Genomic DNA, 60,948 nt, shown 5'->3' on the forward strand with positions numbered 1-60,948 from the left:
TTAGAAAGTACTTATGATTTGTTTTCATGCAGTCAGACTAATGTAGGATCTTTCTTTGTAGTGCGCGTACGTTCAAGCAAGTCTCTACCTGATAAACATTAATATATCAAGTCATTTAGTAAGCCAACATAAAGCATTTCAATAATGTAGTACAAATACTTACCATATATCTGTAGTGGGAATCCCATTTTGTAGGTGCAGTGTTTTGGCTTAGTTTCACAGTAGATGGTTTTTCTTGTTTCTTGCACGAAGTGACTATGATATGAAGCTCAAATTTAGTACAGTGTGTCCAGAAGTACAGATTGACAAGTTGAAGAGCAAAGAGTGTGTATTACATACATTGGAGTGATAGGGGTGGCGTAGCTACACTTAGCGCCTATGTATTCAGCCTTGGGTGTGTGCGTGTGTTGGGACGAATTAAATGCAGATAGAACTGGAAAGAATTAATTTTTCTGTGTACGTTTTCATCTCCGCGCGCGTATGGATAGGGATCCAACGTCAGCATTGTGAATCAATCGCACCGTTTAGCAATTTCAATCAGGAAAACTGGCCCAGCTTGGATACCTGCTGACGTTGGCCCATCAATTGACAGTAAGCGTATTTGAATGAAACAATATTTTTGCACGGATCCAAAACACTATGAATTGATCCCTGCTTACTGTCATACCGCATTGCTGCTAATTTCTGGATTATACATTTTCTCTTGTTCATTCATTCTTAAACAGCGTACATTGTGTTGTGCATAATCCTTTACAAACACAAGATGATTTGGCCTTGACACTTATAGACTATACTTACATGGCGTGCTAGCTCGTCCGTATATCACAGCGTTTGAAACAACGAAACACTGCAATACATTGCAAGCATGTACAATTGTACTCTAATACTCTTGAATCGTAGTAACACACTTGTTAGTTCACAAAGAACATATATAATATTTCCATCAAACATACGTACTACCTCCATGAGCGTCTATACGTTGCCTACTACTACGACTTCTAAATCGTGCCCACCTATAGTCGCATCTCACATGGCTCAGATATTGCCTACCTCCATGAGCATCTATACCTCGCCTATTACTTGTTTTTTCAAATTTTTTTGTTTTCTCTATTTCTCTTTCATTTTAAGGAAATTACAAAGATGCATTTCGGAGATAGGTTAGTATCTATGTTTTTAAATGTTCAAATATTTTCAAAAGGGATGCACACTTTTTTATGTATGTTCATCTACTTCAAAATGGTACTCGGGTGTTTAAGAAAAAATCATGTATCTAGAAAATAATTTCTGCATTTCAAAAGAAGGTCCATGTAAATACAAAGGACAATCTTGAAAACAATTCACATGTAAAAACAATTCCATTATTTTTCCAAAATGTTAATGTACACAATTTTACTGGTGTATTTCCGAAAATATATTCATGTAATTTATAAAATTCATGTATTTTGAAGAAATGTTCATAATTGTAAATATGTTCATGTATTTAGAATCTGTTGACGCAATTTGAAAATAAAAATTTTCATGCGTTCATAAAAATGTCGTCATAATGTGTTTGTTCGATGCCATTTTGTACCAAATAAATTTGAAGAGAAAAAACGTGTGCATTATTGAAAAATAAGATGGAAGAGCCAAGTATGTTTACACATACATGACGCACAAGTCCATGGTGAATAAGTAGTTGTTCCTGTACAATACCACTAGCTAGTGCAGATTAAATCATCTTTGCAGATTTTGCACTTGTGGTCTTACCTACTATAACACATGCACGAATCAGTTATCACATGCACGTAATCATCTATCACATGCGCGTAAGCTTATATGATCACCAATGGATTCATACGTATGTACATGAATATCTGCATGCTGACCGGGGCGTATCGCATACATCACCGAATAATACCCATGTGTACGTTTAGCATGGAAAACAAGCACTAGGGTGCTCAGGTATGTACGAATTATTTTCCTTGCATGCAGGCTTGTTGGCTTGTAGCAGGTGATGTTCTACATCGAAGGGGGCGTTGTACTCAGAAACGATCTTGGCGGGCCCTATGGAGGTATGCACATGCAGTTGATCAGGCGGAAAGTGCAACACACATAGACAAGGTCCAGCTCCAGCGCATCAGTAATTGCAGGCCACGTGGGCGCATGCCAATACCAGGTGTGCACAGGGACCGCGGGATGGACACGGATTTATAGCGAAGGAATGGGCTTGGGTTTCTAGGGCTGCCAGCCTCCGCTGTCGGGATTGGGTTGGAAGCGATTAATGTCTTCCAATCTGTCCATAGCCTGGTCGCGTGCTAGCTGTGCTGAGGATTTTGCGAAATTGATTGCAGTTTTCAGTTTCGGTTCGCATTCAGCATCCTAGGATTGGGCGTGCGGTGCAGTCTGCTGCTTCGTTGTATCCCGTGGAGAGCGTGCGAGGGTTTTACAAGTGGTTGGTTATATCCGCACCATAGGCCTTGTGAAGATCGGAATCCACAAGAAGATACTAGCATTTTTCTAAATATGCAACAAACATTTTTTATACTAGTAAATACGCACGTGTAACGCACGTTAATATTTAGGCAATATATTAATTGCATGCGGATGTTAGGTATGCTATTATTTGTGTGTTAATCCTATGATTAGTGCAATATTTGATATGATATTAATTGCACCTTAAACACGTTTAACGCTCGCCATTGGTGCAGTATAGGTCGTTGGATTGACTTAGTTCGATGGCCGAAATCAGTTGGATCTGCCCCTTTGGATCTTTTTATATTGGTATAGATAAGTGACTAGCATTTCTATAAACATGATATCAATATTTTAAGAATACATGATGGCCATTTTTGAATAACTCGCGGATACTTTTTAACAAATGTGACAAACATTTTTTAAATAACTAGCGTATTTTTTTGCATATGTGCGAAGTACATTTTTGTAAATATCAGATGAATATTCTATGAATACACGTGAAAAATTTCTAAAATATATTATTCTTAAGACGAAATCTAGCTCTCGGAAATTATGCACAATTGAACAAACGAAACTATTAAGTACCATACCAGTTTAGCACATACCTGATCGCTCATCGATGCATGAAGGGGGCTGATCCATGCGGTACACCGCTCTGCGCGGACGTCTCATGCGCCACCGTGCTGCCCTGGCCCTCTTCCGGGGCATCTCCCACCGGCAAGTTGAGGTTGATTTCGTCAATAAGATCCTGGACAGAACAACGCTTGTCGCCCCGGTCGATCGCGCGGACACCAGGCTCCTGCCTTGCACGATCCAGCAGACCGATGATGGTAGCGTTGAGCGCGGCATGGCGACAGGTTTGCACCGCCGCTGCCGACGTTTTCCTTGGTGGGAGGAAGTTCGCGGGTGGAGACGATCTCCCCGAACTCAATGGCTTGACGCTCTTCTGGGGTACCCATCATACAGCAGGGAGAGCGAGAAGATGAGTGGGTGACACAGGAGGAGTTCAGGAAGCAACACAGCATGGCAATGAGTGAACTGGATATATAGAGTGGTACTTTCTTCTCCATGGCTGGGCCATGCGTGTCGGTTGGGGATCGTGGCAGTGGACTGGATTGGAAAGCTGGTAACGGCTGCCGTCATCAGCCCTTGTCTTGCACTTTTGCTTCACCTCACACCAATCCAAAGCTCGGGTTTCGAGTGCGGTGTGTGTTCAGTTCCACTCCCTCCAACCTACACTCAGCCGTGAGGAAATCAGTTTGGCCTGGGGTGGCCTCATCTTCCCCACCTGGCCTTAGATGAATCCAAGAGCGGCAACCGTTATCTTCTCCACTTGACAACGCGTGTTGCATTGGCTGCGAACCATTTATTAGCTATTTACTTTATCTTCACAAGCACAACGTTTGGAGTGAAAATCCAATTGTTAACATGCCACTTTGGTAATACGAAGACATTACAAAAATTAAGTAATGTACTTGATTACAAACTTGTCTCTCCCGGCAGATTACGCAACATGAATCATATGTAATTCTAATAATAGAGCAATTGTTGGTAAACAAGAAGAGTTAATCCTATAGAAATGCGTTGTAGAGCTCAGGCTCCAAGGGGCTAGCTTGTTTTTTCCTGAGATGTTCGAAAATCACATCCAATTTTATATAGATACCTAAAAAGAATTATGTTTCTTCAAATATAAATGTATAATATATATGTGAACTTGTCTTTTTGTGTAGCTGACATGTCGGCGTATTTCATCTTTACACTTTAGAAACACTGGCGAAGTGGCCCGCTCGATGCGCGGGGTAGAAATTTGAATGTGTTATGATGATGACATATTATTTGATTTGTATAATAAAAGTGGGATCAAATGTGATGACATTTATACAAATAGAAGACCTTTGAGGACATGGTTTTGTCTTTGGTTTGTTTGGTTATCTTGTTAACCTAACTGATTCTACATCCTGGCAATTTGACCAAGACATACTTTTACTCACGTGAAGAATGTAACTTTTTACTATATATTTTGTAAAATTACCACACTCCTTGTTGCGAAATTACGTCAATTTTTGTGTGTGTTATTGACGTGCCACATTTTCACTTACCAAATGTAACTTTGTTGCAGGCATGTTAAATATTTTACCTCACTTCCTTTTGTACGGTGGGAGACCTACCTCCTTCCTCCCAAGTGTAATATTACCTCAAGTGTCCTTTTTCTTATGTTTTCAAGTTGTGGTCATGGAATTTCACTCGAGTGAGGAATAAGAATTCTTCATCCATGGTGCTGAATAGTCTAACCCTATCCACGAAGTAATATATTTATCTATTTATTATTTACCTCCTTATTATGCATGAGGTATTAAATGTATTTTTTCACTTTGAATCACAAAATGTATTTTTTTGTATCATTTTTGTGACATTGTTTTTTTATATTTTCTTCTCTAAACACAAATTTAGTAGTTCTTGTTGTTTCTGTGTTGGCATATGTATATTTGCTAACAACATGTAAGATTGACATACTAACATTTTAGTTGTAGATTTAGTTAATATACATACACCTTGTCGTAAAATTGTAAGCATAATGAGGAGATTTCTCACATAATTAACATAGAAGCATACAGGTGTGCTTTGAGCATGATGCATGCGCTTCCATTTTAATTCAAATTGAACATGATTTTGATATCCTAATTGTAGGAATGGAGATATATTATATGGAAATACATGTAATTTATTTATTAACATTAGTTTATAGTTATGTAGGTTAATTTTTAGAAGTTTTTTGCATATTTATAGGTGAATACCATGGCAATCAAACTGTTACAACTATTTCAAATATTCACACCTCATTAATTAAAGACATGTTTAGTGCAACTGAATCAGGAGTCATTAAATATGGTCACATAGATATTTGCAAAGTTTCTTTATCATGATAAATCATTATATGATCATAACCTCCTCATGCTAATTTGAATTTCGTGCTGTACTGGTGATTGTGGGCACTTCTGTTTTTTATAATCTCTAAAACCTACAACAGAGAAAATCAATGATTGATATTATGCAGCATGTACAAAACAAAAACATCACATATCATAAAATTCAGTTGAAATCATATGAAGTATGTATTATGTGGAGCATCACTACCAAAAAAATTATTAGTTAACTAAATTTCCTATGGTTTGGGCCTTAGATTAAATAAAATAAATCACATCCAAACAACATTTTCAACTGATTTTCGTTTGCCCGGTATGAGCATATCAACAATGAATTTACTTTTTTGGTTTTGGAGATTTGAAATACCAAAAGCTGTGAATTGTGCCTATAAAATTGAAAGATTGAGAACATAACAATATTCACACATGGAGAGAAAGTAACCTTAGGCTAGACATAGGATGTCATATTAATTTTGGAGTGAAGAATGCATCTAATAGGTTGTTGGTTCCAATCACTCCCCTTAATCGTTGGCGAGGATCGACGTCCATGCTCTCATTATGGGGGTTAGAAAGCTTCTCACTAAGTGGAGAAAAACATCTCAATTACATACTCATAAATACAATGTGATGCACATATACTTCTTACTATGCTACCATTGATCCTCAATCTACATTCAAGAAGAAGCATGAATTTACCTCCTAAGATGCAAAGAGATTCATTGTCTTTGATGGTAATATCCTCTTCACTCGAAGGAAGTGTTGCTTTCAATGGAGAAAAATCTAGCATATGAGGCATTTAGTAGCAAAGAATAGCACTAAAATCTTTCATATCATTGGTAGGATCATAATTCTAGACCACAAGTACATGCTCATAGCAATAAATTTAAATGGCTAGAGAACTTTTGGAAAAGGATAAAGGGCAATTTAGGAAGCCGATCATTAGAATGCTTTTACGTAAGTGCCTCTAGTAAACCTGTAGTAAAATTTAAGCCCATTAGTTTTGTAAAGTAGTGTTGTGACTATACATGTATAATATGTAAAGTTATCAATTCATGGCATCACAAATCAAGGTCACTGGAAGTCTGCGGTTGGGGATTAGATAATAATCTTAGTCGAAAACCAGTAATAATTGAAGTGTGTATGTTCCATTTTTGATTTGCATCATCGAGAAGATAACATATCTATGACACCAGAGTATGTTCTAGGGTGTCGAGAAAGTCAACATTAGAATCAACTACCTGCATGAACCTAAATATACCGTATAAAACAGATCTCTTAGGTAGTTCAGCTAGAATGTAAATTTTCATCTTGCTACATAAATTACTTTTGATCATGACGTACTTAATCAGCAGATTCATGTTTTAAGAAGCACATGAGAAAAAATCAGAAGCACAACTGTTCATCTATATATTTTAATCCCGTGTATATTCAAAATGAAAGCCGTAAGGTTCCTTGCGTACATCAATGACAAAAGTGGCACCAGGACTAAGCAGAAGCACAACGTTGAAGATGTGGCAGATGTATGTTGATGCCATGGACACGCAGTGCAAGTAGGCCACTGGGAGGCACATGTTCGAGCATTAGAAAGGAGCATGACTAACTAAGATTATGTAAGTTCAGATAAAACCTTCTGACGAAACGTGATAGCATAAAAGACGAAACTATTGTTCAAAGAAGCTTTTGATGGTTCTGTATATCCCTTATGTCCAAATGATTAGATTTGCTTTCATCCGAGGGGATAAAAATAACAACAAAATTCATTTTGATACAAGGTGAGAGAAAGATTAAAAGATCTATTTTTCTCCAAAACAGTTGAATGTTTAGCGTATTTTACAACATGATTGCAGATTGTACTATTCTTATTTTCAGTTTCGAGTAATGGAATTTGGAGACCCACAAAGGCTATGGTTGATCATGGTTATGGAGAAAAAACTAACCTGAATAAAGAGAGCACCTGATCATGTAGGGGAACGCAGCAGAAAAAAAATTCCGACCTACGCACCAGCCCAGGACCACTATGGAGACTGCATACAAGGTTTGATCTTTTTCGTTACCGACTCGTAGCACAGCGGGAAGTAGAGTCGATGAAGATCGGCGGTGCAGATCCCCGCAGCTAGGATTTACAACCTCCCAACCGCGAGGATGTATACCCTCATCTGCTTCTCAGACAGCCCTCCGGGAGGCGGCCGAACAGCCCCCCGGACGGTGTCGCGGACAGCCCTTCGGGAGGACCTTCGAAACTCGAACGGTCACTCGGACAGCCCTTCGGGAGGACCTTCGAAACTCGGACGGTCACACGGACAGCCCTTCGGGAGGCACTCACGAACTAAGACCGAAACTACGATCTCTCTACAGAGTTGCACACATACGGTGTCATCTATCCGGCAGGGCTTCGCCGTCCAGAACTAGTTCCCGCCGGAACCCAGACAGCCTTTCGGCTCTACGAAACTATTTCGCTGGGAGGGAGAGAGAAGCCAGATCATGCATGGCACTTGTATGTGAGAAGGGATGATCCTTTAGGCAGCCCCCTCCACCCCTATTTATAGGCCAAGCCCAAGGGTGGCTTCTCCAAGAAGCCAAGGGGCGAAATACCAAAAAGGCCCTCAAGGTGGTTTCTCCAAGAAGCCAAGCAAAAAGCACTTTCACTATTCATGACGACATTTTTCAGCGTCCGTTCGAACTGAAAATATTTATGTGGGCTCAGAACATTTCCAGTACCCACTAAAATAATTTTCAACGCGTTCCGAAACAATTTCGGTTTAGTGATTTTCATCTGCGAAAAGCAAACAAGAATGCGTTTTCACTATTCATTAAGACAATTTTTCGCGTCCACTAAATCCGAAAATATTTCTGTGGGTCTTAGAATAATTCCAGTACCCACTAAAATGATTTTGGATTCGTTCTGAAACAATTTCAGATTAGTGAATTTCATCTGCGAAAAACAGCCAAAGCAGTACCGGCAGCTCCGAAACATTTTTGGTTTTTATTTCTGAAAATTCCAAAAAGTTTCCAGAATGATTCTGGCACCCTCCAAGAATTATCAGGCATATGCCGAAACCATTTTTACTTAATGGCATACCCCGAAACAACTTTTTCGGTTTCACCGAAACTCATCCGGTGACCTCTCTCTGCGGTACGATTCCGCTGTCCGAAACTTTTCCGTGTCCGAAACTTTTTCGGTGATTTTCTCTCAGACTCCCTGTCTAGTATTCAGCAGATAGATGACCCTTAAGCGTGTGACCCTATAGGTTCGGTGAAGTATAGACATGACCTGGAACCCCTTCCGATCAATGATCAACATCGGAGCCATGGACACCCATATTGACCCCTATACCCACACGAATGAATATTCGAGTGAACCTCCAGTTGAGGTGAGCTATTCCTGTTGCTTCACGATATATCACAAACACCTGAGGTGAGATTTATTGCATCCCCGTGGGCCAACACTTTGTCCACTATGCAAGTTACCTCGTTACCGGTTTTGTTCTCTTTTCTCGTTTCGTGTTCTGGCATCCCCGTGGTCAAATCACAAAGTGTCTGGCCAGACGATGATGGACACCGTAACACCGAGTGGGCCCGAGTATATCTGTCCATCGTCGGAGGAGCAAATCCCAATCTCGAGCTATCAAGTTACTTAACATACTTTCCCATGAACCCGTAAGCCGCCGTAATAGCCGTCCAGTTACGGATGACGTTTAACAAACCCCAAAGTTCATGAAGCAAGCATGAAGAAACTCGATACTCTCATGGTCTAAGGAATTATGCAAACATTAACTATCTCTGTGTTATAAACCATTAACTTGTGATGAATGTATCTCATAGCATAGCATCAATTCGGGTCGATTCAACACAAATGTCCTTCCTGACATTGTGCCCTCAAAGTTGCTTGGCATAGACATGCCCATGATTGGGAAAACATAATAATCATGCAACACTTGAGCTAGTCTTAGAGGCACGACTAGGAATACATTTTACCCTTTATTATTCCACACGTGCATATGGGTTCTCCCCAGAGCCTTTATGGATATACGGGCTCGGGAACCACAACAGTTATAGCATGGAACATAAACATAATTATGAACAGGGAGATAATCAATAACATTTATTATTGCCTCTAGGGCATATCTCCTACAGAGCAAACATAGCAAACTCCTAAGAAGGTGAAGATAGCAAGAGCTTAAAATTAGTAACTTCTTCAAACGTCCAAAAACCTCTATATTTAAGAATACCAGATATGCTAAAGAAAGGAAGGCCTAAACACTCGACACACCAGTGTGTGCAATTTTGTTGATGCTACTTATTAGAAGAGGAGTAGATGGAGAAAAGTTTATGAATAGAAAATCTAATTGTATAGCACATGTAGAGGTACTAGTGATCCTAGTAGTAGCGCTGTGCCAGGATAATCAGACAAAAGGTTTGTTCACTTACTTAATATTTAATACCCTGATTAGTTTAAACACTTTGGTATGTGAGCATTGTTAAGCACATAGGATTCAGCTTTTGAGGGAAAAATCTTAGTCTTTGAGGGAAAAATCTTAGTCTTAGCATCCTTCAGGTTCTTCATAGTGATAAATTGATAATAATCCCAAGTGACCCAACAAATATAGCTATGCTCCGCGGCAACGGCGCCAGAAAAAGGTCTTGATAACCCACAAGTATAGGGGATCACAACAGTTTTCGAGGGTAGAGTATTCAACCCAATTTTATAGATTCAACACAAGGGGAGCAAAATAATATTTGAAGGTATTAGCAGCTGAGTTGTCAATTCAACCACACCTGGAGATTAATTATCTGCAGCAAGTAATCAGTAGAAAAGTAATTTGATAGTTTTGATAGTAGTGACAACAGTCACAGTAATGATAACAGTGATAGCAGTTTTGCAGCAAGTGTAACAGTGATGATAGCAGTAGTAACTTAGCAGGAACAATATAAGATAAATCATAGGCATTGGATCGGTGACTTGTTGGATGATATTCATCACGGGATAGTTATAACCTAGGGCGATATGGCACTAGCTCCAGTTCGTCAATATAATGTAGGCATGTATTTCGTAAGTAGTCATACGTGCTTATGGAAACAACTTGCATGACATCTTTTGTCCTACCCTCCCGTGGTAGCGGGGTCCATATTGGAAACTAAGGGATATTAAGGCCTCCTTTTAATAGAGAACCGGAACAAAGCATTAACACATAGTGAATACATGAACTCCTCAAACTACGGTCATCATCGGGAGAAGTCCCGGTTTCTGTCACTCCGGGGTTGCCGGATCATAACATGTAGTAGGTGACTATAACATGCAAGATCGGATCTAGAACATGGATATAACAGTGATAACATAAACGGTTCAGGTCTGAAATCATGGCACCCGGGCCCAAAGTAACAGGAATTAAGCGTGGCAAAGTCATATCAACATCAATCTTAGAACATATAGTGGATACTAGGGTCAAGCCCTAACAAAACTAACTCGATTATATGATGAATGTCATCCAACTCCTCACCAACCAGCGAGGAATTGGCGATGGAGAAGGGTTGGCGATGGAGAAGGGTTGGCGATGGAGAAGGGTTAGTGATGACGAAGAACGAAGATCCCCCTCTTCGGAGCCCCAAACGGACTCCAGATCTGGCCTCCCGATGAAGAACAGGAGTTGACGGTCGCTCCGTCTCATGGATCACGATAATTCTTTCTCCCTGATTTGTTTCTGGAAAAATAGGATTTTATACCGTCGGTTTCAGGGTCTGCGGGGCCACCAGGTGGGGACAACCCATCTGGGCGCGCCAGGAGAGGGGGCGCGCCTTGGTGGGTTGTGCCCACCCGGGTGCCCCTCTCCGGTAGGTCTTGGCTCCAAAATTTCTTATTTATTGTATAAAAATTCCTCGCAAAGTTTCGTTCCATTTCGAGAACTTTTATTTTTGCACAAAAACAACACCATGGTAGTTCTGCTGAAAACAGTGTTAGTCCGGGGTTAGTTTCATTCAAATCATGCAAATTAGAGTCCAAAACAAGAGGAAAAAATTAGGAAAAGTAGATACATTGGAGACGTATCAATTCTCATTGGAACTTGTGGGCGAAAAATTATGACTCACTGCAACGCCATAACTGGACCTGATCTCTGCTACTTCTCGAGCTTGCAGAGATTTTTCCCTTGACGAGGAAAGGGTGATGCAGCAAAGTAGAGATAAGTATTTCCCTTAGTTAAGAACCAAGGTATCAATCCAGTAGGAGGCAGAAGCAAGTCTCCAATATATGCACCTGCACAAACTAACAAACACTTGCACACAACACAAATAAGGGGTTGTCAATCCCTTCGCATTCACTTGCAAGAGTGAGATCTAATAGAGATAAATGTAAAAGATAAATAAAAGGAAAAATAAAGTAAATATAAATAAATTGCAGCATGGTATTTTGGGGTTTTTGGTTTCATAGATCTAAAAATATATGATGGAAAATAGACCCGGGGGCCATAGGTTTTACTAGAGGCTTTTTCTCTTGAACAAGGCATACGGTGTGTAAGCAAATTACTGCTGAGCAATTGATAGAGAAGTGCATAGTCATGACGATATCTAAGGAAATGATCACAAATATAGGTATCACGTCCCTGACAAGTAGACCGACTCCTGCCTGCATCTACTACTATTACTCCACACATCGACCGCTATCCAGCATGGATCTAGAGTATTAAGTTCATAGGAATGGAGTAACGCGTTAAGCAAGATGACATGATGTAGAGAGATAAACTCAAGCAATATGATATAAACCCCATCATTTTATCCTTAATGGCAACAATACAATACATGCCTTGCTACCCCTTCAGTCAATGGGTGAGGACACCGCAAGACTGAACCCATCACAAAGCACCTCTCCCATTGCAAGAAAAACCAATCTAGTAGGCCAAACCAAATCGGTAGATCGGAGAGAAATACTAAGCTATCTTAGTCATGCATAAAAGAGTTCAGAAAAGACTCAAATAATATTCATAGATAATCTCATCATAAATCCGCGATTCAACGGATCTCAACAAACGCACCACAAAAGAAGATTGCATCGAATAAATCTGCAAGAACATCGAGGAGAACATTGTATTGAAGATCAAACAAAGAGAAGCAGCCATCTTGCTACTAGCTAAGGACCCTTAGGTCCGTGGTAAACTACTCACACATCATCGGAAGGGTAGCAAAGTTGGTATAGAGGCCCTCTGTGATGGAATCCCCCTCCGGTGGAGTGCCGGAAATGACGCCAAGATGGGATCTCATTGGAAGAGAAGCTTGCGGCGGCGAGAGAGTATTTTTGGTGTGCCCTCTGGTGTAGGGGGAACATTTGAGGATTTATAGTGCTGGAGTTAGGGTTAGACGGTCTCCGAGGTGCCCACAAGCCCTGGGACGTGATACGTCCGTTTTGCATCATGGTTTTATGTTGATATTTATTGCATTATGGGCTATTATTTGACAATATGGTACAATACTTATGCATTTTATCTCTTATTTTACAAAGTTTACACAAAGAGGGAGAATGCTGGCAGCTGGAATTCTGGACCAGAAAGGAGCAAATCTGAGATACCTATTCTGCACAACTCTAAAAGTCCAGAAATTTTACGGAGAATTATTTTCTTATATATAAAAAATAATGGGCGAAGAAAATACAAAAGGGGACCCAGCAGGTGGCCACAAGCCTGGGTGCGCGCCCTACCCCCCAGGGCGTGCCCTAGTGCTTGTGGGCCCACTGGCCATCGCCTGGTGCCTATCTTCTGCTATATGAAGCGTTTTCACCCAGAAAAAATCATAAGGAAGCTTTTGGGACGTAGCATCGCCATCTTGAGGCGGAAACTGGGCAGAAGCAATCTAGGGCTCCGGCAGAGCGATGCTGCCGGGGAAACTTCACCAACGATCCTCTCATCGAGGGAGGGTCAATCACCATCAACATCTTCACCAGCACCATCTCCTCTCAAACCCTAGTTCATCTCTTGTATTCAATCTTTGTCTCAAAACCTCAGATTGCTACCTCCGGCTTGCTAGTAGTGTTGATTACTCCTTGTAGTTGATGCTAGTTGGTTTATTTGGTGGAAGATAATATGTTCAAATCCTTAATGATATTTACTACACCTCTGATCTTGAACATGGACAAGCTTTGTGAGTAGTTACGTTTGTTCCCGAGGACATGGGAGAATTCTAATTATAAGTAATCATGTGAATTTGGTATTCGTTTGATATTTTGGTGTGATGTATGTTGTCTTTCCTCTAGGGGTGTTATGTGAACGTCAACTACATGACACTTCACCATGATTTGGGCATAGGGGAAGGCATTGGGTAGTAATAAGTAGATGATGGGTTGCTAGAGTGACAGAAACTTAAACCCTAGATTATGTGTTGCTTCGTAAGGGGCTGATTTGGATCCACATGTTTCATGCTATAGTTAGATTCATCTTAATTCTTCTTTCGTAGTTGCGCATTCTTGCGAGAGGGGTTAATCATAAGTGGGAGGCTTGTCCAAGTAAGGACATCACCCAAGCACTGGTCCATCCACATATCAAATTATCAAAGTAATGACCGCGAATTATATGAGCATGATGAAAACTAACTTGACAATAATTCCCATGTGTCCTCGGGAGCACTTTGCTTTATATAACAGTTTGTCCAAGCTTATCCTTTGCTACAAAAAGGATTGGGCCACCTTGCTGCACCTTTGCTGCACTTGTTACTTGTTACCCGTTACGAATTATCTTATCACAAAACTATCTGTTATCGATAATTTCAGTGCTTGCAGAAATTACCTTGTTGAAAACTGCTTGTCATTTCCTTCTGCTCCTCGTTGAATTCGACACTCTTACTTATCGAAGGGACTATGATCGGTCCCCTATACTTGTGGGTCATCAGGGCGCCCCCCTGGTGAGCCCGCCTACGGCTTGTGGCCGCCTCGTAGGTCTTTTGGCCTCTTCTCCAAGTCTCGTGGGTTTCTTATGGTCTAAGAAAAATCACCGTAAAGTTTAATTCTGTTTGGACTCCGTTTGATTTTTCTTTACTGTAGAAGTCAAAACAAGGAAAGAACAGAAACTCGCACTAGGCACTACATTAATAGGTTAGTCCCAAAAATAATATAAAATAGCATATTAATGCATATAAAACATCCAAAACGGATAATACAATAGCATGGAACAATAAAGAATTATAGATACGTTGGAGACATATAGAGCATCCCCAAGCTTAATTCCTGCTCGTCCTCAAGTAACTAAATGATAAAAAAAAAGATTTTTTTACGTGGAATGCTACCTAACATATTTATCAATGCAATTTTATTTACTGTGGCATGAATGTTCAGATCCATAAGATTCAAAACAAAAGTTTAATATTGACATGAAAACAATAATACTTCAAGCATACTAATAAAGAAATCACGTCTTCTCAAAATATCATGGCTAAAGAAAGTGATCCCTACAAAATCATATAGTCTGGCCATGATGTATCTTCGTCACACAAAGTATTTTATCATGAACAACCCCGATGACAAGCCAATCAATTGTTTGATACTTTTCATGTTCTCAAGCTTTTTCAACTTTCATGGAATACCTGAGCATGAGCCATGGATATAGCACTATAGATGGAATAAAAGTATGGTGGAGGTTGTGAGGAGAAGACAAAAAGGGAGAAAGTCTCACATCAACTAGGCAAATTAATGGGCTATGGAGATGCAAGTGAGTAGGGATTGCCATGCAAAGGATGCGCTAGAGCTATAAGTTTATGAAAGCTCAAAAGAAAACTAATTTGGTGTGCATCCAACTTGCATGCTCATGAAGACCTAGGGAAATTTGAGGAAGCCCATCATTGGAATATACAAGCCATTTTCTATAAAGAAAGATTCCTAGTAGTATATGAAAGTGATAAAACAAGAGACTATATCTTGAAGAACATGGTGCTACTTTAAAGCACAAGTGTGGAAAAGGGATAGTAAAATTGTCCCTTCTCTCTTTTCTCTCATTTTTTGTTTGGTCTCTTTGGAATCTTTTTTTATTTTGGGATGTTAGGCCTCTTTTTTATTTTAAGTCCAGAGTCTCATCTCGACTTGTGGGAGAATCATAGCCTCTGTCATCCTTTCCTCACATGGGATAATGCTCTAATTATGATGATCATCACACTTTTATTTACTTACAACTCAAGAATTACAACTCGATACTAGAACAAAATATGACTCTATATGAATGCCTCCGGTGGTGTACTGGGATGTGCAATGATGTAGCATAGCAAAGAAATCACAAAACGGACAAGCCATGAAAACATCATGCTAGCTATCTTACTATCATGCAAAGCAATATGACAACGATGATGCATGTCATAATAAACACAACGGTGGAAGTTGCATGGCAATATATCTCGGAATGGCTACGGAAATGCCATAATAGGTCGGTATGGTGGGTTTAATGCACTGGCGAAAGTTGCGCCGATACTAGAAAGGCTAGCAATGGTGGAAGGGTGCGAGTGCGTATAATCCATGGACTCAAAATTAGTCATAAAGAACTCACATATTTATTGCAAAAATTTGTTAGCCATCGAAGCAAAGTACTAATACGCATGCGCCTAGGGGGATAGATTGGTAGGAAAAGACCATCGCTCGTCCTCGACCGCCACTCATAGGAAGACATAACGGTTCACCATACGTGCATGCTTCGGGAATCACAAACTTTAAAACAAGTTCTTCTACCAATCCAGAATTACTCACTAGCGTGACTTTAATATCATCATCTATATATCTCAAAACAAATACATGGAATCAAACTTCTCATATATTCAATGCTCTTTATGAAAGTTTTCATTATATCCCTCTTGTATGCCCATCATATTAGGACCAAATGCATAACCTAAGCAAATTGCCATACTGTTTTACACTACTGGGGAAAACCCTAGTAGTAGCACTTGAAATATGCATAGCAGTAGCGCTGGGTCCAGCGCTACCACTAAGGCGCTACAGCTAACTTGTTCTAAAAAGCACTACTGCTACTTGTAAGTAGCAGTAGCGCTTGTTCTAAAAAGCATTGTTGCTAAATTTTCCTGTATTTTTAAAAATACAGCTTATTTTCATTGTGTGGTTTTATATACAATACTTTCATCATATGATTTTATGACCATGATTACTTACTATATATAACAGTGGGTGAAATGAACGTGAAGTAGATTCAAGTGGAGGCAACGTGTGGTGCATGTCGAAAGTACTACTAATCCAAACTTGATCTAGTTTGGATTAGTACTTTTTATGTGCACCACATGTTGGCTTCACTTGAATCTAATCCAGGTTCATTTCATCCACTGTTATATATAATAAGTAATCATGCTCATATAACAACTTAGCATCATGCATCATCGGACATAATAATAAATAAGTCATCATTGGTATCATAATAACAAGTCATACTCAGCATCATCGATCATACAACTTCTACTCGATACCACATCATCATCATAGTTATCTAACCAATCCTACTTAGTTGTTCTTAGCACATGATCATGAGTATTATTAACTAGGACCTACTACCTTCTCTTAGGTAAAATAGCATAAAATAAGATAGGCCTTGACTCTCCATTATGGAGAATGGAGATTATCATGTATTCAATTCTTGTCTTTCGCACAATGTTGCTTCCAAGTACCTCCTTACGACTGTCCATACATTTTTTCTATTCTTTGATTTTCATGTCTCCACTTCTTTTAGAAATCCAATATGGACAGGTGAGATTCGTATGATGACCTGCCCGTATGTTCAAAACAACAAGGCGACCATTCTGATACATCAGATGAGGCACACAATCATTCGGGATTTTCTGTTGAAAAACATAGTAATAACTTCGTAGTTAGCAATGTAGTTAAGTTTTAAAAGAATTTATGCAAAAGATGCACGGATGTCGTAATACTAAAAAATCTTACCATGACATCTCCATAGATGTTACGGTAGTTCAACACGTGCACTAGTGGCACGTATTGACCATAATGTGGTGGAGTTTTATAATAGATATTGTTATTCTCAAGATCAGTACTAAATGCGACCAGATGATTTTTCTCCTGATAAGTTAACTCAGAGCCATCGGTGTAGTAGGTTCTGTCTACCATGTTCCGCACATTGTTTGAACAATGAAAATAAGCTGTCAATGGAAATAAGTTGTCAACTATTTTAAAATGAACAATATAAATTAGTTAATAACTATGTTTGAGAAACTCACATAGTGGTAGAATTGGAAGTGTATCAATAAGGACCCAAATGTCCATATTGTCTTGGTCGATGTTAGGATCACCAAGATCCATGGTGACAAGCATACCCTCATAAAAAGTATACATCTTGCAAAGTGCTTCCCAATTTTTGCAACCAAAATGGGTTACACTCTCAGAATTATATAGATTTACTTCAAATTCCACATCATGATGGGTCCTTATGTGAATTTTCTTTGTTTTGAAATTTTCATTTTCTTCAAAACCCATCCTCTCCAAGTCATAGCGTCTTGCATGGCATGTGATAAGCTACTCAAATTGTAAAAGATGAAAATTACACGTTGAAATAGTTGAAGTCATGCTTAATTATGAAAAAAACACTTTTCGTCGTTGCGTACCGTTTCAACATCGAAGGTCTCCAGGAGCTTAATGCTGAAGCGGCGATCTTCATCCAGGTGAAGCCTGTCGCACAGAACTCGGTCGTCGTTGCACCAGCTGCACTCCCCCAGGAGACTTTCTTTGTCCGATGACGACATTTCCTACGTTCATAATTCAAAGATTAAACTTGTACAATTCAATATATGTACTATAAAAATGCAATTATATCATTATTATTCATCACGGGTTGACTATCGGTCGGCCGAGTCTATATGGTGGAGACTCTCTCTCACTGATTCCTCTCTGACATTTGCGACGGTCGATGATGGTCATTACTCCTCCTTTCCCTAGTGCATAACAAAGGTCGAGCACAAGGAAAAGAAGGAGAAACGACCCCCACGACAACAGTCGGGCTTCTTCGTCCTCTCTCATATATGGTGGATACACTCCCTCACTGATTTTTTGACCTTCGGTGGTGGAGCCTCGACAGACTTAAAGTTAACCCGAAATGTCGTTTAATTATTTTTTGAGAAAATCCAGGCTACTCGATATTTCCTACATATTCTAGCACAAGTCATGCCAGAATTCACGTAAAAATACGGCATGACCTTTTCTAAAAAAGGACATATCGAGCGCCTAAAATTTGCCAGAACGGAAATTAATCAACATCCGGCAAAACATAGGCCACTATAGGAGGTGTAACCTGCAAACATGGCCGGCCACTTGGCAAGCACATATCCTATTTGAGCAACACAAGATATACATGTTTAGATCTACATCATATGAGCATTCAATAAGCATTCAAGATATACACCTAAATTCTATTAACTACACCTAATTAAAAAACCTACATTTTAAACATGCTTCGATCATAACTAGGGTTCATACTATGTTATTCTAAGATTAAACACCCAAAATACCTAAATTAAATTAACAACATGGGGTGGCTGGTCGCACCTCGATCGAGGTCAGAGGGGGTCGGTGACGGGGACGGCGGCGGGGATGATGCAGGGTCTCCTTGATCTCTGCAAAAACAAAATATAAACAAAAAAATAATTATCGTCATCTTAGGACTTAGTGAAACTCCATAAGCTACATTGAATTATTCTATTCAAATTTACTTATAATTTCCTATTCTTTTCAAATTTTCTAAAAATTTCCTCTTCTATTCAAAAGACCTACATTTACTTATTTTTTCAATTTTCATAATTTATTCTATTCAAATTAATTATTCAAAATTTCTAAAAATTTCCCATTCTATTCAAAAAACCTACATTTACTTATTCTATTCAAATTACTTATTCAAATTTTCTAAAAAGAAAATATACTAAAAACCTACATTTACTAAAAACAAAAACCTACATTTACTAAAAACAAACACAAAAACAAAAACTAAAACAGAAAGGGGGAGGAGGACGTGGGAGGAGGCCAGGAGGAGGAGGGGAGGAGGAGGGGAAGGAGGATAAAGGAGGAGGGAGGAGGAGGAGAGAGTAGGAGAGGGAGGAGGGGGCCGCCGGAGAGGGAGGAGGAGGATTGGAGGGGGCCACCGGCGGAGAGGGAGGAGAGAGGATGGCCGCGGGAGGAGGGAGAGATGAGGGTGGCGAGAGGAGGAGGCGGGAGGGAGGGAGGGGAGGGCGGTGAGAGGAGGAGGGAGGGAGGGAGGCAGCACCTTGGGGGCAACGGCGGCGACGACGTGCGGCGAGTGGAGATGAGAGTGTGTGAGGGAGAGTGAGGGACGCGCGCGGCATGGATAAGATACCCGTAGTAGTAGCGCTTGTCGGTAAACAGCGCTACTGCTATGATAATTAGCAGTAGCATTGTTTCTTAACCAGCGCTACTACTAAGGCTATGATCGTTAGCATGCAAAAAAGGCATCAAATTAAAAAATGCATTGGTCATCATCGATCTTTTTGTGTAGAATCTAAATTGTCAGTATGAATCTTCGCCTGTATAGGTACAGGCGAAGATTCATATTGCCACGAATCCTACACATAGAGTTCAATGAAGACCAAGTGGTTGTGATAGTTTGGGAAGCACCATATTTAAGGTGGTAAAAATTCTGTTCACGGAGCGAGGTGGGACTAAACATTGGTCATAGGAGGGGGCTAAATTTAGCAGTAGCATTGGTCAGAGGAAAGCGCTATTGCTACGTACAATAGCAGTAGCGCTTTTTGCACACCAGCGCTACTAGTATGCCTGGCCTGCTGGCAACGGTTTGGCAATTATAGTAGTAGCGTGTTTTGTAGCTACATCGCTACCGGTAAGTGCATAGTAGCAGCGCTTTCTGCGGCCAGGCGCTACTAATAATTAGTAGCAGCGTTGCCTTTTAAAAAGCGCTACTAGTAAGCTCCTGTCTATAAGGTTTTCCCTAGTAGTGTTAAGACTCTCATAATAATATAAGTAAAGCATGAGAGTTCATGAATTTCTACAAAATAAAACCATCGCCATGCTCTAAAAAGCTATAAGTGAAGACTAGAGCAACTGCCTAGCTCAAAAGATATATGTGAAGCACATAGCACTACTAGGAAAAGGGATATAGATAATATGGACACTAATGGCGCACCAGACATGCGGTGCGCCACTACTATATAGCAGTGGCGCACCATGTGTTGGTGCGCCATTAGTGTTATAGACACTAATGGCGCACCACAGCCATGGTGCGCCACTACTAACAAAATTTCCTTTTTTTTCCAAAACTACTAATGGCGCACCAGGGCACAGTGCGCCATTACTAGTTTTAACAAGTAATGGCGCACCAGTCACCCCGTGCGCCACTACTAACCAATTTTTTTCCTTTTTCAAAAAATACTAATGGCGCACCAGGGCGCAGTGCGCCATTACTAGTTTTAACTAGTAATGGCGCACCAGTCACCCCGTGCGCCACTACTATCATTTTTTGTTTTTTTTTGCAAAACTACTAATGGTGCACCGCCAGCTGGTGCACCATTAGTAACCAGGGTTACTAATGGCGCATTTGTGGGTGGTGCACCATTCGTAACCTGGGACCAGCTAGATATTTTGGACAGCCACCTACACACTCACTTTCCCCACTTCATTCTCTCCACCTCCTCCTCCAAGCTTGTCTCGGCTGCCTCCTCCTCCTCACCTCATTTGCACCATAGATTCACCCAAATTAGGTGGTTAAATTACCTTTTTTGATAGGTAAGTAAGGGGAAAGCTTTCTTTATGTTGTAGATCTACTTTTTTCTCCCTCCAACAACGTGCACATGCACTTTTTATGGCCTAGCTAGATCTATGTATGTTTGTGGTGTTGCATATGTTTGTGGTGTTGCATATATGTTTGTGTTTGCAGGTACCGGTATTTGAAATGCGATAGTTGCCAATATTTTGCCGGAATGTTGATTCATTTTCGTTTCTGCGAGAATTTTGGCACTATGCATTCTTTTTGGTCCTATTTTTAGGCAAAGTCATGCCAATTTTTTCTTGGTTCTAAAATATCGTTTTGCTCTAACCACCTGCTCTTGCGTGGTTTCATGGATGGCTATTGGTGGCAAGGTGATGAAGATGATTATGAAGTCGTCCATGGGGGCCGGGCAAGAAATGAGGAAGGGCAGCAAGACAACCGCGGCGAGGGCAGGCGAGAAGATGAAGAATCTCCAGGACATTATCACGAAGTAGATGCAGTACACAGTCATCATGTAGAAGATGCCGGACATGATGATGCGGAAGATCGCAGACGAAGGGCATGATCAGAAGATGAAGATGCCGGAGCAGACGACGATGGACCATCGATGGGCTGGGTGCAGGACCCTCATATTCAAGAGCCGCTTCTCAAGCAGACGGATAACGCAAGAGCTGCCGCCCGAGAGAAAGCCAAGCTGGATCAACTGGACATATACGCGGTTACTCCATTGTATGAAGGATGCAGGCCCGAGGATACCCACCTGAAAGTAACGTTCATGGCTCTGGAGATGAAGGTAAAACACAAAATGATCGACGCATGCTTCAACGAGAACATGTCATTCTGGCAGGAACATCTTCCCAAGGGGAAGTAGTGCCCGACCAGTTTCGAGGAGGCGAAGAAAATCGTGTGTCCTCTGAATTTACCGCACGTGAAATACCATGTGTGCATGAACAATTGCGTCATTTATCGGGACGAGCACGCGGAGTCTACCATATGTCCGGTGTGCGGCGTCACTCGATACAAGAAGAGGAAGAAAGCTCCTCGAAAAGTGGTGTGGTACTTTCCGATCACTCCTCGTCTGCAGCGGTATTTCACGGACCCTAAGGTAGCAAAGCTCTTGCGTTGGCACGCGGATAGGGAGGAGAAGAAGCGAGAAGATGACGCAAATGATCCGGAGATAAATAAAAAAGACAAGATGCTGAGTCACCCTAAGGATGGGAGCCAGTGGCAAGCGTTGAACTTCGAACACCCAGAATTTGGGAACGATCCAAGGAACATCGTGCTGGGCGCGAGCACCGATGGAGTCAATCTGTTTGGCAGCCAGAGAAGCACACAGAGCACCTGGCCTGTGTTTGTGTGGATGTACAACCTTCCCCCCTGGTTGAAGCATGCGTCGATCCTTGGGTGACAGGTGCATGAAGAGGAAGTACATTCACATGAGTATGCTAATTGAAGGGCCGAAACAACCAGGGAACAACATCAATCTGTATCTGGGGATGCTGAAAGAGGAGCTAGACACGCTGTGGAAAACGCCACCCAATACGTGGGACACCGCAGAGAAAGAATATTTCCCTATGAGAGCCGCACTGCTCACGACGGTGCACGACTATCTCAGTTACGGATATGTCGCGGGGCAGGTGGTCCACGGATTTTCTGGACGTGACAGGTGCATGGATGACACAACGTATCGCCAGCTAGATAGAGATCCCGGGTCTTCGAAAACCGTGTTCATGGGACATCGAAGGTGGCTTCGCGATGATGACTCTTGGAGGAAACGCAAGGATCTGTTCAATGGTGAAACCGAAACCCGAAGATGCCCGCGTACGAGGAGTGGCAAGGAAATAGACGAGCTGTTGAAAAATTGGAAAGATTGACCACTGCCGGGAAAGAAGCAAAAGGCGCCAGAGCCGGGAAAGAAGCGAAAGGCGCAAGAGCCACTGCTGAAGGTATGGAAAACGAGGTCTGTTTTCTGGGACTTGCCGTACTGGAAGATCCACCGTGTGCCTCACAGCCTTGATGTCATGCATATCATGAAGAACGTGTGTGAGAGTCTGCTTGGTACCTGCTCAACATGCCAGAGAGGACCAAAGATGGGCCGAAAGCAAGGGCAGACTTGAAATCAATGGGCATCAGGGAGGAGCTTCACGCTAATGATGATGATGATGAGGCAAAGCAGGACACGGAAAGTCATCGCAAAGGCAAAAAGGCCAAGAAGACCGGAAATGACTTCCCTCCCACGTGCTTCACTCTAAGTCAGGAGGAGATCGATCAGTTTTTCACCTGCCTCGTAGGAGTAAAACTTGCTTACGGTTACAGGGGGGAGATAAGCAGATACCTAGACTCAGCGAAGCAGAAGTTCAGCGGGATGAAGTGTCACGACTGTCACGTGCTGATGACGCAGATACTTCCAGTTGCAATCCGTGGGATCATGGAGACGCACGTCCATGAAATGCTATTTGGCCTATGCAACTTTTTCGACGTCATCTCTCGGAAGTCGGTTGGCGTGAGGCAACTCAAAAGGCTACAGGAAGAGATCATGGTGATACTATGCGAGCTTGAGATGTACTTCCCGCCCGCATTCTTCGACGTTATGGTGCATCTGGTGGTCCATATCGTGGAGGATATCATCCAACTCGGGCCGACGTTCCTGCACAGCATGATGCCATTCGAAAGGATGAATGGTGTCATCAAAGGATGCGTTCGCAACATGTGACGTCCAGAGGGAAGCATAGCCAGGGGCTTTCTGACCGAAGAGTGCATCTCCTACTGCACGAATTATCTAGGCATCGAGAACCCCGTTGGTCTGCCCGTCAACAGGCACCTCGGCAGGCTCGCTGGATGGGGTCACCGTGATGGTCGCCGCGAAATGCATGTCGACTTCGAGGGTCGACTCGCCGACTTTGAAAGAGCAAACCTAGTCGCGCTACAACACATAGACGTGGTCGATCCTTGGGTGGTAGAGCACAAAACCTTTACTGAGAAGACGTACAATGACGGAGATATAATCAAAGAGCACAACTCATGTTTCACGCGTTGGTTCATGAAGAAGCTTTTGTCGTACCCTTTACATGAGGATTCTTCCGCGGAAGAACAACTCATATTCGCCTTGTCACAGGGCGCCGAGCACAACCTAATGACGTATGAGGCGTACGATATCAACGGCTACACATTCTACACCGAGGGAAAGGAAATGAAGAGCGATGGTTATCAGAACTCCAGGGTAACGATGGAATCATACACCGGTAACAACAAGGACAGATACTACGGAAGGATCGAGGAGATCTGGGAGCTGAGCTACGCTGGAGAGAAGGTCCCGATGTTCCGTGTTAGATGGGCCAAGAGCGTCCTAAAAGAAGACCGGTATTTCACCACCATGGTTATACCCGAAGCCAAATCCAAGACCGCGGGCGCAAACATCACCGCGAAAAATGAGCCATGGGTACTGGCTTCCCAAGTGGACCAATGCTTCTAGTATGAATTGTATTCGGAGACTAATCTTCTATTGTATTAGATAACTCTGCTATTTATATGTTGTGTTGTCTATATTCTGTGCAGCAATATGTTTTGTAACCTGTGCAAATATCAGAAAAGAAAAAAAATAATCCCTAATATTCATACTAGTGGCGCACCACCCAGAACTTTAGTGGTGCACTACAAAATGCACACTAGTGGCGCATCATCAACAAGTGCGCCATTAGTAAGCCAGAGCACATGGTTAAATATGGCCCCCTAGGAGGCATTCTAATGGCGCACCGTATGGTATACTAATGGCGCACTACATGGTGCGCCATTAGTAAGCCAGAGCACATGGTTAAATATGGCCCCCTAGGAGGCATTCTAATGGCGCACCGTATGGTATACTAATGGCGCACTACATGGTGCGCCATTAGTATCTGGTATACTAATGGCGCACCTGTGGTGCGCCATTAGTAATAAAATCTAATGGCGTGGTGCTAGTGGCGCACCTGTAGTGCGCCATTAGTAGGCAAAATAGGTGCCCCACTAGCAGGCCTTTTCCTAGTAGTGTAGAGTATTCTAATAAATTCACGATTAATGTGTGTCCCTCTCAAAAGGTGTGTACAGCAAGGATAATTGTGGTAAACTAAAAAGCAAAGACTCATATCATATAAGATGCTTCAAGAAAAACATATATCATGTGGTGAATAAAAATATAGCCTCAAGTAATTTTCCTGATGGATTGAAGTTGAAAGAGGGGATGCCATATGGGGCATCCGCAAGCTTAGATGCTTGGTTGACCTTGAATATTACGTTGGGGTGCCTTGGGCATCCACAAGCTTAGACTCTTGCCACTCCTTATTCTGTGGTCTATGAAAACTTTACCAAAATTTTGAAAACTTCACAACATAAAACTCAACAGAAAACTCATAAGCTCCGTTGGTATAATAAAATAAATCACCACTTTAGGCACTGTTGTGAACTCATTCTAAATATTGGTGTTATATCTACTGTATTCCAACTTCTCCATGGTTCATACCCCCCTATACTACCCATAGATTCATCAAAATAAGGAAACAACACATAGAAAACAGAATCTGTCAAAAACATAACTGTCTGTAGTAATCTGGAAACATTGTATACTTCTCTGACTCCAAAGTTTCTGAAAAAATTAGGACAAGCTTGTCGGTGTACAAAGGTAGGGGCCCTTCTGTACCCCTTTACTTGTGCACGGGCAGTCATAGCCACACCTACGGCCATGCTGGGCGGAGCAGAGGAAGGAAAGATACAAGGCTGCCGAGGTAGCACTCATGCCAGAAGCATAAAGAGCAAAGGGACAAGATGGGCTTCCCCCGGCAAGAGCCTTGCAGGGGCAACTTGCCCAACACCAGCAAGGCCACCGCCCTTGAGCCTGAGAACTCTGACACCATCGACATCGTCAAGACCAAGGCTCGGGAGCGCCTGCATGGTGGCATGCCGATCGTTGCAAAAACCAAAGGCCTGGAAGCCTAGATGGAAACCAGTAGACGATGGCCCCCCAGGCAAGACCCTTGCAGGGGACGGCCACGAGACCCCGGCAAGACCCTTGCCGGGGGCATCTACGGAGCCAAGATCAGGCCAGCATTTACCAGAGTTTCACTGCCCCGTGCCCGTTCTGACGTGGTGGCCAGCCCGCCAACTAGGTGAGCACCTGCGTGGCAGCATGCTGCTTCTAGGACAACTAGCCAAACCCCTGCGTGGTGGCATGCAGATCTTCGTGAAGACCCTGCCACCACACCAGCTCAATAGCCAGCCAACCAGCGTGGCGCTGCTGGCCTCGTCAGCTTGGACGCGCGTTAGTGCGAGGCGAGGCGACAACGGACGGGACAAACTTCTTTGCCGTCCCCAATAAAGCAAGAGGGCACGTCGGCAGCGCATTAAATGCATTTGTCCTACGGTGCCAGGCGATAGAGTTGTACACTGTACATACTTTCCACCTCATGTATGCCACTGTGGCAACCCCTTTGACATATAAAAGGAGGCCCGAGGCGTACTGAGGAAGGATTCGGACTTTTTTGTCTAGGCATGCACCGCAGGTAGTTTACGAGCTCAAGAACACTAAATACACACAAAGTAGGACTAGGGTTTTACGCATCGTTTGCGGCCTGAACCTGGGTAAAAATCCCCCCGTGTTGATCTTCTAGACCCGCTCTTTGCGCAGCCCCACACCCCGCCAACCGTAGAAGGGACTCCCCGAGGGATCCCATAGGTGTCGTTCCTGAGCCCCAACATCTTTGGCGCGCCAGGTAGGGGGCGCTGAGGCTGTGAAAATCCGGTTTTGAAGTGAACTCATCGATTCCTTCGTCGCGATGGCTCGAGAGAAGAAGGCGAAGTCGATCAGCCACGCTCTGGTGCCATCAGCTAGGCGAGTCGGTGCTGTCCGCAGCCGCAATAACCATCCGCGTGGCGACGGAAAAGCTAAGTCACCCAGAACCTTGAGCAAATTCCTTTTTGTAGGGTTTTTCCCCTTGTATGGATAACCTGCACGCAAGGGAACCCTTCCCCTATTGGCAACGCCCTTGTTCTATTTCGAGTCCGCTCAACAGTTCAAGCGGCTGCGCTGAGAACGGCAAGGTGGCTTGTCCGGCAGCAAGCGCCCCCTGGCAGGCTGCTAAGGATCCGTTCCTCAAAGCGCCATAGCATGGTTTTACACGTCGGCAAACCTATCCAACTAGGAGTAGGGTGTGTACATACAAGGAAAGATCGAACAGGAAGATAGCATGCTTTATTTCAAAGTACTGCAGAGTTATATTACATCAGTGATTGCCGCGGTTCTAACTTAAGAGAAATTGTCTTGGGCATGAACTCACAGCGGCAAGGAGAAATGGGGTGGCTAGTCCCGGCGCTGGCCCTCCACCCTCTTGACTCCGTCGACGCAGCTGATGATGGGCTGGATAGGCTCTTCGAGCGCCGCGAGGTCCGTGTCCTCCGGCAAGCTCTCAAGCGCGTCGGCGAAGTCGACGCTGGGGTTCCAGAACGCCACCTTGGTGAGCACCTTGGTCAGGGCACCCCGGCAAAGCCTCCGGGACTCATTGGCCAGATAGGTCGCTCGATTGGAGCGGAGCTGCTCCAAGGCGTCGAGGACGCGCTCGAAGAACAAGGTCAGCCTGACATTGGGGCTTGTGTTCGCCTCCTGGGAGAACCTGACATCCGGCATGCCCATGACGGCTAGCTGCGTGGTGAGCTTCTCTGCAATGTTGATGAGATGGCTGATCTAGAGGTTTACACGGCCCACATAGTCCTAGTGGGCAGCGGCGTCATCACTCCGCAACCGCTTTTCGGTCTCGAAGGCCTTGCTCAGGGTCTCCTCCCGGTCCGTGACCTTTGAAAGCGTCCCCTCCAAAGCACCTAGTTGCAGCTTTAGATCATCAATGGAGCTGTTGGCCTCAGAGAGCAGCTTGATCTGGTCGGAGACGGTGACCTGCGAATCCGCTAGAGAGCGGTTGGTCGTGTCCCTCTCCTCCGTCATCTGTGAGACCTTCTTCTTCAGCTCCTCCCGCTCCAACTCCAGCTTCTCCACCTTGCCGACATGGTCCAGGGCCAGAGTATCGAGTGCGTCCTTGTTCCTCTGCTCCAGCTCCTGGGTCCGCTGCACGACGATGTTCCCGATTTCCTCATCCTTGCCGTGGAGCGTGGCGACAAGCGCCTGCTCACGCGCAACGAGGTCTTCTTCCTGGGTGTCTAGCAAAGCTTGCTGCTGCTACCGGGCAGCTGCGTCCTTGGCGGCCTGTTCCTTCGCCGCCTTTTGGGCCCTCTCGATGTCGGCCTGCTTCAGGATGAGCTCTTGCTTGCGCTCATCCAGCTCACCCTGTGCAAACCTCAGTTCCATCCGGGCCTCGCCAAACCAGACCTGTGTCTGAGCGACACGCTCCTCAAAATCCGCCTCCGCCTTGTCCACCGGCGCCATCCTGGATTTCACTTTGTCTTGTCGGGCACGGTGGAGCGCCTGAAGCATCTAAAAGTTGGCACTCATGGCCCGGAGGAGCTGCTCCTCTTGGGAACCACCGCTACTGGCGCTCGGTTCATCAACGACCTGGAGCACGGCGGCGGCGAGGGCCTCATCGTCGAAAACCTCCCCTTCAGCTTGCGCTATGGTGGTTGTCGTCCCCGGGAGGCTGACGAATAGATCATCACCCACCTTCAAGTACTTGCCCAAGGCGGGGGCTGCAGGGGAGGAAGGTTGGTCGTCGGCCATCCCCTCCCTGGCAAGCTCCTTGGCGGCCTCCTCGGCAGTGGCCTTGCCGGCCTCCCCGGCAGGCTCCTTGACGGCCTCCTCGGCAGGCCCCTTGCCGGCCTCCTCGGCAGCACACTTGGCGGCTTTGCCAGCCCCGATCCTGGTGGCCTCAGCTTTGGCATTTGATACGTCTCCAACGTATCTACGTTTCCAATCACTTTTGCCCTTGTTTTGGACTCTAATTTGCATTATTTGAATGGAACTAACCCGGATTGACGTTGTTTTCAGCAGAATTGCCATGGTTATTTTTGTGCGAAAATAAAAGTTCTTGGAATGACATGAATACCAACGGAGAATATTTTTGGAATATATAAAAAATACTGGTGAAACAATCAAGGCCAGGGGGCCCACACCCTGTCCATGAGGGTGGGGGGCGGGCCTACCCCCTGGGCGCGCCCCCTACCTCATGGGCCCCCTGGTGCTCCTCCAACCTCACCTCCAACTCTATATATTCGTGTTCGGGGAGAAAAAAAATAAGAGAGAAGGATTCATCGCGTTTTACGATACGAAGGCGCCACCAAGCCCTAATCTCTCTCGGATCTGGAGTCCGTTCGGGGCTCCGGAGAGGGGAATTTGTCACCATCGTCATCATCAACCTTCCTCCATCACCAATTTCATGATGCTCACCGTCGTGCATGAGTAATTCCATCGTAGGCTTGCTGGACGGTGATGGGTTGGATGAGATTTATCATGTAATCGAGTTAGTTTTGTTAGGATTTGATCCCTAATATCCATTATGTTCTCAGATTGATGTTGCTATGACTTTGCTATGCTTAGTGCTTGTCACTAGGGCCCGAGTGCCATGATTTCAGATCTGAACCTATTATGTTTTCATGAATATATGTGAGTTCTTGATCCTATCTTGCAAGTCAATAGTCACCTACTATGTGTTATGATCCGGTAACCCCGAAGTGACAATAATCGGGACCACTCCCGGTGATGACTATAGTTTCAGGAGTTCATGTATTCACTAAGTGTTAATTCTTTGGTCTGGTACTCTATTAAAAGGAGGCCATAATATCCCTTAGTTTCCAATAGGACCTCGCTGCCATGGGAGGGCAGGACAAAAGATGTCATGCAAGTTCTTTTCCATAAGCATGTATGACTATATTCGGAATACATGCCTACATTACATTGATGAACTGGAGCTAGTTCTGTGTCACCCTATGTTATAACTATTGCATGAGGAATCGCATCCGATATAATTATCCATCACTGATCCATTGCCTACGAGCTTTTCATATATTGATCTTCGCTTATTTACTTTTCCGTTGCTACTATTACAATCACTATAAAACCAAAACTGTTACTTTTGCTATCGTTACCGCTACTATCATATTACTTGCTACTAAATACTTTGTTGCAGATATTAAGTTTCCATGTGTGGTTGAATTGAAAACTCAGCTGCTAATACTTGAGAATATTCTTTGGCTCCCCTTGTGTGGAATCAATAAATTTGGGTTGAATACTCTACCCTCGAAAACTGTTGCGATCCCTTATACTTGTAGGTTATCAAGACTATTTTCTGGCGCCGTTGCCGGGGAGCATAGCTCTATTCTTTGAGTCACTTGGGGTTTATATATGCTGATCACTATGAAGAACTTGAAAGATAAAAGAACCAAGATTTTCCCTCAACTACGAGGGGAGGTAAGGAACTGCCATCTAGCTCTGCACTTGATTCACCTTCTATTTTGAGTAAACTTGCGACACCTACACCTGCTATTCATTCTGATATGTCGCATGTTATTGATGATGCCACTTCTGCTTTGCACGATACTTATGATGAAACTACTTCGATGCTTGATAATATTGTGCCACTAGGTGAATTTCTCGATGAACAACTTGCTAGGGTTAGAGAGAATGAAATTGTTGAAACTGATAATATTGATGAAAGTGACGATGAAGATTCTCCCCCTAGATATGAATTACCTGTTGTGCCTGAGGGTTATGTTATGGATGAAGAAACTGCTAGAGACTTTTTAGTTTGCAATGATAGATCTGATCTTAAGAAATTATTAGTTAAACTTAAAGAAAAGTATTTGAATGCTGGAATGAAATATGATCCTGCTTTTGCTACTTCACCTATCTTTATTCCCGATAAGGATTATGATTTCTCTGTCAATCCTGAGTTAATTACTTTGGTTGAATCTGATCCTTTTTATGGCTATGAATCTGTAACTGTTGTGGCACATCTTACTAAATTGAATGATATAGCCACCATGTTCACTAATGATGAGAAAACTCACTATTAGTTTATCCTTAAGTTGTTTCCGTTCTCATTATAGGGTGATGCTAAAACATGGTTTAATTCTCTTGATCCTGGTTGTGTGTGTAGTCCCCAGGATATGATTTATTACTTCTCTGCTAAATACTTCCCTACTCATAAGAAACAAGCTGCCTTAAGGGAAATATATAATTTTGTGCAAATTGAAGAAGAGAGTCTCGCACAAGCTTGGGGGAGGCTTCTCCAATTACTTAATGCTTTGCCTGATCATCCTCTCAAGAAAAATGAAATACTTGATATCTTTTATAATGGACCACCTGGATAGTTGTGCTGGTTGTGTTTTCAGGGAAAGAACTGTTGATCAAGTTGAATTGCTATTGAATAATATGTTGAGTAATGAAAATGATTGGACACTTCCTGAACCAACTCCTAAGCCAACTCCGAAGAAAAGGGGTATTCTATTTCTCAGTCCTGAAGATATGCTAGAGGCAAAGAAATATATGAAAGAAAAAGGTATTAAAGCTGAAGATGTTAAGAATTTACCACCTATTGAAGAAATACATGGTCTTGATAACCCAACACAGGTAGTAAAGGTAAATTCTCTCTATAGATTTGATGAAGGTGATATCCCTCGTTATAAGTCTGCTAGCCAATGCTTAGATGAGTTTGATAATTTTATTGTTAAACAAGAAAACCTCAATGCTTATGTTGGTAGACAATTGAAACACAATGCTGATATGCTTGAACACTTGAGTGATTATATGTCTAGAGTTAGAGGTGAGCTTAAACTTATTAGTAAACATGCTTCTATGGTTAACACTCAAGTAGAACAAATACTTAAAGCTCAGAATGATTTGTTCAATGAATTAAATCATAAGAAAAATGATAATGCTGTTAGAGTTATGACTAGAGGGGGTAAAATGACTTAGGAACCTTTGTATCCTGAGGGCCATCCTAAGAGAATTGAGAAAGATTCTCAAAGAACTAATGTTGATGCACCTAGTTCTTGTTATTGACACACCTGAGAATCCCAATGATATTTCTATTTCTGATGCTGAAACACAATCTTGTAATGAACATGAACCTAGTGCTAATGTTAATGATGATGTTCATGTTGATGCTCAACCTAGCAATGATAATGATGTAGACATTGAACCTGCTGTTGATCTTGATAACCCACAATCAAAGAATCAACGTTATAATAAGAGAGACTTTGTTGCTAGGAAACATGGTAAAGAAAGAGAACCATTGGTTCAGAAACCCATGACTTTTCCTCCTAAACCATCCAAGAAAAAGGATGATGAGGATTTTGAGCGCTTTGCTGAAATGATTAGACCTATCTTTTTGTGTATGCGTTTGAGTGATATACTTAAAATGAATCCTTATGCTAAGTACATGAAGGATATTGTTACTAATAAAAGAAAGATACCGGAAGCTGAAATTTCCACCATGCTTGTAATTATACTTTTAAAGGTGGAATACCAAAGAAACTAGGAGATCCAGGAGTACCAACTATACCATGCTCCATTAAAAGAAACTATGTTAAAACTGCTTTATGTGATCTTGGAGCTGGTGTTAGTGTTATGCCTCTCTCTTTATATCGTAGACTTGATTTGAATAAGTTGACACCTACTGAAATATCTTTGCAAATGGCTGATAAATCAACTGCTATACCTGTCGGTATTTGTGAGGATGTGCCTGTTGTGGTTGCAAACATTACTATTTTAACGGACTTTGTTATTCTTGATATTCCCGAGGATGATAGTATGTCGATTATCCTTGGTAGACCCTTTTTGAATACTGCAGGGGTTGTTATTGATTGCAACAAAGGCAATGTCACTTTTCATGTTAATGGTAATGAGCATACGATACACTTTCCGAGGAAACAACCTCAAGTCCATAGTATCAACTCTATTGGAAAATTTTCAACGATTATTATTGGAGGTTTTGAATTTCCTCTTCCTACTGTCAAGAAGAAATATGACATTCTTATTGTTGGGGATGTGCATATCCCCGTTGAGGTAACCTAGCATTATTCGAAATTTCTCCGGTTTCATGCGATTCGGAATGAGTTTGTTAACAAGACTTGATCAACCTTGTTAGTGGATTCCTTTTGATGAGCATGAGATGGATGAAGTTAGAAAGCACAACCTTCTGTACCCTCCTTTTACTTTCTGTTACTTATCTTAATAAAGTAAAATAGTATTTTCTATCTGTTTCTATCCTGGCAATAAAAAATACCCCAAAAATAAAAGTTCTCCAAATGCCCTGAAAATGAAATATGATTTTTTCCCAGAATAATTAAGAATTATTGGCACTGAGAACACACCAGGGGTCCTCACCATGTGCCCACGAGGGTGGAGGGCGCGCCCCCTGCCTCGTGGACCCCACGTGGGCCCCCTCCACTTATTCTTGCACCCACACACTTCGTCTTCCTCCAGAAAAAATCACCAACCAACTCAAACCCGAGTTCTAGCTCATCTTGCTGCCATTTTCGATCTCCTTGCTCAAAGCTCCATTCACAAAACTGCTTTGGGGGATTGTTATTCGGTATGTGACTCCTCCAATGATCCAATTAGTTTATGATCTAGTGCTTTATTTATTGTAAATTTTTGCTGCTTAGGTGACCCTGTTCTTTAGCTTGCATGTCAAATTTATGTGGTCAAAAGTAGTTTTAATGCATGATATAACCTCTAGGCACTTGCAGGAGTAGTTGCTATTGATTTTCTTGAGTTTGGTTCACTTTTATTTTAAGTTACTAAAAATTTCAGAAATTTCAGAAAAAGATGAAGAGATTTCTGAGGGGCTCATCGAGCCGAAGCTTGAAGGACAAGCAAAGTGAAGAGAATAAGAAGCCCAAGTACAATCTCCCTCGTACTGCGGAGGTTTGGCCGTGTGAATGGCCTTGTGATGAGTTCTTGAGAGAAGCCAGGATTTGTGAAGATTTTTATTATTTAGCTGAGAATGCAGGCCTCACCGACTTCCTCCACGACCAGCGTGAACAGTATCTCTTACTCACCAATATTTTGTGCAAAATTTTCATTTCCATGCTAGGAGATCGCCACCTTTGGTGGAATTTTATTTATATGATGAGCATAAGGAGATGTCACTTTATGATCTTTGCCGGATTTATAGGATACCCTTTGAGGGTAGCATAGAGGAACCACATTGTAATGATGCGAAAGGATTTATTGATATGATTGTTGTAGGGGAAACGAGGAAAGTTTCCGATGCAAGAATCACTAGCATACATTTTCCTGTTCTACGTTACTTTGCAATATTTGCTAGTAGATGTTTAATTGGTCGCGGGAACTGTGGAAATCATAGTTCCCCTGATATTGTTATTTTGCGCCATGCTTTGTTTCGTGATACCACTTTCAGTTTAGGCGCTATCTATTGTTGCTAAACCGTTAAATCTGAAACGTACAAAGGGTCCCATCTTAGGAGGCATCTTCTCCTCACGCCTTGCCGCACACTTTAACATACCTATTAGGAATTATGAGAAAGAGGAAAAGTTGTTGCCTCATATTTTTCTAGATTATAAGAGCATGGTAGCACATGATTTTATTGTCAAGAATAAGAAGAAGATGCTTAACTATAGACTGATATTTAATAAGAATCACTTTGAGACTATTACCTTGCCTGCTCCCTCTTTGTTCAACATATTTTCAGGCACGTACCTTGTTTTGCCGGAGGCCGTTCAGGCATACCAGAGCCTGACATCAGCTCCAGAGTCGGAGCCACTATCTGATCCTCACCGTCAGCCTGTTTATCAGTGGGATCCAGAGGAGATCGCCAACCAGTGGCAACCCGAGGACCCTCCTCAGTACGCCGGAGAAGGAAACTTTGATCATGGGCATAGACCAACTTAGGCCAAAAGGCGAAGCTTGGGGGAGTACGTATTTCACACCGACATTACATTCCTGTCACACACTCATGCCAGTAGTCGGTGCTCATACTTTTTCATTGTATCATCCATGCTAGTTTATTTTCTTTTTAAGCTTTCTTCTTGTGTGTTTGAAAACCCTTAAGAAAAACCAAAAAAAATTAGTTGTAACTTTTAGCTAGTTTACTTTCCATGCCTGTAGTAGTAGTAATTAAAAAGAAAAAACCCAAAAAGATTTCTCGTTCTTCTTTTGTTTGTTGGGAGCTTTCCCATGTAAATAGTTTTGTTTCTTTTCTTTTCTTTGGGGTCGAGAGGAGAATACCATGATGAAAATGTTGAAGTGGCTCTCATATGCATTATTGTCGATCTAACCAAGAGCCCATATTACCTCGTCTTCTCCCTTGTATTGACTGCTTGCAGATTCCAGCTTAGTCCAATGCACGTGCACTATTATTATTATCCACACTATTCGGTTGTGCAAGTGAAAGGCAATAATGACGATATATGATGAACTGATTGAGATGAGGACAGCTGGTATGAACTCGACCTCTCTTGTTTTTGTAAATATGATTAGTTCATCGTTCCTGATTTAGCGTATTATGAGTGAAACATGTTTGCAATGACAATTAGATATTATAGTTGCTTATGCCATGCTTAATTTGCTAGGAGTATATAATGGTTTACCTTGCGTGCCAACAAGCTATTAAAATGGTTGTGATGTGGTATGATAGGGTGGTATCCTCCTTTGAACGATTCGAGTGGCTTGACTTGGCACATGTTCATGCATGTAGTTGAAACAAAATCAACATAGCCTCCACGATATTTATGTTCATGGTGAATCATATCCTACTCATGCTTGCATTCAGTGTTGATTAATTTTAATGCATCTTCACGACTGTTGTCGCTCTCTAGCTGGTCGCTCCCCAGTCTCTTTCTAGCCTTCACTTGTACTAAGTGGGAATACTGCTTGTGCATCCAACTCCATAAACCCCAAAAGTTATTCCATATGAGTCCACCATACCTTCCTATATGCGGTATCTACCTGCCGTTCCAAGTAAATTTATATGTGCCAAACTCTAAACCTTCAAATAAAAATTATGTTTTGTATGCTCGAATATCTCATGTATCAACTAGGGATGTCTGTATCTTCCATGTTAGGCGGGTTATTCTCAAGAGGAGTGGACTCCGCTCCTCACTCAAGAGAAAATGGCTGGTCACCGGGATGCCCAGTCCCATGCTCAAACCAAATCAAAATAATAGCAAACAAAACTCCCCCATGATTGTTGTTAGTTGGAGGCACCCGTTGTTATGGGCAAACCATGGATTGATGCTTGTTGGTGGTGGGGGAGTATAAACATTTCCATTCTGGTGTGTAGCATGGAAGATATCGAGATCTCTCGGTTGTTATGTTGACAATGAAAGTATACCGCTCAAAATATTATTCATCTCTAGTTCAAAACCGAGCTCTGGCACCTCTACAAATCCCAGCTTCCCTCTGCGAAGGACCTATCTATTTACTTTTATGTTGAGTCATCATCCTCTTATTAAAAAGCACCAGTTGGAGAGCACCGCTATCATTTGCATATATTATTATTAGTTTACATTGAGTATGGCTGTGACTGGATCTCTTTTACCATGAATTACAATTTCCAGTCAGCCCTTGATCTTCAGGGGTGCCCTGCATTTATGTTTTGCGGTCTCAGAAAGGGCTAGCGAGATACCATCTTATTATATCATATTTTGATTGTTTTGAGAAAGTGTTGTCATCCGAGATTTATTATTATTGCTCTCTAGTTGATGATGCCATTGATATGAGTAAACATGAGACCTAAATGTTATTGTGAATATGGTTTGTTCATAATCTTTGCTGAAAACTTGAATGTTGGCTTTACATATTTACAACAATAAGAGCAAACAGAGTTTGTAAAAGTTTTTCTTTATCACTTCCAATTTGTCAACTGAATTGCTTGAGGACAAGCAAAGGTTTAAGCTTGGGGGAGTTGATACGTCTCCAACGTATCTACTTTTCCAAACACTTTTGCCCTTGTTTTGGTCTCTAACTTGCATGATTTGAATGAAAATAACCCGGACTGACGCTGTTTTCAGCAGAATTGCCATGGTGTTATTTTTGTGCAGAAAGAATCAAGGCCAGGGGGCCCACACCCTGTCCACGAGGGTGGGGGGCGCGCCTACCCCCCGTGGGCGCGCCCCCTGCCTTGTGGGCACCCTGGTGCTCCTCCGACCTCAACTCCAACTCTATATATTCGTGTTCGGGGAGAAAAAAAATAAGAGAGAAGGATTCATCGCGTTTTATGATACGGAGCCACCGCCAAGCCCTAATCTCTCTCGGGAGGGCTGATCTGGAGTCTGTTCGGGGCTCCGGAGAGGGGAATCCATCGCCATCGTCATCATGAACCTTCACTACTAGGGAAAACCTTATACACAGAATCTTAGCAGCAGCGCGGCACAAAAAGAGGCACTACTGCTAATTAGTAGCAGCGCGGTTAGGGAAACCGCGCTACTGATGTAAACTTAGCAGTAGCATGCGATGTCTAAACCGTGCTGCTACAAAAATCCACCGACAGTACACAATGACCTAAGTTTACCAGCAGCGCGGCGTCCGGAAGCGCGCTACTACTAACACCGTAGTAGTAGCGCGCTTTTTAGTCACGTCGCTGATGCTAATTTTGAAATTGTCCACACGGTTGGCCCGTTTAGCACTAGCGCATGATAGGAAAGCGCGCTGCTGCTACGCTTTTAGCAGCAGCGCGTTTTTGTTACCGCGCTACTGCTAACACGCAGGACCCACCACCTTTTTCCACCTCTCCCTCCCCATCTCCCTCTCCTCCATTTCCCCTACCTCCCACATCCTCCCTCTCTCACTCTTCTTCTTCCTCAATACTTCTCCCCCCCATAATCCTATTTTTATTTTGGATGCAATTTAAATTAGTCTTTGGATACAAATCTTACTCTCCCTCTTCTACCTACCTTTCTCTCTCTTCATTACTCCTAGCTAACTACACCACCTCCATTAATGCATCTCCTTTCTTTTTTTCCTTCCCCCTCCACTAGTTGAAGTTATCTCCTCCCAAATTAGCTAGCTAGGTAGATGTAGCATTCAGTTAGGTGACCTATTTGCCCCCTAACTAGATCTTTCTTTGTCAGGAAGAGCTTTGTGCACTTTTGATCTCCCTACATCATCATCCACACACCGTGTGCTTGATCTCGAGATAGAGGTGATTAAAATTTCATGCTTTTTCCAAATGGAAATATGTGTATGTGTGTGTGTGTGATATGATAATTGGGAAATATGATGGAAATTGTGTGTGTGGCATGAGTTGACGCCAAATTGTGCTTTTGAGTTGCCTATGTTTTGCCAAAATGTCGATTTATTTCCGTTTCGGCGAATTCCGGGCAAACTCTAGATCTATATATGTCCTATTTTTAGGGAAGGTCAGGCCGAATTTTTGTATGACTTTGATGCTTGCACGCATGTTTATAATCAATTTGTTTATTACTACCGTGCAGGTGTTCATGATGGTCAGTGGAACGATGGTGGACAGGTGGTTGCGGTCGGCGGTGCAGGATACGAAAGAAAATAACCTGACATAGGTTTTATGTCTGTGTCGAAGATGCAAAGGAATAGTTTGGCTCGACCCCTATGACGAAGGTCGTGTCGAAGCACACCTGCTCATGACTGGTTTCATGGATGGCTATACTCGGTGGATAATTGAAGATGAGGATGATGATGTTGAGGACGCCGACGGGGCAGCCAATGACGACACTGGGCAAGACGAAGAGATGATCGATAATGGCGGCGGGTAAGAGGCCGGACATGGCGGCAGAGAAGGGGCCGGACATGGTGGAGGAGAAGGGGCTGGACATGTCGGCGGAGAGAACGTGGACTCCACGCAGTAGAGTTCGTCGGTACTAAGTTCAATCGTGCGGGACCCTCATGTTCAAGCACTGCTTCGCAAGGAGACGAGTACTGAGAGAGCTAGCTCTAGAGAGGAGGCTAAGCTGGAGCAACTGGTGGTAGACTCGAACACTCCATTGTATGATGGTTGCAATCCTGACGTGGCCCGCTTGAGTTTCACGCTCCAACTCCTGAAGACGAAGGCTAAAAACAAATGGACCGACAGTAGCGTCGATGAGCATCTGAAGTACCTAAAGGATGTTCTTCCCGCGGGGAATCTATGTCCTACTAGTGTTGATGAGTCCAACAAGATCGTGTGTCCTCTTGATCTGCCGCATGTTAGATACCATGCATGCATCAACGATTGCATAATTTATCGGAAGGAGCACGCGGAAAAAACAAGCTGTCCGGTGTGCAATGCTTCTCGATACAAGAAGGCCGGGAAGAAATGTGCCTAGAAAGTTGTATGGTACTTACCGATCACTCCCCGTCTCCAGCGGTATTTCATAGATCCCAAGGAAGCAAAGCTAATGCGATGGCACGCAGAGAGGAAGAAGCCCGACGATGGAGATGATCTGAAGCTGAGACACCTCAAGGATGGAAGCCAGTGGAGAGCGTTGAACAGCTTCTATTGGTATTTCGAATGTAATGCAAGGAACATCATGCTCGGCGCGTGTACCGATGGCATGAATCCGTTTGGCAACCAGAACACCAACCATAGCACATGGCCCGTGTTTGTATGGATGTACAACCTCCCCCCTGGTTGTGCATGAAGTCGAAGTACATTCACATGAGCATGCGTATTCAAGGGCCGAAACAACTAGGAAATAATATTAATTTGTATCTGGGGCTACTTCAAGAGGAGTTAGACACTTTATGGAAAACACCGACCAAGACATGGGACGCCAGCAAAGGCGGGTATTTCTACATGAGAGCCGCGCTGATCACGACGGTGCACGACTATCTCGGTTACAGATATGTCGCAGGCCAGGTGTGCCATCGATATTGCGGATACACGCGGTGCATGGATGATACGACCTCTCAGCAGCTAACGTCGAGGAAAGATGCCGGGTCTGGGAAAATCGTGTACATGGGGCATCGAAGATGGCTCGAACAGGACGACCCGTGGAGAAACCGTGGAGATCTATTCAATGGTCCCGCTGAGCATCGAGGACCTCCACGTAAGCGGAGCGGTGCCGAAATCGATGAGCTATTGAAAAACTGGAAGGAGTGCCCCGCGCCGGGAAAGACGATGAAAAAGGCGCTGGAGCCGCTGCTAAAGGTATGGAAGACGAGGTCTGTGTTCTGGGACTTGGAGTACTAGCACAAACTCGATACACCTCATTGCCTTGATCAAATGCACATATGTAAGAATGTCCTTGAGAGCTTGCTCGCGACACTAATTAACATGCAGGATAAGACCAAGGATGGGCCGAAGGCAAGAAAAGACTTGCAAGATTTGAAAATCAGGGAAGATCTGCACATGCCGCCCCGTAAACAGTCAGACGAGACAGAGACGGAGACAGAGGCGTGGGAGAAGAAGGGCAAGAAAATAAAGAAAGAGGATTATTGCCCCACATCTTTCTTCACCTTAAGTCAGGCTGAGATCGATCAATTCTTTAAGTGCCTTACCGGAGTCAAAGTTAGTTCCGGTTACTGTGGCAAGATAAGCAGATATCTAGACACGAACAAGAAAAGGTTCAGCGGGATGAAGTCCCATGACTGTCATGTGATGATGACGCAGATACTACCTGTTGCCCTTAGAGGGATAATGGACAAGCATGTCCGTGACACGCTTATTGGTCTCTGCAACTTTTTCGACGTCATCTCTCGAAAGTCGATTAGTCTGAAGCAGCTCCGAAGGCTACAGGAAGAGATCGTTGTGATACTGAATGAGCTTGAGATGTACTTCCCGCCAGCGTTCTTTGACGTGATGGTGCATCTGTGTGTCCATATTGTGGACGACATATTAGACTTGGGGCCGTCATTTCTGCACAACATGATGCCATTTGAGAGGATGAATGGGATCATCAAAGGATTCGTTCGTAACATCTCCCGTCCGGATGGAAGCATCGTCCAGGGCTATCTGACACAAGAGTGCATCTCTTTCTGCGAGAATTTTCTATATGGCGCAGACCAGCCGCCCGATGTTATTGTTGGTTTGCCCGTTAACAAGCATGATGGGAGGCTCGAAGTTGAAGGTCACTCCAACGGTCGCAGGGAACTGCACGGGGCATACTCAGATCGACGCAGCGACTTTGACATAGCAAACTTGGTAGTGCTACAACACCTAGACGAGGTAGATCCTTTCGTGGCACTGCACAAAGAAATTATCGCAAAGAAGTATCGTGACCGGGGGGTATGCAGGACGGACGCCGAAGTTACTAGAGAGCACAACTCCACTTTCCTGCATTGGTTCAAAGAGCATATTATTGCTAATCCCCCGGAGGAGGGCTCTAAGGACGGACTGCTCATATACGCCTTAGCACATGGCCCCTCACCCAACCTCCTAACCTATCAGGCATACGATATCAACGGATACACGTTCTACACGGAGGCCAAAGATATGGACAGTGATGATCAGAACTCAGGGGTGACGATGGAATGCATGACCGGCAGCGACAACGGCGCAACTGAAAGATTTTACGGAAGGGTCGAGGAGATGTGGGAGCTTGACTACTCTGGACTGCACAACACGACGATGTTCCGTGTCAGATGGGCTAAGAATGTCGAAAGAGAAATCCGGCATTTCACTACCATGACTATACCCGACGCCAAGAGCGCTACCGTGAACGCTATCGCAAAAAATGAGCCATGGGTACACGCTAACCACGTGACACAATGCTTCTTCATAACCAAACCGCGCAATCCCAGCCGTGTTGTCGTGAGGAGAGGCAAAAGGAACATCATTGGAATGGATGGAGTCGCCAACGAGGAAGACTACGATCAGTACGGCAACCCAATGAGGGAAGATGACGATGATGATGAAGTATACGTCAAAAGAAGAATCAATACTACATTACCTAAGAAAAATCATACTCCATGGAAAAGGCAAAGTCACAGTGAGGGGTTCAATTATTCTTCAACGAACAAGAAGGGAAAGAAGCTGACTCAAAAATGAAAACGTCAACGCTAAGGAACCGTATGTTATCGGTCAAATGATGTAATATATATACATATATATATATATATATATATATATGTATATATATATATATGTTCCTATTTTGTATACACACTTAGCCATTATTATCCATGGTTCCAATGATGTAATATATATGTTCCTATTTTGTATACATATTTAACCGTCAAATGATGCAATATATATCGCCTTCCCTTCGTTCACTGCTCTCGGAAAAAAAAGAAATGTGAGAGAAAATAAAGGAAAAGAAAAAGGAAAACTGTTGGTTATAGCAGTAGCGCTTTACTGAAAAAGAGCTACAGCTAGTCAAGTTAGCAGTAGCGCTTTCTGCACAAAACCGATATAGCTACCTGTAATAGTAGTAGCGCTTTTTCTCTAGAAGCGCTACTGCTACGTCCACTTAACCCAAAATCCTCACTCTCTCTGCTTCATCCCGCCGGGGCCCCGCCCTCGCCGCGCCCCTGCGCTCGCCCCCGGCCCCGACCCCGGCCCCGACCCCGACCCCGGCCCCGACCCCGGCGTCGCCTCCGACCCCGGTGCTCGCCCCCGTCCCCGGCGCTCGCCCCCGACCCCGACGCGCCACGCCTCCCTCCTCTGCCTCCTCCCCTCCCAACCTCGGCCGTCGTCAGGCCTGCCTCCTCGCCCCTGCATCCTCTATAACCCCCCCAAGCGCTCCCCCTCTCTCTGCTAGCTAGGGTTCTTCGGTTAATTTACTTAGGTTTTAGTTAGGGCAGTAGGTTAATTAGGTTATCTATTTAGTTATGAATTTAGCTAGTTTTTTATGAACCGTACTTTTTAAAATAGGGCAGAAATTTAGGGTTAAGCAATTGTAGTTAAAAGAAAAGGCAGCATTTAAGCAATTGTCCAAATCAACATCCCTTGTTAAAGCAAATTTAGGTAGGCTGAATTTATTTGCAAATTTGAACTGGACATGTGATACCTGGGCATGTGATGTTTTGGACTTGTCATGTTTGCAATTTGGACATGTCATTTGGACATGTGATGTTTTGGACATGTGATGTTTTGGACATGTCATATTTGGAAAATGATGATTATGTGCACGGTAAATGATCCGAGTGGCCTATGTTATGCCGGAATGTTGATTCATTTCCGTTCCGGTGAATTTCAGGCGCTCGATATGTCCATTTTTTAGCAAAGGTCATGCTGAAATTTTCCGTGAATTTTGGCATGATTTGTGCTAGATAGTAGGCATATCGAGTGCTGGGAGTTGCTGGGAAACGACATTCCGGCAAACATAGATTTCTTTTTTATGTCATTTCTCATTTTTTTCATACTTTTAGAATTAAACGAGGAGACTTAATCATAGGAAACATATCGAACAACAAAGAAACTGGGCCTTCTGACCAAGATGCAGATGAGATGGATTATGAGGGTGAACAAGTGTACCATGACTATTTGACTGCTAAGCAAGGTTTGCAGGTCGGCCTCGATGATGGTACTGACGCCGACATCGACACCGACGGCGCCGGCACCGATGGCGGCGCCAAGACCGACGGGGAAGGTACTAGCGGGGAAGATACCGGCGGGGATGGTACCAGCGCTGATGCCGCTACAGAAAAGAAGAAGCAGAAGAAGCAGAGGATACGAAAACATAACAAACAAGGGATTGGACGACTAGTGATCACAAAGATGGCCCCTGGCAAGTTTGAGCCATTAGAGCCGGAAGAACCTCGCAAGTGCTATGGGAACCAAGTAGGATGCATCCTACGGGAATGCGCGAGCATCAGCGACGATGACTTAAGGAGTAAAGAACATTTGACGCAGTTGCTCCTGACGAAGTTGCACAAGAGATTCAAGTTCCCCGACCGGGATGATAACATAGAAGAACCGTGGGATGATCGGCAGATGAAAAGGTTTAACAATCACGCCATGAGCATGTTCAGCAATGATTTGGCCTCCTGGAAAGGGAGGGTGAAACGAGCTATTGAGGTTGAGGAACCCCCGTCCAAGATTCTGGAGGAAAATCCGACACCTACGGTAGAGGAGTTCGAAAAGTTCAAGGACACTTGAGCTACCGAGCCAGCCAAGGCTAAGGCTGCGAAATTCAAGAGCCTTCAGCAAAGGAACACGGGGAAGCATCACCTCGGAAGCCGTGGCTACCTCGGTAAAAGGCCCATATGGGATAAGGAGGACGCGGAACGTGAAGCCGCGGGTCTCCCAGACCCCTTCACGAAGTTCACCAACCCCTTGGAGCGTGACTTCATCAGGGCCCGCTACAAGTGGGACAAGGAAAAGAAGGTTTTTTACACGGACAAGATCACGAGGAAATTGATTAGACTACTGGTAATTATTCTTTTACCACCTTACATTTAGCTCCATATCTAGTCGACTACACATTCCTAAATGGTTCACGCTCCTTCTGCAGGAGAAGCAACACCAGCTTGCAGCCGAAAGCCCTACTTCTCCGATGAGGCCCAAGTGGGACACCCCTCTCAACCGGGCCTTGAACGAACTTAAGGGACTCCCTTTGGGCCAGCGGCCACAATATGGTCGTGTGCACAGCGCTGGAGACGGCGCCACGTGGAAGGTGTTTTACAACGAGGGCTCGGAGGCCAAGAAGTAGAAAAAGAAGTTTAGTCAGGCGGACATCGACGCGAAGGTGAAGCTTGCGGTCGAGAAAAAAGCAGCTGAGGACGTGAAAAAACAGCCGAGGAGAAAAATGAGTTGCTACTGCAAGCAGTCAATGCAGCTGTAACTGCCTGCGGAAATGATTTCGCTACTAACTTGGTTCCAGCTATCATCAACTGGATGAAGGAAAAGCCAAACAAGACGGTACATGATTTCTCGTTGCCCAGTTTCGCCGGGAGCAACTCCATGAACAACAACACCACCGCACCATCACTTGCTTACGCAACCGGCCCTCCTCTCGCAGCCGCTCCCGCTCATAGCAGCCCGTCCTCAGTCTCTGGCGCGCTAGGTGGGCCTTCGTCTTTGGCTGAGCTCGATGCCGTCATGGTAATTACATGTCGCACCAACATATATATATATATAGAATATTCCATTTTTGTTGCCTTTCGGATGTTTTACGCCACAGACATATGTGTTTGCAGGCCAAAGAAACCCCGTGCACCATACTCTACTTGATCAAAGGCCAGAAGGTGGACGTGGGAAAGGGGATGATAATGAACCCCTTGCAACCCACGTTCCACAACTAGCCGATCCCCGCTGGGCACATCAGGGTTAGCTTGTCCAGTGTGAAATCGGGGCACGAGCATTTGCCTCCTCCAGTACATCCTGTGGGAGAGGACGACGAGACCCCACCGTGGATTGGAAACTGCAAGGGTTGGGTGCTACTATGGCCGAAGAATCTTATTCGTCTAGAGCCGGCCGAGAGCACAACAATAACCACACATCAACAGCCATGTGCGGAGACCACCACCCCGCCTACGCAATTACCAGCTCCTGTAGTGTCGGGTGAGAGTGGCGGACGACGTGATGAAGGGGGTGCAATAGTACTGGGTGATGTAATCGGTCCTGTAGAACATATAATGGATGATGAGACGAAGGTCGACCCAATGGGTTTCCTCAATACAAACGCGTATGACTGTGACATAGATATGATGAGTCAACCATATGACGAATCGGGCTATCAGCATGCTAATGAGGACATGGATGATCTGCGTGGGCAGGAAGGTCGTAGCAGGGATTACAAAATGTCTCTCTTCATGAAATCCTCATAGGACACGCCTGAAAAATGCCGCCTCAACACAGGCTCAACTAGCCGAGGGTCGTACAGTGCTTAGCCCGGGAACGCTGGGGCAGGGGTTAAGGAAGGGTCTGGAAGGTGTGCCGAAGAAAAAGGAGAGGAAGAGATCAGGGAAGATAGCAAGAAGGATGGATTCTACATCCTCCATCTCATGATTGAGTTCAACACGGATCACCAAAAGCTTCGCATGACAAGCAGAAATGATGAACATATCCACAAGTGGCTAGACTCTCATAGCGAAGCGGATTATAAACTTAGAGATGACTTCTTTCGCATCCAAAGGGACATTGCGATGATCATCATGAAAGAAGTCGTCGATGAGAAGGGGATGTTCCACCACGGCCCTATATCGCAAGCTGACGTCCGAACTCGCATAGGCATGGAACGTCAAGACCTCATGCCGTTCAAGAAGCTAGGGTCCATCCTCGATGATATGGAAGGATGGAACTTCTAGTGATTTACGATGCCGATGATGATGATATGTGTCGGTTGAACTTGTATACTTTCTATAGCGATGAAACTTTGTGATGTCCACGGTCCCTGCCGAACTTGCGTAACGCTACTTTGTTTGTTTGGGTACGATGACCTGCGTACCTCTAGTTAATTAGTTTGCGTAGTGTATGTTGCATCTAGTTGCTAATTAACCCTTTCTTTTTCGTGTTGCTCTAATATATATATTTTGTTGCATATGATTGTACATCCTCTTGATGAACATGCATCTCTAACAGGCACCTAGTTTCTTGATGGCAAGATGGCGGTGCTATGTCGTGTACAAAGGGAACGTTCCGGGGGTGTACAACGAGTGGCCTGAGTGTCAGGCGCAAGTGAATGGGGTCTCGGGCGCCAGCCATAAAGGCTTCAAAAGCACACAAGAAGGAGAAGCTAGTTACTTGAGGTTCACGCTAGCGCGAGAGAGGACTCGTAACCGCCGCCTCATGTACTGCATAGTTCTGCTCTCACTCATAGTGATAGCTCTTCTCGCATACACCATTGTTTAGATGGATGACGTTGTAGTTGCAACTATTCGAGACTTGCATGCATCGCTATTTTCGAGATGATGACGAGATACCACTTTGTATTGGATGATGATTATGATGAGACTATTTGTATGTATATGCTATGATTACGTTTGTGGTCTCACAGCCATTGGTATGTGTATCATGACGACATTTGTATCTGCTAAAGATTCTTGGGTAAAGCCTTTTCAAATACAAAACAAATATGCAGAAAAAAAAACAAAAACTACTAAAATTAGCAGTAGCGAGTGGAGAAAAGTTAGCAGCAGCGCCACGATAGCAGTAGCGAGGTTCCACGAAGAGCGCTCCTGATACACTTGTATAGGAGTAGCGCCTGTGTGCACGCGCTACTGCTACGTGTTAACTATAGCGCCTTATTAGTAGCGCCGGTCCCCGCGCTACTGATACACCTAAAACCCGCGCTGCTGCTAGCCTTTCCCCTAGTAGTGCTTCCTCCATCACCAATTTCATGATGCTCACCACCGTGCGTGAGTAATTCCATCGTAGTCTTGCAGGTCGGTGATGGGTTGGATGAGATTTATCATGTAATCGAGTTAGTTTTGTTAGGGTTTGATCCCTAGTATCCATTATGTTCTGAGATTGATGTTGCTATGACTTTGCTATGCTTAATGCTTGTCACTAGGGCCCGAGTGCCATGATTTCAGATCTGAACCTATTGTGTTTTCATGAATATATTTGAGTTCTTGATCCTATCTTGCAAGTCAATAGTCACCTACTATGTGTTATGATCCGGTAACCCCAAAGTGACAATAATCGGGACCACTCCCGGTGATGACTATAGTTTGAGTTGTTCATGTATTCACTAAGTGTTAATGCTTTGGTCTCGTACTCTATTAAAAGGAGGCCTTAATATCCCTTAGTTTCCAATAGGACCCCGCTGCCACGGGAGGGTCGGATAAAAGATGTCATGCAAGTTCTTTTCCATAAGCACGTATGACTATATTTGGAATACATGCCTACATTACATTGATGAACTGGAGCTAGTTCTGTGTCACCCTATGTTATAACTATTGCATGAGGAATCGCATCCGACATAATTATCCATCACTGATCCATTGCCTACGAGCTTTTCATATATTGATCTTCGCTTATTTACTTTTCCGTTGCTACTACTACAATCACTATAAAACCAAAACTATTACTTTTGCTATCGTTACCGCTACTATCATATTACTTGCTACTAAATAGTTTGCTGCAGATATTAAGTTTCCAGGTGTGGTTGAATTGACAACTCAGCTGCTAATACTTGAGAATATTCTTTGGCTCCCCTTGTGTCGAATCAATAAATCTGGGTTGAATACTCTACCCTCGAAAACAGATTCGGTGAAACCAACATAAGCACAATGACAAACAATATCATGACAATTAATCAGGTTAATGCAATGCAAGTAATGCTACTGATGCGGTGAAACCAACACGTGCACCGAGTCCCACGGACTTGCTTACCAGACGGGTTACCTTGTAACCAAACAGTGATCGTACCTGGATCACAACTGAAAACAATCACTCATGATCAGCTCATGATCTCTGAAATCATCACGAAGTTAGTGCCATCAACAGTTATTTAGTGTGCAAAATTAATTATAAAAGTTGATCCATGGTGTGACTTACTCCCGAGTTGTGCCCATAACCGAGGACGCAGCTATCGATAGATTTAATACACTCCGCAGAGGTAGCGCACTTTACCCACACCACGGAATCCAAGGCTTCGCACTCCCATTCGGGTGGACCAACGGCATTCTGACGAAACCCTCCCCTTGTCATGACACCCTCCCAGCCACTCCGACAAACTCCCTCTCAGGGCTATGTCCTGGGTGGCCCCGTGTCTACCAAAGACACCAACGGCCACCGTCGTGGCAAAACGGTCCCAAATGGGGACAAGGTACCATAAAAACAAACGGGCACACAAGGCTATGTCTGCTTACCGGGCCAGGTTAAGCACGCCCATAACCTTCCCTCGTTGGAGGCACGGGCAAAAGGCACAACAAAGGACCGAATCAAGACCTCCCACAAGGTAAATGTGGACGCACTGAGAAAAACCCGATTCAGTGGCACCATGACTTGATCAACGTCATATTCAAGTTGGACTTATTAACAGGTTTAACTTGAAAATTAATCTACCAAGTCATACGATGCCATGATCATGCAACTAATCGACATGCAAAGCATGCAGCTCCCATGTACGGATCAAACTTATCAACATAACTTGCTTGCACTACTCATGCTTAAACTTTACTGGTTCTACCTCATTCTTATTATCATGCAATATTTTTATTAACTCATAATTTATATGAAATATCAAAAAGAACTATCAATATTTATAAAAGCAATATAACTAAGGCAAAATTTATAATTTTACTAGATTAAACTAGTCCATGCATTCAACCAGTTACTTAAACAATCATTTCAAGCATGACAAATTACTAGCAAACAACCATATTTCTTTAACAAATTTTTAAATGCATATAAGAACTCATATGTTAGTAGAAAAATCATAAATATTGAAATGACACCATCCAAATGCTGGTATGGCATGCCTTAGTGCAGAGGAGGGTCACACTCCTCCTAGTTATCTTCAAGGCAAGTTCCTCCTTCTGAAAATATTTAAAAACCACAAAACAAAATATCAAAAACCATTCTGAAAATCACCAAAAATTCTCGACAGCAAGGAAAATTCCACATTTTGGTGTGCTGCTAGAGCTTTCTGAAAGAAACACACTGCAAAAAGAATCAACTCATTTGGACTTATGCGCTAGGAGTTATCACTGGTCAAAGTTGTGGTCAAATATTTGAATTAATTTGAATAAATCAGAAAACCTGGGGGGGTGACGTCGATGGCCTAAAGCCAGGATATGCATCCACTCGTATCGCTTCGGGTGCGAGTAGAGAGGCTGACACCGGGCCCCACTGGTCAAGAGAGAGAGGGGAGAGACGGAAACAGAGCGCGGCAGCACTCCGCCGGAGCTTATGCCGGTGACGAGTGGGTCTAGGGCAAAACCAGAGGGGTAGAAGTGGAGAGGGGGTCGTGGTGCACCTGCCCTTACCCGTGGCTTGCCGGGGGATGGCCGGAATTTCTCGCAATCATGCTCGCAAGCGGCGGTGGCGGACGGGGCTTGCCGGAGAGGAAGAAGGCGACGGCGAGAGGCGACTCTAGGGGCTCAGCTGCGTCTAGGCGACACCATAGGATCCCTAACGACGCGCCTGAGAGGTTGATTGAGATCGAGGGGCTCTGGAGCAGGTTGGTTGGGCTACGGGGATCGCCGGCGATCTCAGGTCGAGGTCGACAGCCAGAGGCCTGCCCGACCGGGCTACGGCTCTTCTACGAGGTCGTGGTGGTTGTGCGGTGCGGTGTGAGGCTTCGAAGCGGAGGGAATTGCTGTATATATAGCCGGAGCGAGAGGGGGGGCACATGGTGCCACCGGATTTCCCTAGAGACCGGCGAACGGCGACGGAAGGCACCAGTGAGGGGGGAGCAAGGGCTCAGCGTGTAGGCGGGAGCTGTCCACGCTCGCGGACGAGCACAGGAGGCAGGGAGAAGAAGACAAGGGCACGAGCGCACTGCGACTTTTGGCCGCGACGTGCCCATGCTCGCTGCGGCGTCTCCGGCGTCGGCGAGCGCCAGGGAGGGGTCGATGGTGATGAGTCGAGGCTGGTGGTGCGGCATGGCAGTCGTCGGCAAGCTCAGGCTCGAGCACACGCCGAACAGAGGCGTTGCCGCTACTCAGAGCGCGTCGAGCGCATGCCAGACCCCATGTCGACACGCGGTCACCGCCCTGGCATGGTCAAAACGACGCCCACGACCGGCCAAACCTTGTCTGGGCTAAAGTCCATGCAGTGATAGGTCTAGAGAAGCTGAGGACTCATCGCCAGGCCGACCAGATGTGACTCAACCATCTTGGAAGTTTCTGGACAGAAACTTGGCTGCTACGTTTGGATAGCTTCTACATGGCCATTAGGGCTGATCTTCTGGGGTTAAGGTTTTCTTAGGAGGGTGAAGAGGCTCAAGAAAAAACAGGGTCAAAGGATCAAGGAAAAATACACTTACTGTACAAAGTGCAATTTTGGACCAGAAGAGGAATTATTTTCTATGGAAAAAATATTACAAAAAGTCATGCAATATTTTTGCTTGGGAAGGTGGGCCATGGTTCAAAGAATATTCAGGAATTATTTCAGAATTTTTGGAGTAATAAAAATGGGGTTTGCTTTGGAGCACTAGTTTCTGAAATAAGCTTCAGAAGGGAAAATGAATATTTTTCTTTTATGAAAAATATTCATTTGATTATTTTGGGGATTTTTAGAGAAATGAGATTGAATGAGAAGTAGATAGGTCACTTGGGTGAAAGTCAAGGGCATGTCCAAGTGATAAGTCCAGTTGAATTGATTCCAAAACTCCAAATGCAAGGCAAAGGCAAAACCAAGTCCGGAAAAAGAGAGAAGGCAAAATCCTGGCTGTCACATGCCTCTACTTGACTAGCTCGTTAATCAAAGATGGTTATGTTTCCTAGCCATGGACATGTGTTGTCATTTGATGAATGGGATCACATCATTAGAGAATGATGTGATGGACTAGACCCATCCGTTAGCTTAGCACTATGATCGTTTAGTTTATTGCTATTGCTTTCTTCATGACTTATACATGCTCCTATGACTATGAGATTATGCCACTAGTAGAAAACAGGGCTTTGGTCACACCGCAATATACACATTAGTCCCGTTTACATTACGAACCGGGACTAATGTGAGCATTAGTCCCGGGTCGAGCGGCTAAAGGCATTAGTCCCAGTTCAAATGGGCCCTTTAGTCCCGGTTTGAGACACGAACCGGGACTAAAGGGCATCACACCCTTTAGTCCCGGTTCATATCTCAAACCGGGACTAAAGGTCTAATCTTTTGTCCCGGTTTGAGACACGAATCGGGACTAAAGGGTGCGATGCCCTTTAGTCCCGGTTCGTGTCTCAAACCGGGACTAAAGGACATGTTTTGCAACAAAGTGTTATGAAAAAGTAAAACACCTATAACTTTTGCATACAATGTCGGAAAAAACGTATAATATATCAAAATGTTCAGCACGAAAATCCACATCCAATTTTGACGGCCTACGGCCGGTTTGCAAATTTTTAGAATCCTCAAATTCTAAAAGGAAAGAAAGTTATGCTCAAATTTCAGTTTTTTTTAATTTTGGTTAAATCTGGTCAAACTACTTATTCAAGAATATTAGTGTTACTCAATAATTATTATAGTTTTTTTGAATTTTTGTCAAATCTGGTCAAACTATGGTCAAACTGTGGTCAAACTATGGTCAAACTACTTATTCAAGAAATATTAGTATTACTAAATAATTATAATTTTTTAGAATAATAGTTTCAAACTCAAACAGTGAAACATTTGACTTCATGCTCACGCTAAACTCCTGAGGGTTAATAGGATTGACATCTTACAATTGTCAGGAAAACAACAAGTGCAGACTTGGAAACGTGGGGGAATAGAACCCGGAAGTTAAGCGTGCTCAGGCTGGAGTAGTGAGAGGATGGGTGACCGGCCGGGAAGTTAGGTGATTTGGAATGATGAGGGGTGATTAGAGATCAGAGGTTAAATTGAGCTGTGATGAGGGGTGATTAGAGATTAAATTGTAAAATAATTCAGAAAATTGAAAAAAAAAAAAAACATTCAATTTTTTTCGTAAAAATACCTTACCAACCGGGACTAAAGGTGGAGCTCCAGACAGCGGCCACGTGAAGGGCCTTTAGTCCCGGTTCGTATAAGAACCGGGACTAAAGGGGGGAGGCTTTAGTACCGACCCTTTAGTCCCGGTTCCAGAACCGGGACTAAAGGCCCTCTAGAACCGGGACAAATGGCCCTTTTTCTACTAGTGTGCAACTCCCGAATACCGGACGAACACCTTGTGTGCTATCAAACGTCACAAGTAACTGGGTTATTATAAAGATGCTCTACAGATGTCTCCGATGGTGTTTGTTGAGTTGGCATAGATCGAGATTAGGATTTGTCACTTCGTGTATTGGAGAGGTATCTCCAGGCCCTCTCGGTAATGCACATCACTATGAGCCTTGCAAGCAATGTGACTAATGAGTTACTCACGGGATGATGCCTTACGGAACGAGTAAAGAGACTTGCTGGTGACGAGAATGAACTAGGTATGATGATACCGACGATCGAATCTCGGGCAAGTAACATACCGATGACAAAGGGAACAACGTATGTTGTTATGCGGTTTGACCGATAAAGATCTTCGTAGAATATGTGGGAGCCAATATGAGCATCCAGGTTCCGCTATTGGTTATTGACCGGAGATGATTCTCGGTCATGTCTACATAGTTCTCGAACCCGTAGGGTCCGCACGCTTAACGTTCGATGACGATCGGTATTATGAGTTTATGTGTTTTGATGTACCGAAGGTAGTTCGGAGTCCCGGATGACATCACGGACATGACGAGGAGTCTCGAAATGGTGGAGACATAAAGATTGATATATTGGAAGACTATATTCGGACACCGGAATAGTTTCGAGGTGTATCGGGTATTTTCCGGAGTACCGGGGGATTAGCGAAACCCCCTGGGGGGTTATTGGGCCTCATGGGCCTATTGTTGGAAGAGAGGAGGCAGGACAAGGCAGGGAGCGCGCCCCCCTAGCCCAAACCGAATTGGACTAGGGGGTCGGCCCCCCCTTCCTTCTCTCCTCCCTCACCTTCCCTCTTCTCCTTGTTGGAATAGTAAAGGGGGGCGAATCCTACTTGGAGTAGGATTGCCCCCCCATGGCATGCCTCCTCCCCTTGGCCGGCCTCCTCCTCCCTCCCCCCTTAATATACGTGGGAGGGGGGCACACCAAAGTTTCTCTTAGCCGTGTGCGGTGCCCCCCTCCACAGAAACACACCTCGGTCATATTGTTGCAATGCTTAGGCGAAGCCCTGTACCGGTAACTTCATCATCAACGCCACCACGCCATCGTGCTGATGAAACTTTCCCTCGACCTCAGCTGGATCAAGAGTTCGAGGGACATCACCGAGCTGAACGTGTGCAGATCGCGGAGGTGCTGTAAGTTCGGTACTTGATCGGTTGGATCGCGAAGACGTTCTACTACATCAACCGCGTTGCTTGAACGCTTCCGCTTTCGATATACGAGGATATGTAAACACACTCTCCCCTCTTGTTGCTATGCATCTCCTAGATAGATCTTGCGTGATCGTAGGAAATTTCTTGAAATACTGCGTTCCCCAACAGTGGCATCAGAGCCAGGTCTAAGCGTAGATGTTATATGCACGAGTAGAACACAAAGATTTGTGGGCGATAATAGTCATACTGCTTACCAACATGTCATACTTTGATTCCGCGGTATTGTTGGATGAAGCGGCCCAGACCGACATTACATGACCGCGTTCATGAGACTGGTTCTACCGACGTGCTTCGCACATAGGTGGCTAGTGGGTGTCTATTTCTCCAGCTTTAGTTGAATCGAGTGTGACTACGCCCGGTCCTTGTTGAAGGTTAAAACGGCACACTTGACGAAAAATCGTTGTGGTTTTTGATGCGTAGGTAAGAACAGTTCTTGCTAAGCCCATAGCAGCCACGTAAAACTTGCAACAACAAAGTACAGAACATCTAACTTGTTTTTGAAGGGCATGTTGTGATGTGATATGGTCAAGACGCGATTATATAAATTGTTGTATGAGATGATCATGTTTTGTAACACAGTTATCGGCAACTGGCAGGAGCAATATGGTTGTCACTTTATTGTATGAAATGCAATCGCCATGTAATTGCTTTACTTTATCACTAAGCGGTAGCGATAGTTGTAGAAGCAATAGTTGGCGAGACGACAATGATGCTACGATGGAGATCAAGGTGTCAAGCCGGTGACGATGGTGATCATGACGTTGCTTTGGATATGGAGATCAAAGGCACAAGATAATGATGGCCATATCATATCACTTATATTGATTGCATGTGATGTTTATCTTTTATGCATCTTATTTTGCTTAGTATGGCGGTAGCATTATAAGATGATCTCACTAAATTTCAAGGTATAAGTGTTCTCCCCGAGTATGCACCGTTGCTACAGTTCGTCGTGCCGAGACACCACGTGATGATCGGGTGTGATAAGCTCTACGTTCACATACAACGGGTGCAAGCCAGTTTTGCACAAGCAGAATACTCAGGTTAAACATGACGAGCCTAGCATATGCAGATATGGCCTCGGAACACTGAGACCGAGAGGTTGAGCGTGAATCATATAGTAGATATGATCAACATAGTGATGTTCACCATTGAAAGCTTCTCCATCTCGCGTGATGATCGGACATGGTTTAGTTGATATGGATCACGTGATCATTTAGATGACTAGAGGGATGTCTATCTAAGTGGGAGTTCTTAAAGTAATATGACTAATTGAACTTAAATTTATCATGAACTTAGTACCTGACAGTATTTTGTATGTCTATGTTGTTGATAAATGGCCCCTGCTATTGTTCCGTTGAATTTTAATGTGTTTCTAGAGAAAGCTAAGTTGAAAGATGATGGTAGAAACTACACGGACTGGGTCCGTAACTTGAGGATTATCCTCATTGCTAGGTGCAAAGCCTGCTGCAGGAGCAGCACCAGATGTTATGAACGTCTGACAGAGCAAAGCTGATGACTACTCGATAGTTCAGTGCGCCATGCTTTACGGTTTAGAATCGGACATCAACGACGTTTTGAACGTCATGGAGCATATAAGATGTAACAGGAGTTGAAGTTAATATTTCAAGCAAATGCCCGAATTGAGAGATATGAAGTCTCCAATAAGTTCCATAGATGCAAGATGGAGGAGAATAGTTCTGTCAGTGAACATATACTTAGAATGTCTGGGTACCACAATCACTTGACTCAACTAGGAGTTAATCTTCCTGATGATAGTGTCATTGACCGAATTCTTCAATCACTGCCACCAAGCTGCAAAAGCTTCATGATGAATGATACGTCCATTTTGCATCATGCTTTTATATCGATATTTATTGCATTATGGGCTATTATTACACATTATGTCACAATACTTATGCCTATTCTCTCTTATTTTACAAGGTTTACATGAAGAGGGAGAATGCCGGAAGCTGGAATTCTGGGCTGAAAAGGGAGAAAATATTAGAGTCCTATTCTGCACATCTCCAAAAGTCCTGAAACTTCACGGGAGCATGTTTCAGAATATATAAAAAATATTGGGCGAAAGAAGTACCAGAGGGGGGCCACCCACCATCCACGAGGGTGGGGGTGCGCCCTACCCCCCTGGGCGAGCCCCCCTGCCTCGTGGGCCCCTGGCCGCGTCAACGTTTAATTTCACGTAACCATACTTTGCTTTCAGCCAAGCATCTGATCAGACGTGAGACTTTGGGCTATATCAGATGGTAAAATTTTCTAACAAGGTTCTCACTGACATATTAATTTGACATGCGCTTTGAGTTTCTTGGTCATGTGTCAATTTTCACCTTTCATACCACAATTACCAAGCGGTCGTTGCCATCGTTTCTCTGAACTTCGGCAAGCCCAACACTTTTATCTGTTGCTCTGGATGGCAAGGGAGATGTGCGAACACAAGCTCACCTGCCTTGTCAACTTTCAGTGCATGTTTGATAACAAGCTCAGGAACGAGCATCTTCCACACGTCCATTATCAATTTGCATTCGAACAACATATGTATTATGTCATCATGCCCCTGGTTACTGGCTGGGCAACTCTGATTGATTTTCAAGTGCTTATTAGCAAGGATAGATCGACAGGGAATAGCACTCAGGAGCGCGCGCCACATAAATATTTTTACCTTTGCTGGGCAGACTAAGTTCCATACTATAAGATGGGTCTGAAACTCTAGTTGTTGATTCCAACTTGTGCTATACAGATTGCACCGTGAAAGTCCCTTACACGTTGGTCTTACGGCTTGTGACAAACGTCTAACTACTCGAGCAATAGTGCTACTTCTAGGGTCACACTAAATGGTCAGCCTAGGCCCACGTGCGATGCTGAGTGTATATTATGAGATATTCCACTTGCATATATAAGCCGATTGGGCCGTTAATACACACTCCGCCTGCATGAGCTGCCACCGTAGAGCCGGTATAGGCTGGTAGGACGGCCGCATAGTGGCTGCTGCTTATGCGGAGCCCTTGGCATCAGACGAGTGTTTTTCTCATAATATGCCGAGATTTGTGTAGAAACCAGTTGTTTTTGGATGGTATTCACTTGTATGAAGGTAAGCCGAGCCACAACCGGTTGTCCTGTGGTTTTTCCAGAGCACTCGGCTCACGATGTACTACGCGGAGTGAACGATAATTTACACTCGACTTGCGTCCAAACACTAGGCAACATGTATTTTTCCCATAGTAGCTGCTGCCAGCATCACACTAAATGCCTAGCCCAGCCTCTCTCGAAACAAAAAGGCAAGGCCAAGGCCCACGTGCGATGCGAATGTAGCGCAGGTGAGCGCGGCTTACAACCCACAATAGTCGAGTGATAAACGCTTCCGAAGGTAGCACACTTGATGACATAGTGCACTTTTCTTCAAGTGGCACGGTACAATTGTATTTCCTCTGTCTTAAATTACTTATTTTAGATTTGTCTAGATACAGATGTATCTAAAACTAACACGTGTCTAGATACATTTGTATCTAGAAAATCTAAGACAATTAATTCGGGGCGGAGGGATGCTTGAAACGTATTGCCGTGTTTTATTGCTCCAAACGGTGCACCGGTCGGGGCCCGCCCGGGGGAGAGAAGTTGGTCTCATTTGGTTGGAAAGGATCCCGGTTGGATCCCGGCCTCATCCCTGGGTGGAAAACCCTCCTGGAAAGTCTGATCCGGGCCAAGTTTCTTGGGCATTTGGACGCTCGAAGACATGCGCTTTCCTCGGCCCGATCCCTATGAGTTCCCTGGGATAGCATATACGTCTAGCGACATCGGGAGAGAATCTCCTGTCTCGTTCGCTCTTGGCTGTCTATGACCCTCCACCCACCAGGTCGCCGCCGGCTGCCGCCTCCCTCACCCACCGCCTCATGTCTATATGTGTTGCTTGCCAGCCTATCCTATCCTCCTCGATCTCTGGTTGCGTCTCGTACTCACATCTCCCCCTCCGCCACCGTACTAACCGGTGTATTCCACTAGTTATATACTACTCCCTCCGTCTCAAAATAAGTGACTCAAGTTTATACTAGCTTTAATACAAAGTTAGTATAAAATTGAGTCACTTATTTTGGAATGGAGGGAGTACTAGTTATAGTTGTTTTTAGACATGCGGCCATAGCTGAAGTTCTGCTCCTCTCCACTCCAGCGAGAACCATGGCTGATGATCGCGCCTCAAGGGATGTGAATTTCCCACCCTGGCTCTCTTTTCGGTGGAAATATTCAGCCTCGCATCCAAACAAGGCCGCCCCCTCACAAGGACGAGGAGAAGAAAATCGTAGTACGCCTAAAATTTTACATCTTTCCAATTCAACATTGCTTTTACTTCTTTCCAGTTTTGGTCGGATCCAATCCAAATCCATTCCCCCGCTCGCACTCACCGCGCTGGCAATGGATGGGAGCCCTAGGCGCCGCCAAGGGTCCTCCTCCCACCAACCTCAGGCCGCCCCCTCCACCCTACAATCAGCGCTATATATTGCCAATGCTTTCAGCCCTAGAATCACATCCATCCACCACTCCCCCCTCGCCGTCATTCTCAAAGGAGAAAAACATGAACCATGGCGGAGGAGAGCGAGCTCTTGCGGTGGTAGCCACCGCCACGGGGACGGAACTGCAGCAGGTCCTCAGCTTTAGCATGTCCACGGCGCTGCTGACCTGCCATACCTGCCGCCTCCCCCTCAAATCCCCCGTCTTCAAGGTATGAATCGCCATGGATCGAAAGTTTCTTTCATCAATTAATCGTCTTTGCATATCATATCTGGATCCTGCTATCTCAACTGAATCTTGACGCCAGTGTGACGCCGACCATCTGCTGTGCTCGTCCTGCCGCGAACTCCATGGAGAAGAACCCTGCGGCCTCACAGTTGTCCACTTCGCCTTTCTTGACGCCTTCGTGGCCTCCGTCATGGTGCGGTGTGACTTCGAGAAGTACGGTTGCCACGCCGGCGGCATCGTGTACCACGAGTCAGCCGAACACAGGCGCGCGTGCCCGCACGCGCCTTGCGGATGCCCGGCCAGGGCTTCGGACGGCGGGGGTTGCGGCTTCATCGGCTCCAAGCAGAAGCTGCTCGACCACATCACTGGCTCCGATGGCCACTCGCGCCCCACCATCTGCATCCCCTACGGCCCGCCTCGGACCCTGAACCTGCCGGTCTCGTGCGGCTGGCACGTCCTGGTCGACAAAGCTGCTGCGGGCGTTAACCGGCACCGGAACCTGTTCCTCGTGTCACTGGGCCAGCACGGCCCAAACATATCCGTGTCGCTGCTATGCGTTAGAGCGGATGGTGGCGACCCGGCGCCGCAGTTCGCGTGCGAGCTCTCTGTAGAGCGTTCTGCCCGCGGCACCATTCATATGGTCAAGATGAAGTCGCCCCAGATGAGCAGCAGCTCCCTGTCTGGTGGCGCCCCTGCGCCCGGCGACGGCGAGTACGAGTGGTTGCGTGTGCCCAAAGAAGAGTATTTGTCGGGTGACACTGTTCCCATCTCCATCTACATCGAGATGCTTTCTCCGGCCGCCTCCACCCCTCCACCTCTTCTGGCCATTGCTGCAGCGCCTCCTTGTCCGACCGAGGACACCAACAAGCCAGCAACAACATATCAGAGCAATGGCAAGAAACGGAAATCTGCAAGCAATCTGCAGTGAGGAGGAATCAACTAGCTACTATGTAATGGCAATTCCAATTACTATACATAGTATTTTTTTTATTTCATAAAGAATTAAATATTCTGTTATTTACAATTGATGATTTTATATATTGTAATTTCTCTACAGTGTTGTTGCCTTGTTGAATCAAGCATACTCCTGCCTTTATTTTTTCTTTTTTTGCGAGAACTCCTGCCTTTATTTTGTGGTCAACGATCTTGCATATATAACAGTGCTAGCTAGTTGATCTCGCCTTGTTGCCGAAGAATAAATCTGCCGTGAGGCAGACTGGGTCTGGTGAGGCAGATTTTCTCCTCCGTGTGGACGGCAAGGAGATTTTGGCAATCCCGTTAAAGGATGACTTTGATGACATCTCGGCCTGGCACACAGATCCCAACAAGACTCCCTTTACATCCAAATCAGCATAAAATGTGTATAGTACACTCCATGGATGAACCTAGGGGAGTTTCGTCTAATATGTACTGTATGAAAGATCATTGTGTGCCACACAGCAGGGCAGACAAATAGTAGCACCTACTCCACGCTGCAATGTGCTAGGGGATGATGAAGGGAAAGTAATTAGCTAATTATCGATGGCAGTTTCACAGCTCGTGGTAATGCGGATGGATTGGGCTTTGTGTTCGGGGATAACACAAGTGAGTCACTAGTGTCTTGGTGAGCCAGCAGGACAAATCACCTAACGCACGGGAGAAACTTCAAACTGAACCTATACTGCAGGCATAAATAATGCTCAAGAAGCAGCACAGGATTGGGGTGCTCAATATGATAGTCCTAGAAAGGGATGCGTAAACCCTTGTGATGAATATGACATGGCACTCAAGAGAGTTCTTTTTAGTTGAATTTTTTTCGGATTTCTTCGTGTGTATTGCTCAAGAGACTATACAGGTTTCCTCATCGCCAAAGAAATAAATTTAGTTATGGAGATATTTATAATATATATATCTATATATATATATATATATATATATATATATATATATATATTATATATATATGAATAAGAAGCATAATATAATGTTTTATTGGACGTTTCAGCTCCACCATTCAAGCAACTAGAACGGCTGCCTGTGCGAGCGTAATCAGTTTCAAGTTTCAACTAGTTCCTTAAGATATCATGCATTATAAAAGGGGTCTTATAGGTATATACGTAAACAAATATTACTGTCCAGCTGCGCCCCTGACCTGGGCAAGTTTAAGTGTGGTTCCGCTACCGAACGAGTAATTGTCCGGTGGCACTGTCCACCACTGCATGTACATCTAGAAGCTTGCACCTCCCCCTCTTACACCTGCCACCACCACCCCTTAATGCCATTGTAGCCCCTCTTCCTTGTCCGGCCACCAAGAAGCCAGCAACCAAAATATTATAGCAACATGAAATGGAAA

The 60,948-nt window shown here is 44.2% G+C and overlaps 1 protein-coding gene across 1 annotated transcript; it reads left to right on the top strand.

Moving 5' to 3' along the window:
- Positions 1 to 43,359: 43,359 nt before the first annotated feature.
- LOC109767891 (E3 ubiquitin-protein ligase SINA-like 8) lies at positions 43,360 to 59,544 on the top strand. Its single transcript, XM_045234403.1, has 3 exons — positions 43,360 to 43,501; positions 58,394 to 58,599; positions 58,696 to 59,544. Exons 1-3 carry the CDS (start codon positions 43,360 to 43,362, stop codon positions 59,542 to 59,544), a joined length of 1,197 nt encoding a protein of 398 aa, XP_045090338.1.
- Positions 59,545 to 60,948: the final 1,404 nt, after the last annotated feature.

Source organism: Aegilops tauschii, chromosome 3 (assembly GCF_002575655.3).
Source record: "Aegilops tauschii subsp. strangulata cultivar AL8/78 chromosome 3, Aet v6.0, whole genome shotgun sequence".
In the NCBI taxonomy this organism is placed as follows: domain Eukaryota; kingdom Viridiplantae; phylum Streptophyta; class Magnoliopsida; order Poales; family Poaceae; genus Aegilops; species Aegilops tauschii.

Excerpts from the sequence above, each read along its gene's own strand:
- LOC109767891 (XM_045234403.1), top strand. The coding sequence starts at position 43,360 with ATGGATTATGAGGGTGAACAAGTGTACCATGACTATTTGACTGCTAAG. Across the intron at positions 43,502-58,393 it reads CGCCAAGACCGACGGGGAAG|CCCTAGAATCACATCCATCC; the intron begins GTACTAGCGGGG and ends CAATGCTTTCAG. Across the intron at positions 58,600-58,695 it reads TCAAATCCCCCGTCTTCAAG|TGTGACGCCGACCATCTGCT; the intron begins GTATGAATCGCC and ends TCTTGACGCCAG.